The sequence below is a fragment of the Electrophorus electricus genome, chromosome 2 (assembly GCF_013358815.1).
Source record: "Electrophorus electricus isolate fEleEle1 chromosome 2, fEleEle1.pri, whole genome shotgun sequence".
Classification (NCBI taxonomy): domain Eukaryota; kingdom Metazoa; phylum Chordata; class Actinopteri; order Gymnotiformes; family Gymnotidae; genus Electrophorus; species Electrophorus electricus.
Genome location: NC_049536.1, coordinates 23,926,119 through 23,998,207, shown reverse-complemented (window position 1 = coordinate 23,998,207; position 72,089 = coordinate 23,926,119). Strand labels below are relative to the sequence as shown.

General features: G+C 44.1%; 3 protein-coding genes and 1 non-coding gene across 9 annotated transcripts in view; 1 reads left to right on the top strand and 3 right to left on the bottom strand.

Annotated features, from left to right (window-relative positions):
* LOC113585711 (heterogeneous nuclear ribonucleoprotein R) overlaps positions 1-3,086 on the bottom strand; it is a 9,437-nt gene extending 6,351 nt beyond the window's left edge. For all 5 annotated transcript variants that reach the window (XR_003411542.2, XR_003411543.2, XR_003411544.2 and 2 more), the window contains exons 1-5: positions 2,915-3,086; positions 1,778-1,935; positions 804-922; positions 509-616; positions 264-377 (exon numbers count right to left, since the gene is read on the bottom strand). Coding sequence is in view for 1 of the 5 variants with exons in the window: in XM_027023376.2 (XP_026879177.1) it covers positions 264-377; positions 509-616; positions 804-922; positions 1,778-1,931 (495 nt within the window). In the remaining 4 variants the exon portion in view is untranslated. The remainder of the gene's footprint in view (positions 1-263; positions 378-508; positions 617-803; positions 923-1,777; positions 1,936-2,914) is intronic.
* Positions 3,087-4,241: 1,155 nt separating this feature from the next.
* trnaw-cca lies at positions 4,242-4,313 on the top strand. The gene has a single exon. It is a non-coding gene; the product is annotated as a tRNA-Trp (tRNA).
* An 803-nt stretch (positions 4,314-5,116) lies between these two features.
* Positions 5,117-9,483, bottom strand: atp5if1a (ATP synthase inhibitory factor subunit 1a). The gene is made up of 3 exons (XM_027023378.2): positions 9,362-9,483; positions 8,728-8,840; positions 5,117-5,667 (listed from the first exon to the last, which is right to left on the bottom strand). Exons 1-3 carry the CDS (start codon positions 9,428-9,430, stop codon positions 5,526-5,528), a joined length of 324 nt encoding a protein of 107 aa, XP_026879179.2. The 5' UTR covers positions 9,431-9,483; the 3' UTR covers positions 5,117-5,525.
* Positions 9,484-25,774: 16,291 nt separating this feature from the next.
* LOC113585712 (adhesion G protein-coupled receptor B1-like) lies at positions 25,775-48,993 on the bottom strand. 2 transcript variants are annotated; one of them, XM_035523818.1, is made up of 31 exons: positions 48,526-48,993; positions 43,551-44,457; positions 42,477-42,626; positions 42,289-42,381; positions 41,475-41,636; positions 41,113-41,277; positions 40,224-40,388; positions 39,888-40,052; positions 39,642-39,743; positions 39,336-39,442; positions 39,030-39,224; positions 38,368-38,436; positions 37,126-37,234; positions 36,868-37,011; positions 36,654-36,729; positions 36,234-36,336; positions 36,061-36,104; positions 34,719-34,845; positions 31,884-31,987; positions 31,583-31,685; positions 31,143-31,363; positions 30,945-31,011; positions 30,749-30,834; positions 30,397-30,568; positions 30,207-30,302; positions 29,987-30,023; positions 29,230-29,870; positions 28,947-28,982; positions 28,550-28,654; positions 28,088-28,138; positions 25,775-27,954 (listed from the first exon to the last, which is right to left on the bottom strand). In XM_035523818.1, the coding sequence occupies exons 2-31, from the start codon at positions 44,284-44,286 to the stop codon at positions 27,760-27,762; spliced, it is 4,626 nt and encodes a 1,541-aa protein (XP_035379711.1). In that variant the 5' UTR covers positions 44,287-44,457; positions 48,526-48,993; the 3' UTR covers positions 25,775-27,759. The 2 variants fall into 2 exon arrangements, with proteins under 2 accessions (XP_035379711.1, XP_035379713.1); XM_035523820.1 differs by having other exon boundaries at positions 29,242-29,870.
* Positions 48,994-72,089: the final 23,096 nt, after the last annotated feature.

Genomic DNA, 72,089 nt, shown 5'->3' with positions numbered 1-72,089 from the left:
TTAAGTTTTAATTCACTTTTCAATAAGTGTTCAAAAAGGGGTGAAGATGCAATATAATTAACAATAAGATTTAGCAGCAGCAGTAATGTGATCAGCCACATAAAGCTGTTTGATGACACTTTAACTCTTACACATACAGTTTACTGTTCAGCAATGGGAGATTTTAAAATACCTGAACCAATCACATGCTCTCATATGTTCCACCTGCAAAAGCTGCACTGGATGTAGTGAAAGTGAATCTGTAGACTCTGAGAGGACGTCACCTCTGTGCCTATGCCAGGTTGTGTGCCCGAGAACACCTCCTCTGGGGGCGGGCCGCCGTACTTCCTCTGGCCTGTGGTGACATCCAGGGTATAGCCTGTCCTCTCCAACAGAGCCTGGGGATGAAGGGATGTCATCAGCGAGCGACAAGACACTGTGCAGTTCACAGACACAGTGTCCCAACCTGAACTCCAGCCTCTAATCAAGCTTTTACTCAGTGAAGAAAATTAAGCAAAACACGCTGCACCTTTATCTTTGACTCGTCAGGCCCTTTTGTAGACTCCTGTATTTTGCTGCCTTGTTTTTCTCGTTGTCTGTACGTCTTCATGACACCACACAAGAAAGCACTCTTATTCTGCAAAACAATAACCACGTTAAACACATAACCTCAGGCGGACACCAAAGCTAGACAAAATAAACAGAAAGAAAACATACAATGTTACCAAACAAATTACTTACTTTGCACTGATTTTTTATGTACACAACATTTTAGAAAAAGTTACTTCTTCAGTATTATGGGTACAAATTGCAGGAGGCCTTACTTGCACATGGGACAGATCACTCTCTTTAAACTGCTGCAGTACAGAGAGCGCCCCTTCTTCGTTGAACTCCCGTAGGGCATCGATTGCCCTCTCGTCCAGGTCAGCATAAGCCACCAGACCTGCCGTGCACAAACACTCATCTACACATACGCACACACCTGACAAATTTGCAATGGGGGCATTTCAAAAGATTAGGACTGTCTTTACTGGCTAACTGGTTCATCTAGATTCTGAAAATTGTGTTTTAGTAAGGCAAGAGTCACTGGTTGAAAGTAATGAAGGTATTTTAACATGATGAAACCTCTTTTCCCTAATACTGGGTATTACTTTAAATTCAGCCTCTGCAAACTGAATTTCACAGAACCAAAACAGTATTTTTAATAGCCTGGTACAGAACATATATATAAAATGCACTTTTTATGCTTTTAAAATAAGCCATGACATTAAAACGTGGAGAGACCCAAAAGCCTCTCAATTTGTATTTGGTCACTAGGTCTAGTGCCAGCAGGTCCAACGCAGTGCAGAGAAAAAAATTATTCAAATAATTAAAAAAGAAACCAAAAAAAAAGACACAAAGCCATGACATGTTTGTGTGCTCATCTCTCCTTGATCTAAAATGACGACTGCTTTGATGGGGCAGACGGACATTTGCATTAACCACAAGACTTTAGTGCCTTTTTTCAGTAAATTAGATGACCAAGAAATGATTATGGTCATTATAAAAATAACTTATTGCAGATGTGAGCCAAAGTATTTGCATCCAATTCTCTTTTGACACATTTCTGTGTAATTTTCTTTTGACACATTTCTGTGTTTGTTACCATCAATTTGATTTAGATGGTGCCCTTTGATTCCCATCATACATTCTTCACACTTCTTGTGTCAGTGACAAATACATGAAAAGTAACACTCCCTGTGCAATTCCACAGTATTGCAGGGGTGTTACTTATGACCAAGTCTTGCCTACAACTTACCAGTCTGAAATATGTTGTCCAGGCTTTCTGCTACTTTCTGAGACAGCCCAGCATCGATGAGCGTCTGGTAGTTCTCCGAGTGTGCAGCAGAGACGTCCATGGGCTCCTCCTCCTCCTTCGCTGGTGCAGAGCTGCCGTTTACCTCAGCAGCCATTCCTCTACAAAAGAAGAGAAAACACCATGAACTCAACAGGGTCATCCTTTAGATTGCTAAGCTACCTATCAACATTCCTTCTGACAATTAACATTATAATCACCACGATATGTGTGAATTATATAGCTTACTGCTATATCAGGTTTGCGTAAAGTTCTGCTGATAAACTAGCTAAAACTTCCAAATTTACAAATCTACTATTACCCTTCAGGTAATATAATCAATAAAATATTACTAAAACCATTTTTGTTAACTATAGATAACTTTACTGAAGTAAAATCCTCAATCTTGTTTTCACAATGTTATGCACAAACAATTATGATTCATGTCAACAAAAATAACGTTAGATTAGCTAGCTAGCATAACAGACACTGAGTATCCATCCCGAGTACGTCTGCTTTGTTCATTGTTAAAACGTATACTGGGTCTTAACGTACGCAAAGGTATAAATAAACGACGAGCACGAAAATAGTTTTTTAATACTCCTCAAATGACACCGAAATAGAAAAGCCGTTAACTGCGATTAATGTATTTCAACAGTTGTGTGGTAGGTTAGCTATCTAATCAAAAACATTGCGCATAGCTAGCGGCAGAGTAGCTAAGCTGGCTAGCGGGCTAGCTAAACACGCTAACACACACAACAGCGTTCCGCCCCCCTCGTGTGTGAGGTTAAGCAACCCGACTAGCACCGTAAGACGCTAAAATACCCGGCAAATGTTCTCGAAAAACACCGATAGCTCACTTCAGCTGCCACGTTACGTACTTTATCCGCCTAATGACTCCGCCAATCGCAGTATAAACGTAACTAACAATAAAAGGAGCCACTACATGTAAATTAACACCAGCTAGCTAGCAAAGTGGCGAAGTAATATTAGCTAGGTTAGCAGGCTAGCTAGGTGAGGCCTAGCTGCTGGACACCTTTCAGAATTCAAATGAACCAACCGCCAAAAGAATAATGAGAGGTTTGATTAGCGGAATCTTACCGATATTGTTTCACCGAGCGACACTTGCGAAATCGAAACCTCAACCCACTTTCTCCTCCCGGCACCAAAACCACGAAAATATGGAAAATATTCTATCCACGGATCTATCCACGAGACAAAACGCAGACAGTCCCGTCGCTCAAACAACGCCACTTCCTCGCGCGGCAGAGCGGCCGACCCATGGCGTCAGAGAGCGTGCGCACATTGCACGCGTATGTAGGCGCGTGTGACATTCACGAACAGAAATAGCTCGAATGTTATAAGCCACAGTTGTATTATTACAGCTATAAGACACACTTGGTGTATTATTACAGCTATAAGCCACACTTGTTGTATTATTACAGCTATAAGCCACACTTGTTGTATTATTACAGCTATAAGCCACACTTGTATTATTACAGCTATAAGCCACAGTTGTTGTATTATTACAGTTCTAAGACACACCTATTGTATTATTACAGTTATAAACCATACTTGTTGCATCATTAATTATAAGCCACAGTTGTTGTATTATTACAGTTATAAACCATACTTGTTGCATCATTAGTTATAAACCACAGTTGTTGTATTATTACAGTTATAAACCATACTTGTTGCATCATTAGTTATAAGCCACAGTTGTTGTATTATGTTATAAGCCATACTTGTTGTATTATTAGATATAAGCCACAGTTCTTGTATTATTACAGTTATAAGCCACAGTTATTGTATTATTACAGTTATAAGCCACGCTATATTGTACTCCACACGGTTAAAATTAAATATGCAAGCCATATATGTTTATGTATGATCACGTCCGTTTTGTATAGGCGTGCATATACATAAACCGAGTTAACCGAGTAACTTTGTCATACCTTCACTAGATGTGGTATAATTGTCCTAATGATGCAATTTTAGATGTGGGCCTGTGGCTCCCGTTGTAATATTGTATAATGTGTAATCCTACGAGCACGCATACATTTGCGTAGTATGTCAGTTACTTCTGAAGTGTAACTGATGACGTTTTGGAGCGCTGCAAAGCTAGCTAGTTAATTGCTGCATTTGGTCTCGTAGCAATTTAAAATTGTTGGTTTATATTTTGCAGTGTGTACACAGATATTAGTTTCTCTTTTAGGATAAACACTGAAGCATAGCATTTTTTGCATTTAAACCACCGAAATCGAAGATTTTATTTAGACTATACCTAATGTTAATTAACCACAAAAATTAATACAATTTACAACGCGGATTAGGGTGGAATGTATGTTTTAAAATAAAATCTGAAAGGTCCATGCGGGAAACGCGTATTTACTACACCATATAGCTAAGGAAAGGCTCACTTGGGCAGGACCTCGTGGCGCAACGGTAGCGCGTCTGACTCCAGATCAGAAGGTTGCGTGTTCAAATCACGTCGGGGTCAAACATTTCTTTCTCTTGAAACAGAGATGTTTATATTACGAAGGAATAAACACAATTACGTCACTTGTTGACCAGGTGTAAATGAGCTGATCCATCAGTCAGGCATAGACACTCATTTAAGATACATTCACACCAGTTTTTCTTCTGCGATTTACACTGCGTACATTTATGCAGTGTGGAGTCGTCTGTAAGTGGATTCTGTTAGAATTACCCAAAATGACTAAAATAGCATTTCACAACTTCTTAAATTAGATATCGAAACTAAACCAATCAATTTTTCTATCATCATTATTTAGAACTACCATAAGTAACTGACTGCTGAGTTGTTTCTTGGCTGACCGTGTGTGAATGCCTCATTAGTTCACAGGAGAGAGCTAACGAATGGTCTAGAGTTGACTTTAGACATGGTTTTTGTATCTGGGTTCAGTTGTTACTGGCTTTCAACTAGAGGACCAGAACAATTATCAACACTAATAAATGACACCATAATTTAGGATTATTAATTATTAGCCCCCCCTTGGGCTATGTATAAAAAGGTCTGAGCTTTCTATATTCATACAATATACATGCACCAGCCCTTAAGAGCTAAAAGCCAAAGCTAGTCATAAACTGTTCTTCTAATATTCATTAAAATTACACCTTTTGGTAATATGTCTAATTATGAATGTTAACTTCATTATAGAGTATCACTTCTGGCATGTGCACCGAGCCTAATTAACATATAGTATATACATCATGAGCAGATTAGATCTAATTAGGAATTAAACCAGCTAGGTTCCTGTCACACATCACCAACCTGCAATATTATTTTCATTCAGATAATGTTTATTGCAAATGAATTTATTTATGGGAATCATGGATAGAATCTTGGCATGGAGACATGAGACAAAAAGAAAAAAAGATGGAAAGTACCAGTCAAGAGAACTACATTAACAGCTGAGCTAGAGAAGAGGGGAGGATGGTTTCAAAAGGCAGCAGATTGCTACACTCATCAGTAAAACCACGTCAAAACAAGCCAGAAAAGGAAGCTTTTCTCTAAACTTCTGAAAGCCTAAATCAAAATCAAGATGCTGGCAGACTGATCACTTTGAAAAAAAATTCCTATAATCTTTATTCATCCATCAGTTCAGTCGATCACAAGAGATTCCAGATCAGACATTGAGTGATTATGGCAGAACTAGAGAGAAGCACTTATGCCAGCAGTGGCTCGAACTCAGTCGTCATGTTTGAGTTTTCGGATCTTGCCCTTGTGACGGTCGATCTCGCGCTGCAGCCTCTCAATCTCTTTCTTATGGTGCTCGATCTCCTCCTGGTGGTGGTGTCTCAGAGCTGCCAGCTGCTCCTTCTCTTTCTGCCTGCATGGGGAATTTAGACAGATGAGAAGTGAGGGAAAGAGGAAAAGAGAGACAGGCAGAGAGAGGACAACAAAAATAATGCAACCAACCAACCCCCCCACCCCACCCCAACCAAACAAACAAAAAACAGGGAATAGTTTTTACCATTAAGGAAATGGTATATACTACATGGTAAACACTCATACTAAAAAGCTAAATCTACAGCCTCAACCATCTTTATAGAAAATCTCTAGCATGGTTCAGCATAAAGCTCTACTGTGTCTCATAGTGTAAACAGAGAGCTGCTGTGTGAGGAGATAAGTGTGAGAAGTGTGAGATAAGTGTGCTCCTGCAGATAGGATCATATTTAAGGTAGTTTGAGATTATCAAAGGTTTCACTGTACCATATTAGTCAAAAAAGTCAATTTTATTAAAAATCAAGTCAATACTCATTGAAAAGCTTCTTTAAAGGTTCTTCACTTGCCTGTACTGTTCTTGGAAGAACTTCTGATTGGTAAAAAAAAACATTAATCATATTGTGTCATTACCATTAGTTGAGCAACTTGTGTCCTCCTCTTAAAATGCATAAAATGTGGCAACTCTACCCTTATTTATCTACTATCTCTAATTTATTTTAATTCATGATCCCTGTTTTTAGGCACAATAGTGGATATTTGAGATATACCATTCATACATTTGCTTATGCTTAGTGATTAGTAGCAAGCTAAGTGAACAGTTGAGGCAGCTTGAAGATTTGTGTAGGGGTAGAGAGCTAGCCAGCTAACAGTTAGCTAAATTACTAAAATAATAAATAAAATATACTCTATATATCATCAACTAGAAGCTGGTACATTTCCATGTTATGAAAACTGAGGGTATTATGTAATATTCGATAATATGCCAGTCCTAGCAGCTGTAACTTACTGCACTGTTGTACAGATGTAGTGGTGATCAGATTTCTTAAATGAAAACCCAGGACCTTTCCAGTTCAGCAATTAAAATGATCTTTTAAAAAAGAAAGAAATTTAAACACACACACACACACACACCATATATATATATATATATATATATATATATATATATATATATATATATACACACATATATATATATATATATATATACATATACATATACATATACATATATACACACACACACACACATACATATCTTATAGATTTTTAAAAAGGTTTATTATGACCATAGTACCTGTTGTATTGTAATAAACTATGATGAACACCGTCTAAAAAAATTGTAAACCCTGTCAGCAAGTCATATAATCATATGGCTACGATTAACTTTGAGTGTTCCATGGTTCATGGTGAAATTACAAAGGATCAGTAAATACAGTTCATTTAACTACCTATACGAAAGACACACTAACACACATTGTAACAGAGAGACAAAACTATCAAACATACTACATCTGAGACAATCATTTATACAAATATTAAATATTTTTGTCGCAGAGAGAGACCGTGGCTATAGCCCAATAGCCATACTCTAAACACCCTTGAGTTCTGGAGAGAGACTACAACTGTCAACACATGCCATATATGGATAATAGAAAAACTGAGGCAGTAAAAAAAAAAAAAAAGATGCACTATTTGCAGACTGCATGGTAATAATAATAATAATAATAATAATAATAATAATAATAATACATTCTATTTATATAGTGCTTTTCAAGGACTCAGACACTTTCAATACAGTACAAAAAAGACATTGATAGACATACAAGACATATCCAGTATACATAACATTTACAAAAGCACTTACAGGACATGGGCAAGCACATAAAAGACGCTTGGACTCACTCGACACTTGCTAGCTGCTGGTCGAGTCTGACTTAGTAGTGCGGTCTAAAACTAAGCGATCAAGTGGTGGAACTGTTCAATAGTTAGCAGCTTCCAGCCCCCTCTGCTGGCCAAAACGAGCATAACGCGAGACGTCCGAGCGTTTGCTCGGCTGCCTGGTCTTTTGACCATCAGGTATGGCTTTAATTGACAGATAACGGGGAGATTTGCAGGGACAGGCCACCAAAAACGGGAACTGGCTCCAGAAACCTGGGCCCCGGGGTCACCCTATCCTAAGTATGCATCATATAGCTGCTTATCATTGTGTAATAGTTATGTCCATGATCTGCTTTCCAGACTTGACACAGATGTGGACAGTCATCCATGGTGGGTTTGATGAAACTGGACTGAGAATGTAAAGAAAACTTTAATTTGCTGGATGTCTCAGAATGTTTTCAATGGCAGTTCAAACCTGAAAGAATTGTTCTCCTTCTGGAAAGCTGATTTTTCCTCATTTATGCATTTTTACAGGTGATTGTGTTAAAAGTCCCTGAGTAATGTAATAATAACCAGAATGTTTGGAATTTGCTGGATTAGTCTGGTTACTTCTGTAGTTCCAGTACTTTTATGTATAGCTGTTGAAGAACCAGTGAGGGATCCATAAAGCTTTTTTAAAAAATAATACACAGTCTGAAGAACCATTACGTCTCCTTATAAAAACCTTGTTAAGAATTATTTATGGAACCGAAAATGGTCATTTAGTGCACCAAAAATGATTCTTTAAAGAACCATTCAGGGAAACAAAATAGGTTCTTATTTGGAATTATTTCAAAGAAAATGTTTTGGTTCCATTTATCGCATTTAAAAGACTCTTATCCAGAGTAACTTACAAAGACGCCATGTCATTCACTCATAAATGTGTCAACCAGTACAATAGGTTATAATTCAAGATACTAATGAACTAGAATACTGTAGAAATACAGGGATCAGTGCTGATACCTAGAAGTGGAGAACACACACAAACTGGGTCCTTTATTTTCAGAGTTCAGACTGGGGTAAGACTTCAAGCAGTCTAATAATCACGGTGTAAGAACATGTGATAGGAAAATGGCCACAGCAGTGGTAAAGGGGTCCAGATCATGTTACCAGATAAGATTAAACAACTTGAGCATAAAATCTCAACAGACACCCAAGATACCGAAGCAATGTAATATTTTGAAAGGCTGATTACACCAGCTGCTGGTTTCCACGCGAGAAGACAAAAGCATCACACACTTACTTAAAGTAACGCTCTTCTTCCGCTGCTTCTTTCTTCCCGAAGGCGCCCCCAGCTTCTCTTATCGACCCGCCCCCTCCTCCGCCTTTACCGGCACCCTTCCCCAACTCCCCGAGCTAGACACAGAGAAGTCATCATTAGAAACGCAGTCACCAGGCTACACCCGAGCTTACAGGTTCATTTAAATATTACTACACTGTGTGACCTTGAAAAAAAAAAAAAGTTGTCAGCTTGTTGTTGCTTTCAGACTAGTCAGGGTATGCACATGCTCTTGGCTGCAAAACAACACACACACACACACACACACACACACACGAAGAAACAAAACAAAACAAAAACAACAAAACATCCAAACCCGTCAGTGGGGCCACAGAAAGAACCGACATAGCGTGCATAACTGCATCACTTAGCCGCAGTTTCCCCAGACAAGCAAAATGATTTTATTTAACTTAACTGAAGGCTCACGGTAAGCCAGGCCCTCGTTGGCTCGTACAACACCAACAACAGCTAGCTTTTAGCTAGGTTCAATTCCCTAGCTACATGATTGCGTCAAATCTGGATAAAAACAGCTATTTTTAAATAGCTAACGCTAACTACAAAAGAGATGCTTAAGAAAATCAGCATATTATCTTAATACCTGATCCGAGCTCATCCGGATCTGACTCGTGAAATACGGTCGTAAACTACTCCTCAGCAGCCGTGCCATGTCTACCCAGACACCCTAACAAACTGGTAATGTGTGTCCTTGTCTTCTCTAAACACGGAAATCTCAACGGGCTTCCTCCAGCTTTGAAAAATGCCACTTCTAAGGGCGAGTTGTATTACTGCCCTCTAGCGTCTCGGAAATGCGTCCTTCGTCTCACTAAAACGTCCAAAATAAATCCAGATTCTGACTTCATGCCACTTCCACTTTACCAATGTCTTAGGGCAAATGCCATTTTCCTCTGATTCCGCTACGTTTCTAAATTCCTATGACACACAATTTAGCGCATTCAGTTCAGAAAACAAAAGTTGTATCAAATTTGTTGTAGTCAGAAATAGAAATTGTATGGGTGGGTATGGCACAGGGCAGAGTTACCTTTTGAACCTGGACTATTCTAGAGCAATACTGGATGCAGAAGCCAGAAATTACTGTGGGCTCAAAGCAAAAGACAGATTTGTAAATCAAAGCAGGAATAATGTCTACAAAGCACCAGGTTAGTAGTTAGTAATACACCAACGCTCTGAAATCCAGCCTTGAGGGGTCCCTGCTTGCTGGCTGAGGTATTATGTTTTTTGTTTGTTTTTTTGGAACATGTGGGTAAATGTAGCCCTAGTCAACAGCTATTTCACTTTCTGTATATATAATCAGAACATAACACAACATTTAATACAGTTTTAAAATGGCTACTCTATGCAAATGTAATTTTTAAAGAATTTTGATAGTTTAGTAATACTTAACTGAAGGGCACTATTTAGAAGGCTTCATAACACCTACACAAGCCATTCATGACAATAGACATAAATATACATAAACATTTATTAAAGGTTACATTTATATTGATATTTAAATATACACACCAGTTATTCATGTCATTGTTATGACAGTACAGGAGATATTCCAGAGGATCTTTCTGAAGTCCTCACTTTTGTTCAATTTTCCCAGCATCCTCCCATGGTAAGCTGTCTATATTATCAACATTATGTCTGTTGTCTGCTTTGAAAACATGCTGTCATTTTCCCCCTCACAGTGTCATGACATCTTAATGTTACCAAACATTTGTATCACTTAGTTATGTCAACATGACATCAAAGCTAATGCATGTTGGAGTAAGTATTTATAAATGTTTATGTATGCATGTTTTGCAAGTTTGTATAATATAGTACATTTTCGTGTAATGCTGAGTGTTATGTTCTTATGATGTCTGCTTTATAAGCGGCTTGTGTGCCTGTTTACGGTCATTGTACATAACATTGGTAATCTTTTGTCCCTGTCAATGCACTTTTGTTCGATTTCCTTTTTGTCTCTTTCATTAAACTCTTACACTTTGGCACTTATGCTTGCTTTCTTTCTTTTCCTGCATGTTCTACGCCCATGACATCTACTTTATTTCAACATGTCACGCCAGTTGTACCTCATTTTCTGTTCAGATCCATTTAGAACAGAATGAATGAATCTGGGAATAAACTGGGAATAAACTCCACCAGATGCTGGATACGTCATGCATACTGGAAGTGTTGTACCATGCAAAACTGGCTGTGGTGCTCTGTTGTTTTAAATGGAACAGCTGTACAGTCTTGCTGCAAACAATTTCCTTCACCTCATCTCAAAGATCCCATGAAGGCTGAGAACTGGATGGCTGTGCTGGTCACTGGAGCAGAAAAATGTGTCATGTTCCTGAACCATTCTTAAACCTGCTTCATCACAGCGTGCGTTGGGAGATTGGAAGTGTCCATCGGAGTGAGAATAAGCTGCACCAATGAAAAGAGAAACTTAGTTAGCAACAATGTTTTTGTACCATCCAAATGTTATTTCCATTATCATTATGCAAAAGCAACATGCTGATGAGACCAGGGACCTTTTCTCTGCAGCCCTGTGTGGGTGCCCCTATGCCACTGTGGGTGCCCCTATGCCATTGTGGGTGCTCCTATGCCAGTGTGGGAGCTCCTATGTCAATGAGGGCGCTCCTATGCCAGTGTAGGTGCCCCTATGCCAGTGTGAATGCCCCTATGCCAGTGTAGATGCCCCTATGCCATTGGGGGTGCCCCTATGCCAGTGTGGGAGCTCCTATGCCAGTGTAGGTGCCCCTATGCCATTGTGGGTGCCCCTATGCCACTGTGGGAGCTCCTATGCCAGTGAGGGTGCCCCTATGCCAGTGTAGGTGCCCCTATGCCAGTGTGGGTGTCCCTATGCCATGTGCTTTCTTATTCTTCATTGGTACCCAGCATACCAATGATAAAGATTTAGTTTTAAACATGTTGGGCTGGTGGCCCAGACATGGGTTAATTCTACTCTTGGAATAAATTGCAGTGCCAGTGGAGATTCCCTGGCCTTTGGTTTAATCTGGTTTTAGGAAAAAAACAAAAACAAGATTCAGTTGTTTAGTGTTTAGTCCTTCAGTTATGTTCTGGAAGTGGATTCTCATCTGGATCACAGCTGTGTAATCACCAAGGATGGATATTTCAAGTTCAGAAATATAAAGTCCTTCCCATGGTTTTTATTCTACCACATTATTCCATAATAAGATCAAGCCAGCAAGGTTAATTAAAAAGTGATGAAAAGCACCACAGGGCACAGACGAAATGTCCAACAAGTCAGAGCACCGGAGAGTGCCAGTGATTCCACAGTGATCGATTAGTTATACATCATCATCATCATCATCATCATCATCATCATCATCATCGTTTCTCCTTTCCTCCCCTTCCCCCGTGCTAAGACAAACACAGAAAGGTCAGAAAAGCTAAGCATAACGTGTAAAGGGTTTTATCTGTTCCCACTGTGAACAAGGCTGACATTAGACAAACTGATTCACTCGGACTCAGCCTGTGTTTTGTGTCTTCTCTCAGAGGACCTGCACATATTTTCCTCTGTGACCTTCACTGCTATGATTTCTGAAGACAAACTGGAGAGAGAGAGACAGCAGCCTTTCTCACATGTGGTTACTGCCCTTGAGAATATTAAACACAGCAACCAGCAACTGTGAGAGAGCCTGAAGTGATGTTTTTAAACATCTTTATAGGAAGGGCTACAAAGGTTCAACGATTTCCACTGTCCTTAGAGACAGATTATATCACAAATGACAAGTTGGTGAATGAAAAACAATTATTTATTTTTTTCAAATGGATGCAGCATTCTGAATACTCAGATTGTTTTTTATTTGCCCTCAAATCAGCACATGTTGGCTTGAAAAAGACTGGTGCTTGAATATGGATAGAAACTATGAGTGAAGGGATCATTTTGTTTATGAAATAATATCCACTTCATGTTTTATATACTGAGATCAACTCCACTGGTATCTGCTACAAAACACCACTGCATCAAGTCCTAATTTATTACAGGTTGAGTGAGTTTGTCTCTCGTTTTTTCTTGTTTAACATAAAGAAACAGAAAATGCACCCAAAGATTCCTTTTGGACTGTTTATTAGTGCTTAACACAATACACTCTTCTCTTCTCTTCTCTTCTCTTCTCTTCTCTTCTCTTCTGCTGTGTCCTAGTGTGTGCACTAGTTGTGGGTGTGTCAGTGCAGAGTCACTCAAGGTGTGTATGACCCGTTTCTAGGACGACCCCTTCCAGACGCTGTTGACCTTGACATCATCATCATCATCATCATCATCATCATCATCATCATCATCATCATCACCACCACCAGTCAAGCAGCAGTGATGCTACAGATTGTAACTGAAAGTAAAGAGCAGAACTCAGACATAATAAAAAGAATTGTAGAACTGTGTAATTATAGAACTGTGTAATTGTAGAACTGTGTAATTTTCTCCCCTGTTTAATTGGTTCACTGCAGTTCACAAAAATCACTACATCTGAGATGATTGTCTTCATAGTTATTCTGATAACTGCTATTTTTACTATTCTGTGGAAGCTTCTGACAACCCCGCATCTTGCTTGAAACAGTACTGAGAAAAAAAATAAAGATTTCACAGCAGTGGACCAATCTGACCAGATGGGGGCAGCATTTACCAATGAGTGCATGAAAGACCAGCAGTTTGGTGCAGAGATATTTCTGCACATGGTACATGTGTATTTGTAAGCACATATGTACACACATATGTAGCTACAAAATTTAGACTTCAGCATAATTTATTGAGGCAATTCTGACATGGTAGGTATCCTATCAAGATATTTGCAGAACCATGTCACACTAAGCACTGAGCAATGGGTCAACCTTAGCCCAGATAATAGCCACATTAATTACACTGAAACATTTAAATTAGGCTCAAACACATTTCTATCACTTATTTTATTAATAATTTATTTAAATTACATGTGCTTGGAATTAACATGTAGTATCCGTGTTGCACTAATGCAGACCAAAGGGGTCCAAAGACGTATTAGAGTGCATTTATCTCCTTTTGCAAGATTGCTATTTGCTCTGTTTCTCTCTGGGGTGGTGCCTAGTTCCTTTAGTTGTCACTGTGGTGACAAGCACACTTTTAAACTTTTAATTTAATTGAGGCATGTAATATATACCTTCAGCACTGTCCTGTATGCATTACGGCACCTGAAAGAGAGGAAAACTGACTGAATAACCATCCGCAGCTCTGCACTTCTTGGCAGAAACTTTAGAGAGCTTCCGCGCTCTTATATGGGCTTCCGGTCTGATCTGTCCTCCATTCTCCCGCTCGCCTGCCCTCAGTGTTCTGCTTCTCTTGCCATTGGAAATAGTATCCTGGCAACCACAGGCAGCGGTGCATGTATGAGGTAAGGTGACTGAACGTGTCTGATACCTGGAGCTTTCCCACAGAATTCACCCTCACATAAGTCATAGCTATTGAATCAAAAGTGACAAATTATGTCATTTGTACGTCTGTGCACAAGGCTGTGTAGATGAATGCTATGCAAGATGGAAGAACTCTGCAAATCCTGCATAACTGTCATAATGTCATCATATATTGTTATAAGATTATTTGGAGGCTCGCACGCTCATTAACTACTGCATGGTATGCATGACTAGCACATGATCAGAGCAGATTTCCTTGAAACAGCTTGATGGCTCTTATGCTATAATGACCTTCACCGTCAGTGACCCTTAAACATGAATATCAAATAGTGGTGCTTCTACAGAGAGATCCATAAGACACAATATCAGGCCCTCTGTGAAATCAAGCTCAACAATAGCAGCCTGAAGAGTTCACTTCGAGCATAAAGACTCGCGTGTGCTGAGGCCTAATACACCTCCTCTAATGCTCAAACTACCATTCTCTCTGAGTGTTTTATTACCCTTCAATGGGAAATGGCTTTGTGCTGGACCACCAGTAATATACGCAGGAATATTTCAGAGGACACACCAACTCCAGAATGACCGTACTCACAGCACATGTGTTACTCCTGAGTCTGGACTGTGCTGGACAACCTCCCCTAAAATGAACCTCTGTTACCTTCCCAAGAACAGAGGAAGATTAACCAAAGTCAACTCTGATACTCTGGTCTTGTTTAAATGAGGCAATTCTGTTATTAATATCAGAATTCTGTTATTAATATCTTTCGGGTTAACTACCATGAGGGATGGATGCATGAGGAGAGTGTGGTGAGAACAGTGAGAGATGAATACATGAGGAGAGTTCATGGAAGGCCATAGTGACTGAGGGATGAGTTCATGGAAGGCCATAGTGACTGAGGGATGAGTTCATGGAAGGCCATAGTGACTGAGGGATGAGTTCATGGAAGGCCATAGTGACTGAGGGATGAGTTCATGGAAGGCCATAGTGACTGAGGGATGAGTTCACTGAAAACCATAGTGACTGAGGGATGAGTTCATTGACGGTCATAGTGACTGAGGGCTGAGTTCACTGAAAACCATAGTGACTGAAGCATCTGATAGCACTTACCACACTTTCTGTGCCATGGTGGACTCCAGATGGCATCTTCTTCCATGTTTGTAATGGATCAGCACACCTCCAGTACTCCTGGGGCTCCCATCCTGGGTTAGCAGTGGAATGACACCCTCTGGAACACTGGGTGTTACTGTGAGTGCTGCCCTGTCACAGAGTAGAAGGGTAGGACCAGCTGTGGTACTGGTATGGTAAGAGGAGGTACTAGGTGTTTGAATCCTAAGGGCTGAACATTACTGAACCAGCAGAACCAGAGGGAGGCTAGAACACAGGCCGAAACCAGGACGCAGAGGTAACACGTCTGACTCTGCAGGACAGGGCTCGGCACTGACGCAGGACTGTTTGAGGGGGACGGAGCCTCTAAGAGCCTCTGAGAGTAGGCAGCCGTGGACACAATTTTCACATCTGCACCTGCAGGACTCATGGCTGCACCTGCAGGACTCACTGAGGATGTGAGAGCACACGGATGTGGGGGACATGCCGTATGCCTTCTGAGCGAGTGCAGTCTCACTGGGACTGGAAGCAGGGCAGACCTGGACAGGCAGTAGAGAGAGAATTATGACAGTGATGGAGAGAGAGAATCACGACAGTGATGGAGAGAGAGAATCATAAGTCTCTCAGGGCTGAAGACATGCATACACGCATCACTGGAGGGACGTTGCATTCTAGAGGAAACATCACAGTTTAAGTGCAACCAGCTTCAGGTCCAGCAGAACTGAACTAACGCCACTTCTCCGCACAACTCTACTCACAATGCATATTTAATCACTTTGCTTTTCACTTTAGTCTTTTATTTTAATTCTCTCCCCCAGATAACACAAAACCAGTAAGCTTCACTAGGAGGGATGTGCATTTTAATTAGCTGGATAGTTTGAGTAAGAGCAAAACAACAAACATGTGCTGTAGTTCTTCAATGCAGGATTCATTTTAACTCAGTGAATCTGTTATATGGTGTTAGATTGAGCAACGGCCACTAAACACATTATGTGGGTCAGTTTTAAATATTAACAGCACAAGGAGTTATTTTAAAACAGCAGTATGCAGTATGGAGTCTACACACTCAGATGTGACATAAAGTGTGCAACTAAAGTGTGGAGAAAAACAGCTTCTCTTTTAAGAAAGTCACAGGAACTGACAAGAAACACTTAGATTTCTAATTTAGAGAATGTTAGCTAATTAATACTTGAGCTGATACCGTGTTCTGTCTGTCACTGCATGTAGGCCATGCCTAGCAACACACATCCTATGACCAGTGAGGGTTCAAGGGTAAAGAATCCATAAATGAGGAGGGAGTCCTCATGAACTAATTATTATGTCACTTTTTCTAATCAGTTAAAAACCAGGTTGACCAATCAAAGTGCTTTTGCCATCTAATGGGCATCATGGTGGAAGAACGTCTTGCTCATGACCACAAAAATCTATAACAGGAAACACACTGACTGTAAACAGGAAACACTGACTATAAACAGGCAGAAGTTAATGAAATATATGGAGTTGCTGAAAGAGCAGAGTCTATGGTGGGAATCCCAACATAATGACTGTTTATTGTACTTTTTTGTGCACACCTGGGAAGAACTAGCTAGCTAGCTTCCATTGACAAATAAACCACCCATGTGTTTTTATTCATTGTCTGTTTCTTTTGTTTACTTGATGTTAAAACATGGTAAAATATCCATGACACATTTCTGAAAGAGAACAGAAAATTAAAGAAAATGAAAGTGTTAGAAAAATGCATCAGACAGGATGTGTAGATTCTAGTAGGTTAAAGAAATCATGTATTTTGGAACAATTTTACTCTTGAGATTAATCTTTTATTCTAAGAGTCATGTAGGCTAGCATGACGGTCTAGAATCTCCACTGTCTAAATAACACAATTAATTTAATTTTCACAAGACATTAAGAGGATTTACTGATGAGGTAATGCACTACAGTACTAATGTGTTACAGATGTGTTATAACTGTGTTACAGCTGTGCACTGCAGAACACACTGTATTGTACTTTGAGTCGCTTGGTCACTGTGCTTGACTGCAGTGACCCAGCCTTAGATTTAAAGGTCACATTTATTATGACATAATATGATCTTGAACTACCTGGTATAGCTGTTATAGCTGTAGCTTGACTTTTGGAAATAGCCAGACCTGCTAGCTGGCTACTCACTAATTATATTATGTGCTAATTCTCCAACATGTTTCTTGATTTATTTCTTTCATTCATATTTTTTTCATTCGATTTCCTTTTCAGTAGTTCCCAAATTCTTAGGTTATGGCAATAAAACAGTCACTGAGTTGTTAGTTTATTAGATACAGCTATCTAATAGAATTTTGTTAATATTTTTTGCCTTCAGTACAGTGTGAAATTCAAAACAGCTGAATTCAGCATGCAAGTGTGAAGTTCAAAGATGACTTGCCTGTTGGTGAGCTGTCTGATATATTTGTATGCCATTCTCAGTAAACCCTTGAAACAGGTCTGTTTGAAAGGCCTATGATGGCAGCACTGGGTGACACTGGAAACAGCACAACTACTGAGAACTATCAGGCCACATTTCAAGTCGCTAAAGTCACGTGATTATTCCAGCTCTCAGCTGGTAGAAGTGTTGGGATGCTGGAGTCTTACCTAAGAGTCATGTGATGTGACGTGTGACGGTGGGGGGTGTAACTAATAAACGGGCACTTTAATGTAGGTTACCTTTTATTTAGATAAATCTTAATTGGTTAGAAGAACCTTAATTTGATTTGATTCATTTAAACACGTAGTAGATTAATTTTTAATGCAACTTACATTACATTAAGGATTAATATGGCTAATAGGCGCTAATAGAGTGCTAGCAGGGACTAAAATCCATGAGACTCATGGCTTTGAAAACCCACAATTAAACCCACAACACTTTGATGTGTATGTCGATATTCCTCCTGCTTCGTAATATCTTTTCATTACCCAAATAAATGCATGAATAATCAATTATTAATCATCAATTATTAATGTATAAAATTGTATTTTTTGTTACATTTTACAAAACCTTGTGGAACATTGAGTTACCCCCAAACCCCCCACCCACTGATGACCATGGTAATGGAGGGATAGATGGATGCTCCACCTGTTTCCATAGCAACATACCTGCTGAAGAGGATCTGGATGCTGTGTGTTAATGATTGTTGAGAAAGAATAACACACACACACACACACACACACACACACACACACACACACACATACACACAGAAACACACAAACACACAAATAAACACACACACACGCACACATAAACACACACACACACACACACACACACACACACACACACATATACGCATGCACACGCACACAGAAACACGCACAGTTGCACAAGCATATTCTTGTCTATAATTCTATAAATATAAAACCATATTTTTGCTCAGTTCTCCTTTAACTCTGAAGAGTAAAATACAGGCAACACCTCCCCCTGTAGCATACGTGATAATGAGCACTCTTAAACTTGTCTGATAATGAGCACTCTTAAATGTGTCTGATTTATCCTAAAGCCTAGTTATAACTTATCTTTTTTATAAAGCAAGTTGTACTACCTCATGAATTATGATGAAACTGAGACATACCACAGAGAATACCTGAGATATTGAGCAGGTCCTAAATCAGTTTTAACACCTTTTAAAAGAGGTTCTGATCTAATTTCTACTACATTAAAGCCTCCTTCATTTCTCTATATTTGGCTTGGGTGATTCATTACATAATATAAGAGCAGAGATCCGGCCTGTTTCATTTCACTGTGAAGACTAACTGAACTGAAGCCTTTGTCTTTGACAGGTTATTACAGTTTTCACAGGCATCATCCCCTGAAAATGTCCATCATTTGTACCCTTCAGCAAGCAATAACTTTGCTAGAAAAGCCCCTACTAATGTTGCCTTGTCTTCAAATGGCCTGGTGCAGAGTACTGCACCACTACAGTCACTACACACTACACACTACAATGCACACTACACACTACACACCACTACACGAACTACACAGAGATCACAGAGATGGTAGATGAACTGCACTACCATGGCCACAGAGCCTGCACAGAGATGACATTGAAGATAGATGAATTGCACTACCATGGTCACAGAGCCTGCACAGAGATCATAGAGAAAATAGATGAATTGCACTACCACGGTCACAGCTTTGCTGTCCTACACAGAGGTCACAGAGGTGGTAGATGACCTACAATACCACGGTCACAGCTCTGCTGTCCTATACAGAGGTCACAGAGGTGGTAGATGACCTACAATACCACGGTCACAGCTCTGCTGTCCTATACAGAGGTCACAGATGACCTACAATACCACGGTCACAGCTCTGCTGTCCTATACAGAGGTCACAGAGGTGGTAGATGACCTATAATACCACGGTCACAGCTCTGCTGTCCTACACAGAGCTCACAGAGGTGGTAGATGACCTGCACTGTAAAGATTTTAGGGTTTTGCAGTGCTGCTTTCTTTAACCACGTATGAGTAATTGTTTTAGATTGTAGAGCTATAGCTGGCCATTACCATCTCTCCCTGCCTTTCATATACGTGGATACACACACATGCACACGCACACACACATGCACACACACAGGGACTCACTCATGCAAACACTCAACCAGCACATACACTCAGCTTGTGGTCAACGGACCACCACTTGGGGTCCATGAGTGGTGAAAAAACTCATCCCCCACAGTGGAATTGCACTCTGGGGACTGCTGGCATTTAGTCATGACGCACATGCACAGCTGTAATCCAGATACGGTGACACTTTGTCATTCATGGCTGAAGGATTGGGGGGGGGGGGGGGGGTGTTTCAACAGCGCAATTAGCCTCCCTCAATCACAGCTAGTGAGACAAAAAACCCTGACCACGGAGGCTTAAGTGCTCCTATTCAGAACACCGTCGCGCAAAGCAACCCCTCCATATCTCACTTTCTCTCCGAGGTTATGAAGTGCGATGGTAACTGTTCAGCCCTGTATCCTGTGGCCTTGCTGACACCACAGTTGTGCTGTGTGCAGTATGTCACATGACAGGAGCATAAACCTGCTTCAGGTGCCCCACTAATGCACACGGATGGTCAAGTCCCCCATTCAGGCTGACAGATAAAGAGATAATTGGTGGGTTTGTGAAGTGGAGTTGCTCTCAAGGCTAATAGCCGTTGTGGGTTGATTAGGGAAAACGCGCAAAATATTCAGATATGCGCAGCTACTGCCGTCAGAAGTGACAGTTGGCTCCTCCCCCTGTTCTGAAGTCTTTTTTTATGTGGAGCTCTTAGCCTGTCAGCTAACAGATGAAGCGATAATTGAAAGATTTGTAAAGCGGAGATGACTCTGACTTTCATTAGCTCTCGGGCGATCATTGTGGAATGTCAGAAATTTGTTTTAATCCCTTCCTGTTCAGGGAAAATTGAAAACTGAAAAGGTGCATGTCTCTGTGAGGATCTTATAAATGAGAAGATCACCATAAATAGTCTCACTATGTCATGTCTGCCTAATTTCTCCATGTTGCTTTTGGCTTGTAAAAAGTGAGTTCATTTTGAACACATGCAGGGAATGTAATATTTCACCAGTAGATCAATTGCATCTATCAGACTACTGCATAATAACTTATTTCAAATGTGATTTCTGCTAGGCATCACAGTGTCACATCTGCAAGTGGTCAAACTAAATTCCAGAATAATTCTTGTTTTGCACATAAATGTAGGCTCCTTGTTGCAAAATAAATAACAGCAATATTTAAAAATGCTACTTGATGTCTACATCCTGACGTGCAGTCCATGGGGCCGGCTGCAGCATGTCATTATGAAGATGAACCATCTCATGTCTTCACCACATCCTCCCAGCAATCAGGGTGCAAACTCAGTCTTTTGACTCTTTTCCCAGATTACAGTTGGGCTCCTTGGCCCTGTTACCTTGGCAACCTGCCAAAAATAAGTGGCAGCACAGAATCCTGTTGTTATTGGTGACGAGGTGTTAATTGAGATAGAAGCTTAGAGAAGAACCAGAGAGAGGGAGCACAGAGAGAGAGAGAGAGAGAGAGAGAGAGAGAGAGAGAGAAAGAAAGAAAGAGAGAGAGAGAAACAGCAGAGGGAGAGAAGAATAGAAGAATAAAGGGTTGAAGGTTTAAAGTGGTAATAAGGAAGATTCAGAGCCTGCCGAACCTGTGAAGGACTTAGCACAAGGATAAAAGTTTCAATGTAGTTTAAGAGAGTAGTTTAGTTTAGTCTAGAAATGTTGTGCTTGGTAGATGTTGTGTTGTAGAAATTCTTGTTGTCTTCGCTCCAGCAGGTAAAAGTTGTTATCTAGACTCTACTTCACATACATATTTAAAGTGTATATATGTAGTGTAGGTACATGTCTATATCTTGTAGGAAACTCTGCTACAGGAAGGAAGACACTACTTTGACTGAATGTTCTCATTAATTCTGTGTCTGAATAATATACCATGACCTAAGGAAAAAAACATTATTATAATAACTATATTTCAAGTCATATATCACCTATCTAAAACAGATAGCCAAAGCCAGTTATGTTAATATATGAGTGTCAAAGGACAGGATAGTCTCATACAGGAAGTATTGGCTGTCAACACTCAGAGAAATAGCAATTTAACTGATAATGCTTAATTGGCATGATACTTAATTAATATATTATTTAATTTATATACTACTTCATTGATATAATATTTAATTGATATGATTAGTCCCTCTGGCTAGCTGGTAACATTGCATAACCTTAGCATCATGATGACATACTTCATGTCTCTAGGAAGGAGCACAACCCGGAGAAAACACTACCCATATGTCTGGTAAAATGGCACAAACATTCATAATGTAGAATAACATTTGATTCACTTATTTCAGTTATATATTTGACAACATTTGTAATAATTATTTATCAGTATAAATTAATTTGCTGTTTTTTATATTGTATTAATGAAGTGCAAAACTTTAAAATTCCTAAATACATCAGTTTCCAAACTGTCAAGGTTCTAGTATATCTGCCTTGATATGTGGTGTTTTGGTAGTGTTTTGATGGTGTTTTGTTGAAGTAATGAATCAGTTTATGTTCTTTAGATCTTTTAGCTTCTGAAAATGTGTAATGTATAACCCCTTTTCACGATATGCTGTTTTATGACATAAATCTCTTGAAATGGCCATATTTATGTGGTTATAATTTTTTTTACGTGTGCACCAATGTCCCACTTATGTTCCACTGAAAGCATTGCACAATTGATCAATTATATAACATTTGCAAAGCTGGATGACATGACAGCTCAACCAATAAGAGAAAAGTAAGCCTCTCAGTGTGTGTGTTAAAAACCTCTCCTAATATGTGAGGTTGGGATCAGTACTCAGCTTCAGGACACCACTCAGAGATGTTATTTTAGGGCAGCTGGCCTAGAGATAATGCATTTACTTTCTATTGTGTACAGTTTATTCCAGTTTGCATTGTGGTCGCCTACATAGACGACATTTTGGTTTACTCCCCCTCTCTCCTGCAACACATTGTTCATGTGAGAATGGTCCTCCAAAGGCTACTGGAGAATAATCTGTATGTAAAAGAGGAGAAATGTGCCTTCCGTCTACAGAAAACATCCTTCTTGTTATATCATCAGCAATGGACCATGGACGATAAGAAAGTAGACGCCATAGTCCCACAGACTCCTATGGACCTTCAAAGGTTCTAGTTCTTTTCAAATTTTACCACCAATTTATACACAATTTCAGTACCATCGCTGCACCTCTCACTTCCATGTTAAAGGGAGAACCTAAAGTGCTTTAGTGGAACTCACACGGGTGGAGCAGGTTTTTCAGGCTCTGAAGAAACCCTTCTCAGTGGCTCCCGTATTTCGGCATCCAGATCCGGAGGAACCCTTTGTGGTTGAGGTGGACTGATCACAAGAACCTTGAGTACATCAAGAAAGCAAAGCGTATTACTCCTCGCCAGGTGCAATGGTAATTGTTCTTCAATTGATTTTATTTTCAGATCACTTTCAGACCGGATCCTGAAATGCTAAGGCAGATGCCCTTTCTGAAGTGAAGTGACTAGCTCAGATATCATAATCGACCCCTTGCCTATTTTGTCTACTGAGTGCGTTATAGGTACTGTGCAATGGGACATTGATAAAGAGTTATGATGTGAGCTGCGTAACACCTCCACTTTACCACCCTGCCAGGAGGACAAACTCGACGTGTTACCTGTGTTTCGGGACAGACTGATCACCTGGCTATACTCTGATCTTAACAGCTAATTTCTCAAAGGTACTGGTGGAAGTCAATGAACAAGGACATGCATAACTTCACATCCTCCTGTTCAGACTGTGCTCAATCCAAGACCCCGCAGTTGCTATCTGCTGGTATGCTTATACCTCTGCCTGTACCGGAGAGACCCTGGTCTCATTTGGCAAGACTTTGTAAAATATCTGCCACAATTGGGGGAAAACTACAGTACTTACCATCATAGATTGCTTTTCTAAAGCTGTGAGATTCGTGCCTTTACCTTTTCACCCATGAGCCTTCGAGACTGCTGAGCTCATGTTCCAACATGTATTCAGGAACTATGGAATACTGGAGGATATTGTGTCTGACTGAGGATCACAATTCACTTCACAAGTATGAAAAGCTTTTATGGAGAAGCTGAAAATGAATGTCAGCCTAACCTCTGGTTACCACCCACAGAGCAACGGCCAAGTTGAATGAGTGAACCAGGAACTAGGAAAGTTATGTAGTGGAAATTTGAATAAACAACAAGTCAGACATGATTAAAAGAGTAATTTAATAAAGAAAATAGGACACACAAAACACAGCTGTGTGAGAGCTAATGCTCTGAAGCAAAAGCTCTAAAGGGGTAGACTGACTCTACTCCTTATATCTAAACTTCAACCCCCTCCCCAGGGAGGGGGTGCTCTGTGATCTTGTTTACGCATTCCCTGCTCCATTTGGTGATGAACATTCCTGCATATGCCAGGACACTTCAAAGGACAGACACCATTTGCAAGAAAACAAAAGCCTAATCCCTCTTTATGACCCCTGCAGGTCACAACACATGCAGGTCATAAAGCAACATTCCAACAGTCGTTTGTTCACACAATATACAGAGACAGAAAATGCAGACTAAACCATTCATATAGGATTATATGATGGAAAGGATTAACATGATTATATAGGAATCATTACATATGAATCACATAATAATACATGATCGAATAATATTTTCCATCACACTTCCTATGACTCTATTGCAGAGACCAGCAGAGTAAATGGTCTAGGTATTTAGTATGGGCAGAGATGGCCCGGGACTCTATAGTCCATTCTGCAACTGGCCTCACGCTGGTGCATCTTATCAGTCCCCGTTCATACCTTGGGATCCGGAGCCTTCAGCATTCCCAGCCATTGATGAGTAGATGAGGAAGAGTGAACACATCTGGGAAAATTCCTATCAGTGGATATGACAGGCTATTAGACAATTTCAATGCCACGCAGACTGCTGGAGGGCACCAGCGCTTACCTTTGTGCCAAGAGACAGGGTACAGCTATTTACTAGAGATAAAGGATTGTAGTAAGTTAAAGCCACACTATCTGGGTCCCTTTTTAATTCAGAAGCAGATGAATGACTATCTACCATTTGAAATGATCCAATACTTACCACATATCTCCATCATTCCATGTCTTACCCCTGAAGCCGTATGTTGCAGGTCCATTATTTACTCTTGTTAGCGATCATGCTACTTTGCCTCTGAACATAGAGGGTCCTCCTGCATATACAGTCAATGAAATATGGACTCCAGAAGAAGGGGAAATGAGTTTCAGTATCACATTGATTGGGAGAGGTTCTGTCCCAAGGATGGGTTCAGTTCCGAGGAGAAATAGTAGTGTTGGATCCGACACTACTCCTGGACTTCCACTGCTCACACCTGGATAGACCCACTCATCGTCCCAGAAGTCATCCTTGCTGCTGTTCGGCATTGCCGGCTGACTCAGACTGCTTGGGGGGTACTGTCATGCCTTTTTCAGCTCACAATCTACACTACTCACAAGTCATTCTTCATTCTACATCCCCAGATTATTAGTCTCACCTGTGTCATTTTCCTATATTAGCCCAGTTTGTTCAGTTTGTCATTGTGAAGTCTCATTGGTCTGCCCTACGTTTCTGAGCTGTGTGATTCATTGTATGCAACCCTAGTTACCGTTCTCTGCCTGTATTCTGGATTCGCTGTTTTGCCTGTTCCTTGTCAGATAGATTTTCTTACACCCTGCCCTCTGGATATTACTATTGCCTGTTTATTGACTATGTTTTTAGATTTTCCCCTTTTTATTCAACCTGTCTAACTGCATTCGACTCCACCTATACTCATCAAACCAGACACAACAATTCATATATGAGGTTGCAAACATATTTTAATAGAAAACTTTAGAAATATGGACTCATGAATATTAATGTGATGTTGTGCATCAAAAGTAGATGACATTGCACCTGAAGATCAAGGACTAACACCTGTTATCATGTGGATATGTTTTTATTAGAAATAACACATTCATCTTGTGCTCTGAAAACTGTACAATTGAAAATAAAAATAAAATAATAAATACAGATATGTAGAAGGGAGGTAAGCAAACAGGTAGGAGTCTGATCACCTGTACTGTGCAAGACTGAAACAAGAGGGAAGGTTATTGGAGGTTATGGGTTACAGACATAGTTACAAAAACACTAGACAATACACAGGACCAGATGTCCAGGTGTTCAACAATCAGGGGGTGTCAAGTAGAAAACCAAAGGTATTTTCCTGAAACACTATATTCTAGAATTTTTTATATGTAATATCTCTAAATATTTTCTCCCAAAATTAAAATTTATCACAGGTCTCAAAGTCATGTGCTTTCATCCATCACCATTTTATGGAGAAAGAATCTTTGATAATTGCTAATGCAGAGTCCTTATACACAAATGTGTCTATGCTCTATAAACATGGTAGAAAATTCCAAAAATAAGGAAAACCTGCCATCGGGTCTGACATCAGCCTTGCTTGAGCATCAAGCATCTGTCATCATATTGCACAGTTGTCTTTCACTCTGTCTGCACAACATGAGAGTCTGTTTGCAGTCTCTGCAGCTGGCACTGTGGAAGATTGATGGAGTTCAGAGGAGGGTGAGAACAGCCTCAGTTAATGTGCCGAGGTGCCTCAAGGCCCACTACTAGGGTCTTTGAGGTTAAGTTTTTCTTTTTGTCTAGTTCGCAAGGCTGTAGAAAGAGCTGGTAGGAGAAATGGAGGGAACACAAACAGTTATATGATCCAGTGGAGCCTCCAGCAAAGCACAAATAGTGTTTCATCCTCATCGTGTCCACTGTAACACAGTCACCGATGCCAAACTTTCAGTACACAGAATGCACCAGGGATGCTCCAGAAGCCGCTGTTGTGTCATGCAAGTGGGCGTATTGTGTCTCTGAGCATCTCTGGAAAGCCACATCTCAAGGTCCTCTCTTCTGTGCTTTCATTACATTCTTGATGTTTTTGGGAATTGATGACCATGACTGATATTGGACTGAAAAAATTAAACTCCTCAGTGGGTGATAAAGATAACAAAAAATGGGTAACAGATTACATCAAGAACAAAAATAATATAAAAAATATAAAATAGCAATGACAATGTATTCATAACAATATTAATAATAATAATGAAAATACCTAATAAGAATGATAACTGCAAGAATAATGTTCAGCTCTGACAGTCCTATTCAACCTTGCTGAGTCCAGGAAAGTTATGCTGGCAGACTCTAAGTTGAGTTCAGTGGAAGAGTCCATAATAAGCTCTGGAAAAGCAGCTCTACGCAAAGCGATAAAAACCAACAACCACAGCGCAAATGGCTCGCAGACATGCCTCATTCCACCACAGGCTGAAAAATACCCCAGAGGCTGATGGGATGCGACTCGTCACTTGTCCTTCTCTCCTGGCAAGAGGAGAGATGCCAGAAGAGGCCGCCGGGAGGCCCCGCCCAGGCAGCCGGGCCCCGCCCAGGTTCTGGCTGGAGGGCCCGGCCTTACCATGCTGAATTCGAGGGAAAAACTGAAAAGGCACAGGCATGAGACACCTCTCCTGGACCAGACGGAAGTTATGGGAGAAACTCTCAATGGAACAATCAGAACCTTTCTCTGCCCAGAGGAGAACCAAACCCAACCAACCATATCTCACCTCCTCCTCACACTAACATTAATGCCTGACTGGTGAAGCTTGGAAGTACATACATCCCCAAGCTTACACCTTTCCTTCTTTCCCTCACTCTCTGTCTTTATCCTCTTTTATTCTTTGGATGTCTGGACATGGTTTTTGGTTCTCTTCTTTTTATCTTTCTTTATTTTATCTTTGTACTCTTTCCATGTTCCTCCGCTCCCCAGTTCCCTTCAGATTCTACCCTTCAGATTCTCTTTCTCTCCCTCTTTCCAAAACTAAAATGAGCCAGGGGTGTGCAGGGTTTGGTTAGCAAGGCCCTCACACTTCCGTCTGTAAGTCCATGATGTCCTGGCCCACCAGAGGGATGGTGGCTCCTGCCTTCTCCCACTCCACGGTGGGCAGCTCCAGGGGGGAAGCCTGCAGAGGCTCCAGGTCCTTGCGGACCCATGCTGGGGGTGACGTCTGTGACCGGGGCATACTTTCCCATGAACGCTCTCCAGGGGCTTGCTTGTCCTGACAGTGCAACAGAGAGGAAGAAAGAGTTAGAGACTAATTTGTCTAACAGAACAGAGCCCTGGCCAGTTATGGGTAGCACTGTGAAAAGTAGATGTGTGGATTAAAGGAACAAGACTGAGGAGAAACTTACGCTGTGGCTGGTTTTGTCACTTCCTGCGGAAGACACGCTCCACCTCACAGACTGCAGGGAAGAAAAAAGGGATAATTACTTTAATCATTTCAATACTGAAGAGTTTTGATGAGGTCGTTCTCTGAATTTCTAATTCCAGTCTGTTCTTTTAACCATCGAACCCTTCTATGCCATCTCTGCTCCTCTCTGCTGGAGCGATTCAAGATGAAACACAATGTAGATGGAATACGTCTGCGTGTGCCATGCCGGATGCCTGAACCAAGAACCGGCCCTCCTTTCCCCAGACTGGCAGGACTAATTCCAGCCTGCAGTCTGACAGAACTGGGTCTTCATGATAAACACTGATGCAATCCTAACAGCTACACTCTGTCAGAGCCCCATCATATACAAGCATTTTGGATATTTTGGATATTTGTGACAAATATTTGGGATATTTGGATAAATTGGATATTTGTGACTCACCTTGCTGTCAGAAGCAGGTGACTCTCTGTCCTTCTCGCCATGATGTAACTTCCTGTTGAGGTCTTGGAACATGTTCTGATGCCGCTTCCTTGTGTGCATGATTTTCTGTAACAGAAAAAGTTCCTTTCAATTAGAAAACATCAAAAAGCATCTTATATTAACTTCCTTCCTTGAGCTAAAAAGAGATGAAATATCTCTCTAATTACTGCATAATCCTTCTTGCCAAATTTTATTGTCAACCATAAATTAAAGTTATAATGTAATTGGGCACTTTGATGGTTAATTTTAATGATCTGCTCAGTATAAATGCAGCACCCAAACAGACTAATGTCCTGTGGCCTTACTAAGGTACACGCTTGGGTTAATAATGTGCATGTGAGCCAAGAAACGTAATTACCTCAAAGTCTAGCTCAGCATAACGGGATTTCTGTCTCTGTAGGGATGGAATTGGAAGGCAGGCAAGGGAAGGAGGACAAAGAGACAAAGACAGCAGAACAAATATTAGTCAATTTGAAGCGTAGCGTTACATAACTGCTGTTGCTGTGCGTTTTACTCTGTAATCGCTAGTCATTTTGAGAATGTGATTCCTTTACTAGGGCAGACTGTCAGACTACTTCAGTAGAGATCCTGGTTGTCTTGCTGTGCAGTGCAGCGTTTAGTTTGGAGGTACATGCACTCACCCCCTCACTGACCTCCAGTGAGCTCATGGACAGTGTGGAGATGGTCTCGCTCTTTGACATCATGGAGTTCATGGAGTCAAAGGTGTCCCCCAGAATGCTGGTCATGTGACTCTCACTGGAGATGTTGTGCAGGTTCTGGACGGGCGAGTCCCGCTCGGAGTAGGAGACGCTGGCGCGGTCAGAGGGCAGCGTCTTGGTGGTGTAGGCGGCCTGCGGCTCGGCGTAAGCACCACCCAGGTGTACCAGGCGTGCCTGTGGGAGCTGCTCCACGCTGATGTTGTACTTGGAGACTGAGCCGGTCTCGTCCTTGGGCTTGGCGCGCAGTGTGGACGTAGTGTTGGGCAGGAGCATGTACCCGCTGGCGTCGGGCACCACGCCCTCGGCTGGGCCTCGCGCCAGCTCGGCGTCCAGCTGCTTGAAGATCTCGCTGTCGCACACGTAGATTGGTTTGCCACAGGAAGGCTCGGTGCCACCGCGACACTTCTCCCTCCGCAGAGTCAGCGTGTGGCTGGAGTAGTCCGGCAGTGCCTGTGCGTGAATCTTCCCGCTTGGGTTGGACGGCAGCGTGTGGAAGTTGGGGCCCATAGGCAGGGGCAGCTGGGGAGGGGGCAACTTCTCCTCAGAGGGGCTCTTCATCCCACCTGAACAAGGGCAGGGGAGGAAGACGCAAAACGTAACCTGCATGCTCAATATATATGGGAGCAAGAGAGGAAATGTGTGGAAAAAAAAGAGAAACGTAGCAGGGTGTTAATCTCACCTGGTCTCGTTGAGTCAGTGTCCTTTTCAAAGTCACCCTATGAGAGAGAAAGAGAGAGACAGAGAGAGACAGAGAGAGCAGGAACGAGAAACAGAAGGGGGAGATCAAGAGAGAGAAGAAACAAACCAGAGGAAAATAATTTACCAGCTATTTGTGATTGCTGCACATCATGCATATAAAATACACGAGAATACTGTGTGTGTGTGGGCCTGAGACTCACCAAGCGCTGCGTGTGACCATTTTGCATTGAGCTCCCAGAGTCCCCGTTCCCATCATCTTTACGGTCGACTACACGACATTTCACAGCTTCCTGGACCTGCGACACACACACACACGCACGCACGCGCGTGTGAAGGAACATGCCTTCTGCACGGCACTGCGTGTCTGGTCTACATGGCGGCCTGCCTCACCTCCCTGCGCAGGATACAGTGCACCATGACAATGATGAAGCCCTCCAGCGAGTCGAAAACAGCGAAGAGGATCTGGAACAGAGCCGAGCGCCGGTCCGTGATGGCCAGCACTGCCGACATCCAGGTCAAGGCTAGCAGGGGGAGCACTACGCACGAACTCCACAGCGACGCCCTGCAGGACGCAGGAGGAATAGCACCCGTGTTAACCAAAGACAAAGACAATGTGCTGAAGACAAGAGCACAAAGATTTAGTTCTTAAAGTTCTGGGATAGTCAGTATGTGCAGTTTATTTCTTAAATTAACTCTGTATTTACTGAAGTGATACATGACAGCGAGAAAGTGAAACACTCACCCTGCTCTCTCCTTCAACTTCACATCTGTGATTCCATCCTTAGACACCAGCTTATTAAACACCAGGATACCAATCACCATGTTCACCTGAGACACATGGACGCACACCGTGAGGACTGGAAGGATGCCGAAACAACTACGTCTCTGTTTGTCTTTATCGCCTGCAGTGCGAATGCAGTGTGCGTGGGGTCATTTACCAGGACAACGGCAGCAGCAGGTCCAACAAATGAATACAGAAGTCCTCCTTCAAGAGACAGCCAGCAGCTGCATGACACAGAGCTTTCATTTAGGACACTCGAGAGAGAGCAAGAAGCAAGAAAGAAAGAGAGAGCCGGAGAGAGAGAGAGAGAGAGAGAGAGAGAGAGAGAGAGGGAGGGAGGAGCCTCCATACTCACTAGTTGACCGTGCCATATCCCTTGGCCTTGGTGAAGCCCACGGAGATGGCCACCACCAGCGCGGGCAGACCCCAGCCCAGACACAGGAAGCGCTTCCGGATGATCCGGTTACGCAAGCGGCCGGTCACGGCCATGTAGGACTGCCACGCCTCGGTCAGAACCCAGCAGAAGGAGGACAGGAAGAAGAAATGCAGGAAAGCAGCTACCAGTGTGCACATGACCTGAGAGGGAGGGAGAGCGGCATGGATTAGACACGTTAGACACACCCCACACACGCCACACACACTACACCAGCCACAGACGCCACACACACCACACACACCACACGTGGCACACACGCCATACCCGCCACACACGCCACACATGCCACACCCGAAACACCTGACACACACGCCACACTGGAAGCTGCTGGAGGAGATAGAGGCTCAGTGATGACATACCTTGTTGCGAGCCTGTGTTTGACCAATCAGAATGAGAGCATTGGAGCAGATGATTGACAAGCAGAAGTTGATGAGGATGACTGAGCGCTCTGAGCGGATGTACCTGAGAGAAATCAGCCAATCAACTGATCAATAAATCAATCAACCAGTCATTAGTGAATATAATAAATGCGTGGTTTTGTCTGTGTTTTTGAGTGTATGTTTTGTCTCTGTGTTTTTGTGTGTGTGTTGTATGTGTGAGTGTGTCTGTTGTGTGTGTGGGATTTATGTGTGTGTTGTGTGTGTGTGTTTGGTGTCTTACTTCCAAACAGAGACATAGATGATAATGAGCAGTAGAAGTGTGAGCGATGAGACTCCACATCCAACGATCATCGTAACCGATGGCAACAGGTTCTTATCCATGTTCTAGAAAAGACATACACGACACACATTTTAGAGCTATAGACCCATCATTCACCCAAACAAGAACACACACACACACACACACACAAACACACACACACACACACACACACACACACACACACACACACACACACACACACTGCTGTCCCTTCAGGCAGCATGAATGTTGGAAGTAGGGCAATGCTGAGGGAAGGAGAAATGAAGGTGACAGAACTAGAGTGCATGTGTGTGTGTGTGTGTGTGTGTGTGTGTGTGTGTGTGTGTGTGTGTGTGTGTGTGTGTGTGTGTGTGTGTTTTTGTGTGTGTGTGTGTGTATGTGTGTGTGTGTGTGTGTGTGTGTGTGTGTATGTGTGTGCGTGTGTGTGTGTGTGTGTGTATGTGTGTGTGTGTGTGTGTATGTGTGTGTGTGTGTGTGTGTGTGTATGTGTGTGTGTGTGTGTGTGTGTGTGTGTGTGTGTGTGTGTGTGTGTGTGTGTGTGTGTGTGTTGGGGGCTGGGTGAGTGTGTGTGTGTGTGTGTGTGTGTGTGTTTGTGTGTGTGCTTGTGTATCCTGCAGAGGCCAGGTGGGCTACTCTCACCTCTGCATTAATCAGTGTTGTTATGCAGTGGAAGCTAAATGCTCAGTGAGTACCTGGACACACACACAGACAGGCACACACACACACACACTCTCACAGACTGTTATAAGGTGGCAGGACCAAGTCTCAGAGAGAGTAGCCATCACTCTCTGGGCCACCTAGAAAACACAGAATTCCCACTGCAGGTCCTTGCACACACAACCGCAGAGCCCAGATCAGCCATGTCACCCCGTCTGACCTAAACTCCAAGAGAGGAACTGATCTGAGAACAGTCTACACTGGCTTATCCTGCAGAGGTGTCACACAGTGTGAGACGGAGGGAAGAACCCAGTTAGTGTGACCCACATAGAAGCCATGCTGGCTCTGCCCTTGAAAGTCTGCCTGCGGTTGGAGTGTCTGCACACAGGCAGCGGGGGGAGCAGGCTGGGAGATTAGTGTGAGGCTGAGAGCAGGACTGGGGCCTGTTCCACTACTCTAATGCCACGGGACTGCTGGAGGGCATTTATCGTACTGGGGGGAGGATTTCACCCCCCTTAACAGCACCTAAACACTCCTATCTGCTCCAGGAGGAAGCAGACCACATCGAATAAGAGACGAAAAAAATTGGTCTGCTTTCCTGTCGGTTTTGATCTTTCTCACTCTCTCTCTCACTAATACTCTTCTCTCTCTCATCCTTCTCTCTCTCTCTTTCTCTCACTCTTCTCTCTCTTTCCTTTCCCTCATTTTCTTCTCTGGTGATCACATAGTTCACAGGCACGAAGTAATGAAATGGCTCCTGCACACCTCACATGCTGGAGGTTTTGGAGGTTTGGGGGCATTGGAGGGTTTGGGATTGGGGGTTTTGGGTAGGGGGATTTGGGTTTGGGGAGGTTGGGGGGAGGGGGCTTCAGGGAGTTGGAGCTCCTATTGGTCTGATGTTCTGCATTAACTGTGATGAGTTTCAGCTGCAGTCGACCTACTGATGAATTGTAGGTATGTGTGTGTGTGTGTCCGTGTGCATGACATAATGTGGAAGAATGATAATGGCTGTCCTAAAGGAATACGTGGGTCTGTAGAAGAGGGCAGATTGAACACAGGGGGGCGGTGCCTCTGTCTGGCTTTCAAATTAAAATCAGGTAAACTGACTCTGAGGTACACAGGTCTGGAGACACACACACACAGGCTCACAAAGTGAGGAAGGTTCATAACATGATCCTGTACCATAGTCTAACAATTATTAATCTGCTAATCTACAAATATTAATAACACCATCAGATGCTGCCAGTGGTCACGTGCAAAAACACACTACCTTGGAATAAAAAACACACACAACCTTGGAATAAAAAACACACACAACCTTGGAATAAAGCTTTGAAGCACTAGAAGAAGTATAGCCGCTATGAGAGTGTTTAAGGGTGGGGTGATGGTGGTGGTGTTTTTCTTTCAAATTTCTCGGACAACTACATCACACACGGCGTTGCGCTGCGGATGCCGTTGCTAAGGCAACTGCAGAGAAAACGCTTTAGGGGCTGCGAGGCAACCAATCAAATAATGAGTAGCAAATCTGCGCGACTGCGCAAAATAGGTGTATTCTTTAAGAAGACACTGAAATGTTCAAGCGAACATCAAACAGATAACAGCATTGGAAAAACGCATAAAAAAATCAATGCAAACGTGACATGCCTCCTCCGATAATGAGGAAAAAAAGCTACAATCAATGCACCGGCTCAGAAAGCGATTTTTAACAGATACATTAAAAACTTTCAAATTTCACGAGAAGCTTTATCGTGATAATGTTGATTTGGTCATCGTTCAGTAGTCTCACATATCAATCAGTCAATAATCTATCAATAACTCATGCTACAAACAAGCAAACAACGAACCCGCGTTGAATACGTTCATGAATAACAGTACATTTTGGGTGAATATATAATGAACCAAGTGAAAATGTAACATAACCGGCTTCGTTATTATTTATTTCCCATCCAATTCATTCCCGACGAAAATGGGTAAAACTGCGCTCAAAAGCACGAGCGCATGCCGAGACAAAGAGAGCGAAGACGAGCGAGGCGACGCGATTCCAACCGCAATGCCTTCGCTTTGAGATTCCGCTTTCAGCAGACATTAAAACGCATTCAGCGCAGATTACAAACAGAACACACAAACTGGACTCACCGATTCGGGATTCGGCCGCGCTAAAATGGCGAAGGTGGAGAGCCCGTCACAGACGCATTTGGTCCTGGTGGAGTCGACCGTGAACGCTCTGCAGCCGCGCTCAGACCAGGAGCCTAACAGCGACGCGCTGCACGAGAACGGAGGAGAGAGAACAGCGCGATTCAGAGACGGAGAAATCTCACAGAAAAAAAATCTCAAATTAACCTCCCTGTAACCCTTGGGATTTCGATCTCTCCCCGCGTGCGTTCAGCATTTGGGTTAAGCGACAAAAAGGGAGCGCGAGGATGGCAGAACATAAATACTTAAAACTCTATGCATATTTATTACGCACATACTACTTTTTTAGTCTTTACTGCATCTCTCAGTTTTTTTAAATTCAGTCCCTGTTTTCAGAAATAGCATTGTTTTTTTTGTGATGTCCACTTGTAAATTGAGGGGCTTCAGATTTATAAACAGATGAATAATTTAAAGAGAGCTCAAGGTAATGAAAGCTCAGACCTTGCAGTCTGTGCCAGTACCACCAGTTTAACTCCAAAAATGACAGGATCAGGGGTCATGCAAAAATCATTTGCATATGCGTAATGTGGTTTAAGTGTTTACTACAAGCAGGCAAAATGCCCTCCATTCTGCTCTCTTGCTCTGTGAGAGATGGTGTGGTTGCCATGGCGCTGTGGGCAGGGAAGATGATGGGGGGGAGTGAATGTCAGGTCACATGACCTGAGGTTCAGATGGAGAAGTAATGGTGGATGTGCCACAGTTTGCCTGTGTGTGTGTATGTGTGTGTGTGTATGTGGTTCTAAGTATGAGTGACTGAGCATGTGTGTGTGTGTGAGTATGTGTAAGCCAACGTGTGTGAGTGCAGATGTGTTTGGACGAGTCTGTATGAGTGTGACTGGTGTGTTTGTGTGTGTGGGAGTGCAAGGATGAGTGTGTATGAGAGTAAGTGTTTGTCCTGTGCGTGTGTGGGGATATATGTGCATATTCTAGAGTGTGTGTTTGTGTGTGTGTGTGTGTGTGCTAGTTCTCCAGGCTGACATGAAAAAAGGATTTCAGCTTTGGATTTAAGTGTAAATATGTAAGTCTATCTAAATACAAATGGACCATCTGCATTTCAGATAGTTGTGGCTTTGTAAACTGGCACACTGATGTTTCTGGTTCAGTAATGGGCATGGGTGCTCACAGCCTCCACAGAAACACATTTCTCTGAGTCTTTGTGCTTTCTTGTCTTAATCCCCCTGCTGTTTCTGTTCAAAACTCAGCAGGACCCTCTCATATGGACCACAGGAAAGAGACACTGTAACTACCCCACACAGAAATGACAAGCCACAAAATCAAGACTTACGTTTCACTCTCATCCCAGGCGATACACGTCTCGTTGATGGTTCCCTGTGAAGAGAGGGCATGAATGCGAGATTAACGTGGGCGCCTTCAACTACTCTAGAAATTTCAGTAAGACTTCTGAGAATCTGTTTCTTTCTTGTACATGCTGGGAGGCTGGTTACCGTGGTTACTTACGTTATGCTGGTGAGGGAACTCGATCTCCACAGGTGCCGACAGGAAACCAGGGTTTGGCTTCACGATTACCGTGACGACTTTAGAATTCAACAGGGTGCTGTTGCTGGGTGACGGAGAGATGGGAAGATTTACCTTAAACTGTCATCTTTTAACATAATTGTAAATGAGGTAGAGGTGTATCTATCATTTCCAAAAAGGCTGTAGTGTGTGTGTGTGTGTGTGTGTGTGTATTTGTGTGTGTCTAATATTGATCTGAGTTGAAGCCACACAGATAGTCTCCGAGGTACTGCGGAGGACACGACAGTGTGTAGACTGATCAAGGGTACTGTGTGTGTGTGTGTGTGTGTGTGTGTGTGAGTGTGTGTGTGTGTGTGTGTATGTGTGTGTGTGTCTGTGTGTGTGTAAGAGAGAGAGAGGTACCTTTGCAGAGAGAGGACAGGGCCCAGGTTTCTGTAGAGGACGATGCCAGTCACAAAGCCTGTGCTCTCTTCTGCATCTGCAAGTAGATTCAGCAAAAACTCACATAATTAAAAATGTAAAATACTGAAAAACATATATTCATACCTACTGTATGCTATGGGCATGCGTGTGTGTGTGTGAGAGAGAGAGAGAGAGAGAGAGAGCGAGAGATTACCAGGCACATCCAGACTCAGGGCGTTGCGGGACACTATGACTTTTTCCTCAGAATTGCGGACCCATTCCATCATTCCCCTCCATCCCTTCATGGGAAATGTCACGTCTGAAGTCATTACTTTGGGACGCTTCTGGATACTCAGCTCTGATAGGACAGCAAGAGGTGGAGTCAGACCAGCCAACCAGAGGACCTGTTATAGGACCCACACAGCACTGGGAGGAAAGAAGCCAGATCTCTGGCAGATGGCGGAAAACTCACCAAAGTTCTCTGTCACTTCATAAATGTCCTGGAAATCTCTCATCTGCTTTCCAATCATGTCAATGAAGTCCTCAATCAAACTAAAGAACTCCTTGATGTTAGCCCCCATCTGAGAGATGGACAGAGCGACAGAGAGAGAAATAACATGAATGTGTCATGTCAGTTTAACAAGTTTAGGAGCACAAACCACCCAGCGACTGACGTAGGAACATATTTTTTGATAAACTTCACACAGGCGGCGCATTCGTTTGAGAAAACCGTCCCACACCAAGACTGCGGTGTAGCGTGGGATGCTGGGATGCTAAAACAGCAGGAGAGACCAGCACTTCCTCGCCTCCATAAATGGTGCGGTGGCTGATTCACTTGTGGCGTGCGTGCGAGGGATTTCGTGCGTCTCTCTGACGCAGACGTGCGTGTGTGTGTAGGCGTGAGGTGTCTGCCACCGTGTCCCACCTTTCTCTGCCAATACAACTCCTGCTCCTGCACGGGCTGCCATGACAACGCACAGGCTGTTGTGTGGGCCGAGTCGCTCCCTCTTTCTCCCTCTTTCTCTTTTTTCTCTGTTTTTCTCTTCAATGGTTTTTCTGCCTTCATTTACCTTGGTGATTCTAATAACACTGAGCTTTTTAGAGCCAGGTGTCGCAACACCCTCGGCCTCTCCACCTGTAGGGGGAGCTGTCTAGAATGAGACAGGGAATGTAGCTTCAGATCTGGTTTCTCTCTCTCTGTAACATATAAGGACTCTTCAGTCCTGATGATAAGACACAGCCGCTAGGACCATGTGCTCTACAAAGAACCTGTAATAGGGCTTGTCACAAGAACACTGATGCATGTGAATCGTGGTCTCAGTGTCCCCATGACATAATGTGTGTGTGTGTGTGTGTGTGTGTGAAAGAGAGAGAGGGGGAGAGAAACAAACCCCATCTCTAAGTATCTTTTGATGCAGACACATTCTGTGGGCCACATGATGGAGCTCCATATGAGCGACCAGACTGAGACGTTAATGAATCACTGTCCTCTTCACATACAACTCGACCAGAATGGCATCTTAATACTGACTAATGGCTGTCCATGTTCAAGTGGGAGAAGCGTGGATAGAGATTACACACAACATTATCCAGGATCACGTCAGCGGGTTCTTCTCTCACTCTACTGACTCACTTCTTCCATTCACTGGACAAATGGGCTGTGCACAGGAACGAGAGTGTTGAAGTGTTGGTGTTGCAGGAGAAACACACTCACCAGCTGTGCCTCTTCCCACTTGTCATGGTATTCATCCTTCAGTAAGTTGCTAATTGTCTGGGCGTAGTTCTAATTGCAGGGGGAGACACAGCAATTCTTAGTTGTAAGGTGTAGGAAATTATGTGATAATGTTGAATGAAGTGCATTACTGATACAAACCAAACCAGCAGTGCAACATGCAGGAGGAAGAAGGCAAGGAGGAGGGTGAGGAGAAGTGAGAGGAGGGTGAGGAGAAGTGAGAGGAGGAGGGTGAGGAGAAGTGAGAGGAGGAGGGTGAGGAGAAGTGAGAGGAGGGTGGGGAGAAGTGAGAGGAGGGTGGGGAGAAGTGAGAGGAGGAGGGTGAGGAGAAGGTAGAGGAGGGTGGGGAGAAGTGAGAGGAGGAGGGTGAGGAGAAGTGAGAGGAGGGTGAGGAGAAGTGAGAGGAGGGTGGGGAGAAGTGAGAGGAGGGTGGGGAGAAGTGGGAGGAGGAGGGTGAGGAGAAGGTAGAGGAGGAGGGTGAGGAGAAGTGAGAGGAGGGTGGGGAGAAGTGGGAGGAGGGTGAGGAGAAGTGAGAGGAGGAGGGTGAGGAGAAGGTAGAGGAGGGTGAGGAAGAGGAAGAGGAGGAGGGTGGGGAGAAGGGAGAGGAGGGTGAGGAAGAGGAAGAGGAGGAGGGTGATGAGTACCTCTACGTCAGCGTTACTGAGGCTGTATCCAGCTCCACGGAACATCTCCGTGGTGTTCCTAAGCACCTCCATGACGACCAGCAGGTCTCCACTGTACTTTGTCCCATCGTCTGAGGTCATCCTCAGCCTGGACAGAACCTCTGACACACCGTTCACCGTCAAGCCTTTCTTGAACTTAGAGAAGAGCTCGCGAGCCTGATGGCAGAAGACAGAACAGGGATGTTTGAAAAGTGATCTACATTTAAAGAAAACCAATATCATCTTTTGTCTCAAGTGTTTTTGGTTCTGCTGGTGGATTACACCTACCAGTGCCTGGATGTCCTGGTACTGTGTAGAAATGCATTTGATGTAGGTTGGGTTTTCCCAGAAGGCCAAGCCCACAGCATCCAGGGTGCATCGCCGAAGGACCAGTCCTGAAGCACAGCAAGTTAGAGGGTTTATGTTGCCCAGGGGCACAAAAGCTAGACCAGTGGGAACACTGAACACTGAAACACTGAACAATGAAACACTGAACACTGGGGTTCAGAATGCATACAAAAACTTGTGTTGCGGATTCTCATTTCTGGGTCTGCAAATGTGACAAAGTCCTTATGACACAACATGTCTCTGTACCTGCAGCATCAGAGGGACAGGAAATAGCCGCGGTGTCTCCAGCTGGAGTTCTCTTCCACACCACGTTGCCATAATTCTCCTCACCACAAATCTCATGTGGTTCTGCAAGGTACAACATTCGACCCAGTTCAGTTGTGTATTGTTAGCAGTAAACAAAATTGTCTGGTTCAAAGCAAACTGGGCAGGACACCAGTTCAAACATGGTTTGTGTATTTTAGTTGTTTTTTATTAGTTTTTTCCTCTTACCAGGGCACCTCTTTTCACTGCAGCGTCTAAGATCAGCTTTGTCCCCAGTGCAGGGGCCTCCACCGAAGAAGGGCCCCTCACACACTCTCTGCCTCTGCTGGCTGCCTCCCCCACACGTCTTACTGCAGCTAGACCAGGAGCTCCAAGAGTGCCACTTCCCGTCCACTAGGGGGCAGTAACAAACATATATAGTAGCTGTACCCACACAAGCCATTGTCCATGTTGATTTAATTCACATCCCCCACCATCACCTAAAGACCTTTAGTAAAACAGCTCAAACACAGTGTGCAGTTTCGGGGAGAACTGAGCTCACAGGTGAGGTCACAGGGGTCATACCTGGGCAGTCCTTCAGGAAGCAGTTGCTGGTCTCGCGCCAGTCGCCCCGACACTCAGAGCCTCCGTACGATGGGCCGTTGCACTCGCGTGTGCGCTGCCTTGTCCCATTGGAGCAGGAGGCTGAGCAAGCGGTCCAGGCTGACCAATCGTTCCAGGAGCCATCGACTGTGGGGACAGGAAGTGTCAGCTTCACAGCCAATCACAATATTGTTGTCCTGTGCAACCTGTGCTAACCACATTAATGAATGGGGAACTGAGTGCATGTGTGGTCAATCAGGAAAGAGATAGAGAGAGAGAGAGAGATTGTGTGTGTGTGTGTGTGTGTGTGTGTGTGTGTGTGTGTGTGTGTGTGTGTGTGTGTGTGTGTGTGTGAGGCTGCTTCCTAAACTTTACCTCATCAGATGGACCCTTCAGTGTAAACACCCGAGAGAGAGACCTTTATTAACCCTTTATTAACCCTTTATTCAACTCTAATTAACCCTTAATTAACCTTTTATCATCCCTTTGCCAATTCCTGGCTTTTGGCACATAGTAGTGTAGCACCTCACTCTTAAATGCTTTTCCCAATGTCTTTTGTCCTTTTGTGGAGTAAACAGGAGATGTCAGCTAAATGCTCAACTCTAACACATAATAGCCATATAGGTTTTAGGCTTTGATATAATAATGTGCAGTGTCTAAATAATCTCAATTCACCTACACACACACACGCTGCTGTTTTACATAGTACAGCAATACCCAGACTGTGGAAAACATTGCCATCTAGTGTAAAACTGCATATGACTGTTGACGTCATACCAAAAAAAACATTCTGGATTCTGGGATGTGACTTACTACACACATTATTGAAAACAGACAGACAGACAGACAGACAGATGGCAGACACACTGACCAGGGCACACAGCGATGTTGCAGAACTTGGTCTGTGTGCTGGGCCCAACGCAGGGTTCCCCTCCATTATTGGGTGGCTTGCAGACACGGACGCGGTCACGGTAACCACGGCCACACGTGGATGAACACAAACTCCACGGGGCCCACTCATCCCAGGCACCATTCACTAGAGAAAGAGTGAGTGAGAGAGAGAGGGGGGGGGGGGGAGACTTGAATTATATTAACACTGTGTAGATAGTGTTAGGATTACAGGGGTCACCAGATGTATGTGTGTGTGTGTGTATGTGTGTGTGTGTGTGTATGTGTGTGTGTGTGTGGTTGTGTTTGTTTGTATGTGTATGTGTAAGTGCATGTGTGTTTTACCTGGGCAGACAATCGAACTGTTGCAGGGCCTGTTCTCTCTTAAAGGACCAGTGCACAGGGTATTGTGAGCAGATGTCATGCAGTTACGTGTGCGGCTCTGCCATCCCTCCCCACAGCTGACAGAGCAGGCGCTCCACAGAGACCACTGGTCCTGAAATGCATCTGTGTGAGAGAGAGAGCGAGAGAGAGAGAGATCAGGAACAGTGAACAGAGTCCTTGGCAAACATACTACTTGCTCATTTAATTTGAAGAAAATAAATGATGAAGTAGCAACTTATTGATAGTTTGTTTGTGTTGTGAGGTGATGTTTACAGTACATTAGTGATAATGTTTGTTTATGTTGTGAGGTGATGTTACGGTACATTAGTGATAATGTTTGTTTATGTTGTGAGGTGATGTTTACGGTACATTAGTGATAATGTTTGTTTGTGTTGTGAGGTGATGTTTACGGTACATTAGTGATAATGTTTGTTTGTGTTGTGAGGTGATGTTTACAGTACATTAGTGATAATGTTTGTTTGTGTTGTGAGGTGATGTTTATGGTACATTAGTGATAATGTTTGTTTATGTTGTGAGGTGATGTTTACGGTACATTAGTGATAATGTTTGTGTTGTGAGGTGATGTTTACAGTACATTAGTGATAATGTTTGTTCGTGTTGTGAGGTGATGTTTATGGTACATTAGTGATCATGTTTGTTTGTGTTGTGAGGTGATGTTTACGGTACATTAGTGATAATGTTTGTTTGTGTTGTGAGGTGATATTTACGGTACATTAGTGATAATGTTTGTGTTGTGAGGTGATGTTTACGGTACCTGGAGCCGGGTTGGCCGGGTTACTCTCTTCACCGTTGTCTCTCCTCAGGCCAATGATGGATCGTAGAGCCTGACTACGCTGGCGCACTTTACCTGCTCAGGTAAACACGTGCATTGTCACTGATAACCTGTTGATTCACTTCATTCATTAATACGATATTATGTGTTTGATGGACAGTCATGCTCACCAATGCAGGGCTGGGGATTACAAGCCCGCCCCTCCTCTACCACGCCCTCACAGACGCCGTCGTCAGGTTGACATGCCCTACTGCGGACCTGGACTCCACCCCCACACTCGTTACTGCACTCAGACCAGCGGCCCCAGCCAGACCAACCCTCTGCAGGGGAAGTAAATAAATACTCATTTTAGTGGTACCTTTTAGGTATGTTTGGATCAAAAAAGATTTAAAATGAAAGAATAAGCTGTCAGAGACAAAAGCTTCTTTCTGTTCTCTAAGTTGTATATGCTGATTCCACTGAGATTGGCGCGAGGGAACTTATGTTTTACAACACTGCCACCTGGTGACGAATATTATGAACTACATCCAGTCAGACTATTCCGCGTCTTTCAGCGCTGCACTACAGGGGATTTGTTTTTTTTTCCGTGACTGACATTGCACTGGTATACCTAAAAAAAAGCCCTTAGTGTCTTATGATGAATTCAGTGCAGCAGTCAATAACGCTGAATGGCACTGTCATTACAGCAGGGAAGCGCGACAACTCTGAAACATTTAAGAAAGTTAAGAAAACAAATCTTCTCTGGAACAGAAAGAGGCTTTGAGCACAAAATGCCAGCGCGCTGCATGACGAAACATCTCGAAAAAGCCTCCAATGCCCACGGCTGCGACTGAGCGCGTTTCCGTGGGGCACCGGAGTGTTGCCACAGCAACCGCAAGTGCGGTGCATCGATTGGCCGCTTCCCGCTGACTGCAGCGGCATTGTGCGACCGTGGCGCCGGAACACTGCCTCCCGCCTCGCCTCGCCTAACCAAGCGCACGTTGACTCGGCCCGACGGGCGGACTCAGCAGAACTGCAACCCCCGAGGGTTTGTGTGTCTGTAAGAGAAGGCGGGTGGGGGAGGGTCTCAGCCTTTATTGCACCTAGCTGATCCTAAACAAGTTGTTTATAGCCTGAGGGGCTAGCAGGGGCTGCAGTTCCCAGGCCAGACTCTAGGGTGGCCAGATCGTTTAGAAAGACTAGAAGTATTAGATCTTAGAGGAAAGGAGAAACAAACACACACACACACACATACATACACTTACTCATGATCTCAGCATCACGGCTGATGTCTCTAATGTTGGGCGTGCACTTGTCCACGTAGACTCCGCCCCTATAGCAGCCTCCCGTCCTCCTCCTGGGTGGCTCCCAGCACTGGCAGGGCGTAGCCATGATACCGCAGGGGTTGCCATGGGTACTGGTTGCCAGGCATTCCGCCAGCCACTTACACAGCATCTCACAGGCGGGCACGCTGGGGTTCCTCTTCCCCACCACCAGGAACTCGGCGCCGAACTGACTGCCCTCGTCATCGCTGCCTTCCTCTTCATGGGCGAGCTGCATGGGCACCACCTTCCTCAGCTGGAGGAACTGCTTGCTGGACTCCAGGTAGGCCACAGAAGAGGAGGCGTCGCACAGCCGCACCACCTCGTCAAAGCTCTCCATGCCCAGGTAGGTGCGGGACGTCTCCAGGAACGAGTCAAACTGGAAGGTCTTGATCTGGCGCGGTGTGCAGGATTCAGTTGGCTTGGTGATCTTCATGTAGACGGTGTAGCGGCGAGGGTCCGGGTTCTGCAGGGTCCAGGAGCAGGGAGCAGAGGGCAGAGCCACCTTGGAGGAGAAGACGCCAAAGAAACGACTCTGCTCCAGGGAGGCGCAGGTGGCAGAAGCCGGGCCGGAGGGCGTGGCAGAGGTCAGACTCAGCAGAACACACAAGGCCAGAGAGAGGCCAGCCAATGAGAGAGGCTGCCACTCCATCTTCTCTGTGCTCGAGGGCGCACACATACACGTTGGTCTAGACTCCTGTAGCTCTCTCTCCCACCGTCACGGCTGCTTGAGGGATTTAGTTGGTTGCTTTATCTTTAGGTTGTTTTTTTTGTTGTTGTTTGCTTGATGTTTGGATGGAGGGTTGAAGACTTCACTAAAATAATGGGGCCATGTTTATCTGTAGTAGATCTGTACAACACAACACAACACAAACAGCAGAAGCTACATTAGAGAGTTCGGTGTCAGGTCATTCGACTCATTGTGCATCAATTAGAACTCGTCTGTGACTGGAACTCCGTGTTATCACAGCTCTGACAGCCTGTCCTCCCCTGTCACAACACACACGTCACCTGCTGAGGACCTTCAGATCATCGTTAGTGCATGTGCTTGTACATGTGCTCGTTATCAACGCGGACGCTTTCAAATTACAGGAGCTAAAACACAGTTTGTCTTTAATCACAGCGCAACTTGCCATGAGCTTTCTCCCGCTCCCATTGCTCGGTCTCCTCACACTCCGCTGCACCTTCCCACACACTCACACGCAGTGCTGCTGATTACGTCAAACTGACGTCCGAGAAGATTCCACAGACGCCCACCACAGGCCTGCGTCGCCTGGAGACTACAATCTCAGGCCGTGCAGTTTTAAGAAACCCAGCGGGGAACTCTCGCTCTGTCCTCAGATCAAGATGACAACAGGGAAAAAAAAAAGTCTTGCTTCAAATTTGCAAGAGCATGAAGTGTCTGGTCTGGGTAAGCAGTCTTAGCAGGAGCTGAACAATCCAGACCAGAAGATGTGGCGTGTTCAACAGCACAGCGATAAAAGCTCAACATTCTGGTTGCAAATGCACGCACTACCTCCATGACTAACACAGAAAGACTTTTATAAAGGATGAGTCCTGAAAGTAATAAAGAAGTTAAAATGAACAGGGTGTTCTGGAACATTCTTCTGGAACATTTTTGATGTTGTACAAGTTGTTGTCAGCAAGGCAGAGCCCTGAGAACCAGCCCAGAACTGCATGGGGCAGAAGGAGAGAGAAACAGATGCAGGCCCAAGAGAGGACGTTGGAGCAGCTGTGATCATTTCTTTTTCCTCCCGTCTGGTTAGTGGCTGGGAGGGGATGCTGACCTATCACTCCAAACACAGTTCTAACGGGTTTGTCTCCCACCTGTAACTAGCACACACTCTCTGTGAGTAGCACACACGCTCTGCTGAATCTCACACAACGGAAATCATTAGGAGAAAATTGAGAGTTCTGAAGGTCTCGTTCTCTGACTCCTTCCTTCCTCTCTCTCTCTCTCTCTCTCTCTCTCTCTCTCTCTCCCCCTCTCTCTACCCCTCTCCCTCTCAATTTCCCTCCCTTCTCTCTCTCCTTACTGAAAAGCAGACTGAAATTAGCCACTTCATCGGTAGTTATGGAAACAGCTGATTTATTTCATGAGTTGAAGAGCGAGGGAGAGAGAGAAAAGAAAGCAGCAGCACAACGGAGATAAAAAGAGTAGAGAGGGAAGCGGGACTGAGATGCCGGATGCTGGGTGATCATTTATGCTGGTCTGCTTCTGTTTGAGTGCTGCTCGCGCAGCTTCAGGCTGGTTATTGGCCTTGGCTGTTGCCTGGACTGGGTGCTGGATTGGTTACTGGAGTCCTCTCCTAGCTCTCGAACCCGGTGCTGGACTGGGTGCTGGACTGGTTACTGGACTGGTTACTGGAGTCCCCTCCTAGCTTTCTAACCCGGTGCTGGACTAGGTGCTGGACTGGGTGGTAGACTGGGTGCTGGACTGGTTACTGGAGTCCTCTCCTAGCTCTCGAACCCGGTGCTGGACTGGGTGCTGGACTGGTTACTGGACTGGTTACTGGAGTCCCCTCCTAGCTTTCTAACCCGGTGCTGGACTAGGTGCTGGACTGGGTGGTAGACTGGGTGCTGGACTGGTTACTGGAGTCCCCTCCTAGCTCTCTAACCCGGTGCTGGACTGGGTGCTGGACTGGGTGCTGGACTGGTTATTGGAGTCCCCTCCTAGCTCTCTAACCCGGTGCTGGACTGGGTGCTGGTCTGGGGTGCACGTGCAGCTTCTCAGTCTTAGGGCCAGCCTCAGAGCAGCTGCAGTATTGTACCAGGCGTGGGAGAGAGCACAGCCTGGCAAGCCACACACACACACACACACACACACACACACACACTGACCACTTTTTCTGATTCACATGGAGAAGAAGAAAACAATTTAGCCGTTGTCATGGGAACCAAAGAACTCGCCGTGTGTTGCTAAACCTCGAGTTTCATTTTAATAACTATCAACATGTTTAATGACTGATTAGGCCATAACATGCTTCAGGAAATTATTACAAACTGCTGATCATATATCGGTGATTATATGCCACCTGGATCATGGTGAAATGTTTTTTCTGTTTGAGGTTTTTCTCTTGCAGTGTGAGTCTGAAAGGTTTTTCTGATCTGGGGTCAGTATTTGTGGAGAAGTAAAGTCAAGGCAGCAGTCCCTACAGTCCCCTTAGTACTGACTCCAGAATAGGCTGGAGGCATATAGTAACAGCATCTGTGTGGTTACCTCCAGCTTAGAGAGAAATGGCTGCTTCACTCTGTACTCTACACCTCTTGTGTGTGTGTATGTGTGTGTGTGTGTGTTTGTGTGTGTGTGTGTGTGTGTGTGTGTGTGTGTGTTTGTCTCCCTCAGTTGCTAGTTCAGATTAGCATGCCATGTGACTGTTCACACACGTGTACACATGCACACACAAACACACACACACACAAGCAAACAAGCATACACACTCGGTTAATGTTTGGCATGTGTGTGTGTGTGTGTGTGTGTGTAAGTAAGTAAGTAAGTAAGTAAGTAAGTAATGTGTGGAAAGTCTGCTGTGAGTCGTTTGGAGTCATGATTGTCCTAAGACTAATGAATTCCAGTTAAAAACGTTCAGACGTGCGCAAACACTTACGCCGACAGCCAGACACTGTCGCCCCGCGCAAACGCACACGACAGCGAGTTCACATCGGCACGGACACACGTGTACATGCAAAAAGTCGCGTGAGACTTTCTATTTGCAAAGAGAGGGAGTTTTCAGTGAATCACACTAGTGGTTTTTAGAGAATAACCCCCGACAGGAAGTCAGAAACATGTCTAGCTACATCACTTTTTCGTTTTTCTGCTTAAACCTCCCTTTTGTTCGTTAATTCATTCTGGTTATTGAACAAGCACGAAAACACGAGGTGTTTACGCAGGAATCTATGTGTACTCTGTGTATCCAGCTCTCGGGACGTCTTAATTAAGAAGCCGAATACGCATGTATGGAAGGTTTATACACGTCGAACGCGCCCGAGAGCAGCCGTAAGAGCTGCGCGAGGCAGGCATTACCAGTCGAACCCAGAGGCACGAGCGAAATTACCAGTGCGCAACCAACTGTCACGTTTTACCAACAGAGGCTGAAGTCTGCTGTAAAGTAACCCATTGTTACCTGTTCAAAATAAGCTTTACGGAACCTCAGGGCAACGCTCTCTTTTCAATAATGTCAAATCTCCCTTCCAGCAGAACCTGCGCGCTGAAAGAGATATTAAAAAGAAACACATGCAGAATTCCTAAAATGTTTCATTTTTTAAAGGAAATTCAGCACTGCATTTAGATACTCTTGCAGGCTACGTTGAATTGCATTGCACACATAATTGATCGCTATAAACAGAATTTGTTAGGAAACGCTTTTCTCCTTCAATTATTGCACTTAAATGCACATTTAAATGAACGGAGGCAAGCTGATGTCTTAAATGCAAATGTTTCGTAAGAGTAAAACTCCATTGCAAGACGATGCGTTCGTTTAATGGCCAGAAAAACTGCGCTCCTCTTATGTTGCAGTCGGCTTATTATATAGAAAAACGAAAAGCGTAATAATCACTGTTTCAGGACCAAGGGGAACGGCACGAGCGAACTGGTACCGTGGACAGCGGCGTACTGGCAGCGTGCGAATGATGCGCACGTGGAAGCGTGGCGCAGGAAGCTTGCAGTTCTCCTAGAGCTTCGCCACTTTAGAGCACGCGTCTTTCGTGCAATGCTACGAGCTGAAACGCTGTTGTTGCATCAGAAATGGTCTGAGTGTTGACAACTAACCGACTATGCAGCCGCAATAACTTTCCAGAAGGTGCTCATTGCGAAGTGAACATTGGTTTTCACCCAGTGATCACAAACGAGTCAATAATACACACATTTGCATACACAAAACGACGTGAACATACGAAACGAACATGTTAGACGAGTTACCTTTAAATATGTCTGTATCTATGAAAGGTGCTCTCCATCCACACGTCTCAGCGAGAGGAAACCTTCTCTGATTCTCTTACGCGACCGGCGTCTTCAAGCTGTCCTCTTGCCGAAGGTGCGTGGCCAAACTTGGGCGCAGAGAAAACTGGAGAAGGTGGTCGAGACAAGAGTCCACAACCGGTGTTATTCTTCAGACCGATTCCAAGTTTCAGTGCAGTCCACTTCCACAAGCAAAACGGAAATAAAGCGACTCTGACCAAACTCCAAAGAGTTTACTACCAACTTTTCTTTGCAGCTATTCCCAGTGACACTGGCTATAGCGAAGGGCCGAATTCGCGGTCTCAGAGCTCCAGCAAACTCAAAGGAAGGTTTCTTTCTCCCAGACGTTCGTTGAACAGCTCCTGTCTTAGTTGGTACTTTTACTCCCGGCTTCGGAGTCTTCTTGCTTGTGGTCTTTGCACTGCAAGTGGGTTCAGTCTCAGTGTGTCTCGTGGCCTCCTCTCGAACACATATATCCTACCCCGCCCCCCCTGCGCGAGTCGGAGTCTTTGCGTGGATCGCACTCAGAAATGAATGAGACAGCGCGAAGAGGGAGGGAGCGCGGGGGAGAGGCGCGCGAGTGTGTGTAAGAGAGGGAGCGAGAGAGAGCGAGAGAGAGAGAAGGGGGGGGCGCAGTAGAAAGACGATGTAAGCGCTGAACTACGCACAGATGAACGCAGGAGCAGGGAACCGGAAAGAAGACATCACTGCTCACTCTCCCGCTCTGCGGCGAACTGTCGTTGTTATGTGACAGTTATGCGCGCAGCAACCTGCCAGGATCACCTCACCTACTGACCGTAGTTTATGTGCTTAATTACAATATAAAGGATTTCTTCCTTTAACATGAGTTTGTTTTATCTTGCTAATGTGTAAAAAATTCATAAACAAAACAAGTCAAAAATATAAAGCATAATGATGCAAGTTTACTATTCACGCGACACGTTAGGGAGATGTGGGATGCCTTATGGGAATGACGTAATTTTGCCGTGAGGAACTTTGCAAATCGTTGACAAACTTCTCTTTATTGAAAATAAGAGCTCACGCGAGTGTTAGGTCTTGCACGTGGCCAACAAAAAGGCTTCAAACGTTTGCTCGTTTTCTAACTTTACCCAAAGACGATATTACAACGCAGCATGCTGCAAGGTTCCAGAAAGCAAGGGAGCGCGTGCTGACAGGCAATAGCGCACTCTGTGAAGAACGCGGGAGTCGTGGGAGGCTCTGGGTGCGCGTCGGGTGCGTGCTTCTAGCGAGGAGAACCGAGGGAGCACCGAGCGTGGGTGGAGGAGTCGGCCGCTCTGCTGGCAGAACTACCCACCTCGAGAGCTCGTGTCGGGTAGGAGACACGCGACTCAGAATTCGAACAACATTAGTCAGCGTTACATAAAGATCTTGTGTTTTCAATCTGCGCGGTGACTGCATATTATTTACAAATACCAAACCCGCAGGTTTCCCTGCTGGTTCTCGTCACCAGGTAGGGCGGCGAAACGGTAGTAAGAGGGAAAGTTGTATCTTTGCGGTAAGGACAGCGAGGGGTCTCGGAACTCGTGCAGGAAACACACCAGGGAAACACACACATGACACCGCACTGACCGACAGACGATTGTAGAGCAGTTAAGCGCGAGAGCGCTCACATGCTTCTACTCTCTTTGTGTAACTTCCAAGTCCAAGAATAAAGTATGATTAATACGTTTGTACCGCTGCGTTATTCATCATTAGCGGAAGCACTCTCTCCCTGGCGCAGGTATAACATCTGTTAACTCCCATCTATTCGTCCAGATAACGTGGAATCTCTCTCTCTCTCTCTCTCTCTCTCTCTCTCTCTCTCTCTCTCTCTCTCTCTGCATATCTGTCTCAGGAATGATTCATTAAATTACAGCTGATGGGAGGGCAGATACCCACTGCATACTTACAGCACATCATAACACCAGAAGGCCATAAATTAAATGTCAATTTTCTCTCTCTCTCTCTCTCTCTCTCTCTCTCTCTCTCTCTCTCTCTCTCTCTCTCTCTCTGTCTGTCAGAGTTAAACTACACTAGTACAATAAATGAACAAATGACATGTTGACAGCCTAACAAATTGCATCACCAAACAATAATAATGACAAGACCTCGTGTTTACAGAAGGAACCTTCCAGCTGTGGGTAGTATTAGTGAAGCCTGTCTGTGCTGAGAAGGTTCCAGGAGGAGGAGAGCGAGGTCACTCGGAGATGATATGTAGTATAATTACAGTATCTCCATCACCACAACACCTCGTAAACACCTTACGCATGCGCACATTAGATGCCTTGAAACAGAAGATTTTAATAACATTCCATTGCAATTTAGGGAAGTATTTTTTCTAATATGTCAATCATTTTCATACAGAGAATTAAATAATTGTGGAATGACAGTGAGATTTCCAATGCTGTGTTTAACCAATCAGAGAACTGGACAAATTTGTATTGAAACTACAGAAAACAGATATATCAGATATATCTAAACTCTACATGCTGAGTGCCTTGGGAATGAACCGTTTTTAAGTGTTTTTTTATTTGTATTATTTAGAAATCATAGCACACATACACAAACACACACACGTGACCCGCCCCCCCCCCCCCCCCCCCCCCCCACACACACACATAGTCAATACCTGGAAATATTATTTATTTCCAGGCTAGGTTACATGTACAATGATTGGTCCCATAGGAGTGTTAATGATTCTGTATTATTTACATACATCCTTTTATTCATTTTCATTCAGAAATATCAGATCAGCCACTTGCTCAAGGCAAACAAAAATCACACTGAACACGAAGTATTTACAAGCTATGAGAGATGAGTGGTGATCAGTTGTTTTATAAGACAGGTGTGATATGGGTAAAATGGACCATGTGAGGGTCAATTCCTGTTTGCTTTACCCTTTACCAGCTCTCAGTGGTCTCTGGCCTGCCTCGGTCCCTTTCTCATGTTATGACAAGATTTAGCCTCTAGAGGGCACTATTGTGCCCAGACGGTACAAAGAAGGAAAGCACCTCCTTTAAGAAGGACCAAAACCTTCACAGAGCCCTCACGGTCTTGTAGAGTTTAAAACAGTTCTAGATTTCTTAAGAAAGGAAGAAATATGTTTAACATCAACTTAATAGTTAAAAATCTAAAAATATAATTTAAATGAAAACACGTTATTTTTGTTTTGAACTTGTATAATGTGACTTTGTTAGATGATGTGTTTCATAGGGTACCACTGTGGACATTGCTTCAGAATGGCCGTTTAGTGTGTGTGTGTTTGTGTGTGTGTGCGCGTGTGCACGTGTGTGTGGGACAGTGGTTTGATCGAGCTTAGGGCACTGCACAGCTGCAGATCTGTGTCAGAGTGTGAAACAGAAGCAGGTTGTCTGGACCGGCCTTGCCCACAAAATAGTTTAAAATCAGACACCTGCAGAATGTGCAGGTGGTCACATGAACTGGGGAGCGGAGGTGCACTCCACACACTCTGGGTCTGTCCTCTCATGCAGCGTGTTGAGTTTGACCAGGGTCAAAGGAAACCTGTCTGACTTTGGTCAGAAGAAGCTTTTTAGATTAGAGAACTAAAGCCTTCAGCGGGGCAGGTTCCCATGGCCGGATCAGTGGTCAAGAGTGGGGCAAGGTCTGAGAAAAATGAACATACTGTTTGTTCTAAACAAGAAACCTGTATTGAAAAGATACATGGAGGACAAAAATACTCTGACTGAGAGAGAAACAGACACACAGAGAGAGAGAGAGAAACAGGGAGAGAGAGAGATAAATACAGAAAGATGAGTGTAGGATAATGTGACTCAGTCAATGGAGAAGCAAGTTCCAAGATAGTGTATATATAAATATAAATGTGTGTGTGAAGGACCACTGTCCAAAACATCCTGTTTTTCTGGAAACTTTGTGTACCTCACTACAGTTTGGCATATCTCTATCTATCTATCTATCTATCTATCTATCTATCTATCTATCTATCTATCTATCTATCTATCTATCTATCTATCTATCTATCTATCTATCTATCTATCTATCTATCTATCTATCTATCTATCTATCTATCTATCTATCTATCTATCTATCTATCTATCTATCTCTTCCTTTCTGTCACTATTCTGTCTCTTATTCTCTTGGATTCTCTCTCTTTCTCTCTGTCAAGTTCTCTCCATATTTGTGGAGACAGAGAGAAAGAGAGAGAGAGAATGGTGGCTGAGAAAGAAAGGAAGAGAGGGTTAGTAGAGGAGTAGCCCTGGACATCCACGCAGCCCACTCCCTGCAGCCCACGGCGGGCTGACAGCTCTGGGTGGAGAGCTCCCTCTCCCTGGTGTCTTACTGTGGAGGAAGCACAGTGCCGCTGTCCTGACAAGCACTACAGCAGGAGGCGTGCATGCTGAAGCTGGGCCCACTAAAAATACATCCAGGCTGAGCGGGACACAGTAGGCAGCGCTGTGTGGGCCCGCCTACAGTCACCTGACCTTCCCCAGTTACTGCCTGGCAACCCAAAACCCCTGGCAGCAGTTTCACACACGGGTTGGAAACACGTTTGAGCTGCCTGCAAAAAATGTTTAATGTGGTGGTTTGAGTTTTTAGTGAAGTGTGTTAAGGCTGTGCTTAAAACCTTTCTCAGCTCTTAGCTCATGCGTGACCCCTGTACAGAATCTTTAAATGTCAAACAGAAAGATTAACAGTAATGGTGAAAGTCCTGTTGTGAACCCACCTCAGTAAGTGAAATACTGCAATAACATCTGAAACTAGAAATGTTCACGTGCGGAATCTGAGCGTCTTCTGACAGCAGCGTGTGTGATGTTGGGGCAGGACGAGGGGAAGCCAGTGGAAACAAGACACTCTTGATTGCAGTGATTGTGCTGAACATTACTGAGACGTAACTACTAAAGAAAGAGAAAAGGTCAGGCAACAAACCACAATCACGGACAGCCGTGCAGCTCCTCACCCTGGAGTACTCCTGTGAGGAGAGTGAAGGAGAATAGGTCTTAACCAAAGGTCCATCCCTCACTAGCACGTAACATGCACAGCACACAGGAAGATGTGTGCTGTAGAAACGCTTTCTTAAGTGAATGTGCCCAAATCAGAAAACAGAAATAGATGTGTTCGTCCCCACAGTGCTGTCCTCCACAGTGCTGTCCCCTACAGTGCTGTCCCCCACAGCGCTGTCCTCCACAGTGCTGTCCCGTACAGTGCTGTCTCCCACAGTGCTGTCCCCCACAGTGCTGTCCCCTACAGTGCTGTCCTCCACAGCCCTGTCCCCTACAGTGCTGTCCCCCACAGCCCTGTCCTCCACAGTGCTGTCCTCCACAGTGCTGTCCCCTACAGTGCTGTCCCCTACAGTGCTGTCCCCCACAGCCCTGTCCTCCACAGTGCTGTCCCCTACAGTGCTGTCCCCTACAGCGCTGTCCCCCACAGTGCTGTCCCCTACAGTGCTGTCCCCCACAGCCCTGTCCTCCACAGTGCTGTCCCCTACAGTGCTGTCCTCCACAGTGCTGTCCCCCACAGTGCTGTTCTCCACAGCGCTGTCCCCTACAGTGCTGTCCCCCACAGCCCTGTCCCCTACAGTGCTGTCCCCCACAGCCCTGTCCCCTACAGTGCTGTCCCCCACAGTGCTGTTCTCCACAGCCCTGTCCCCTACAGTGCTGTCCCCCACAGCCCTGTCCTCCACAGTGCTGTCCCCTACAGTGCTGTCCCCCACAGTGCTGTTCTCCACAGCGCTGTCCCCTACAGTGCTGTCCCCTACAGCACTGTCCCCTACAGCGCTGTCCCCTACAGTGCTGTCCCCTACAGCGCTGTCCCCCACAGTGCTGTCCCCTACAGTGCTGTCCCCCACAGTGCTGTCCCCTACAGTGCTGATCCGCAGTAAAACTCAACGTTGTTCATTAGGACTAAAATAACGGCTCGATTCACACACACCTCTGAGTTATCCGGTGGAACTGTAGGCTTACCACAGCTTCAGGATTCTGTCTTTAGACTTTGTGTGTAGAACGTGTGTGGTAGGCAAAGAGAGATGATGGGGTGGTGTGTCTCTTCTGCTGACAAACAACTCGACTAGATTAACGATACATTGTAACACTACAATAAAGTAAAGCAATCTAGTAAAGCACTGAATTGGCTCATAGTTCACTGTTACAGACACAGACACACACACACACACACACACACACACACACACACGCATGCATGCACAGACACACAGACTCTCTCATTATGTTCATAGTGTCTGTGTTATCGTGTGAACACACAGCGATGAGATTGGTCTCCTTTATGATGATGCTGGAACATTACCAAAGCCTCTCACTCACTCACACACACATACACATACACACACCCTCATACACACACACACAGTCCACTCAAATATTAATGAAAGTTCTGCACCAAAATAAGATTCATATAAATGTGCATTAAATGTTTATATAAATGTGTATTAATGTGCACACACATGCACATACACACGTAGACATGCACACACACACACACACACACAGTATATATATATATATATATATATATATATATATATATATATATATATATATATATATATATATATATATATATATATATATATGAATGTGTAGATGTGTATATGACACTAAATGCAAAGTGACTCAGATTCATGTTTTTACACTCAGGCCCCAAACACACCCCACACCCCACACACACCCCTCACGCTCCCCAAGTCAGACACAAGTGGAAAATAGAGAGAGTGGAACAGGAGTAAACCAGTCCTGGGCTTCCACATGTCCTGCATGTCCTGTGTTCTGTACGTCCTGTATTCCACACGTCCTGTCTTCCTTACATCTTACGTCTTCTTGCTTCCTTCTCTCTTCCTGCGTTTCATCTGTAAGAGGAGATATTGGTCACATTTTTTTAAGGGTATTAGAACCATTACACACACACACACACACACATGCACAAATGGACACACACACTTTGCATTTTTGGATGTGCAAAGACAGGCAGACTCTCTCTTTCTCTCACACATGCACACACACATAGCAGTATATCCACACATACACATATATGTGTGCAGATACAGGGAGAGAAAAAGAGAGGATGAGGGAGAGGAGTGAGAGAAAGACAGAACAGAGAGAAAGAAATAGAGAAAGGAAGAGCAGAAGAGAGGCAGCGAGCGAGGGAGGGTGCTGTGTGTTCACTCTTCGAGCTTGTTAGGGGTTCGGCTGTGGACTTCCTGCCAGTCCAAATATGGTCAAGCAGTGATGAGGTGTGCAGAGATGAGTCAGCGCAGCTCTCCTTCACACTCTCACCTTACGTCTGTGTGTGTGTGTGTGTGTGTGTGTGTGTGTGTGTGAGAGAGAGAACATGGGGAGACACAGGTACAGCTGAATAGAACGTAATAAAGAAAAGACAGAATACAGCGTTAAATGGTCAACACTGCTGCTAAAGTAACAGACACACATGGTCAATATCCAGATATCATACACACACAAACACACACACACACACACACACACACACACACACACACACACACACACACACACACACACACAGAGTCTCGCTCTTCATCGAATGCGGTTGTCTGCTCAGGTCTGATGGCTGACACCTATGTACTTGTGTCTCTGTGTGCATTTGTGTGCTGATAGTAAAACCAATTACAGGTACTCTGTGTGCGCGCATGTCTATGTGTCTGTGTGTGGGGGGTGTAGTAGTGTCAGGCCTTGGGCTCTCTCTTTTATATATCAGTGACATCAAGAATAAGGAACAGTGAGAAGATGGAGAAGGTCCTGGGAACAGCGGAGATGTTACACAGGACCCTCAAAATCTCTCTGCTAGAGGAACCAGGCCTGAAGAAAAAAGAATGGGAACATTTTATAGATAGATAGATAGATAGATAGATAGATAGATAGATAGATAGATAGATAGATAGATAGATAGATAGATAGATAGATAGATAGATAGATAGATAGATAGATAGATAGATAGATAGAAATTTGAGCTCGTGGAACATTAGGAATCTTTATGAGGTATTATTTGTTATCTTGTGTTTAAAAAACACATTTACTGATGCTTCCTGTTTTCTTGTTTTTGTGCATTTATAATTGATGATGATGGAGCAGGAGGCAGACAGGCAGAGTGATGAAGGACAACAGGTCCACAGATAGTAACTGGACAGGACTTACACTGGCTGGGTGTCAGTGCGTCAGTGTTACACTGGTACTTCAGTGCTAATGTAATCCAGTTATACCTGGGCTTCAGTGCTAATGTAATCTAGTAATCCCTGGCCTTAAGAGCTAATGTAATTCAGTAATCACTCGGCTTCAGTGCTAATGTAATCTAGTAATCCCTGTCCTTAAATGCGAATGAAATTCAGTAATCCCTGGTTTTAAATGCTAATGTAATTCAGTAATTCCAGGGCTTCAGTGCTAATGTATTATAGCAATCCCTGGTCTTAAATGCTAATGTACTTCAGGAATACCTTGTCTTAAATGCTAATGTAATCCAATAGTCCCTGCTTTTAAATTCTAATGTAATCCAGTAATCCCCAGGCTTCTGTGCTAATGCTGTACATGTTAGGTATGTGTCACAGTTGCATCTTATCAGAGCTCAGGTTCACAGAGTGGAGGCTCTATCTTCAGGGAGACTCACTGAATCAGTGTCATTAATTAAACCCACCTGCTGACGTGAGATAAATACTTTTTTTTTTTTTTTTTTTTTTTAAATCAGGTTAATTTTCTAAGTTTGAATGTTCCATCTATATAGTTTATTAGATTTTATGGTATTTAGAGGCACATCAGAGGAACATTTGAGAAAGCAGACCTCACATTTTTGCTCCTGACAGCTGTTTGTGTGTCAACTATCGCATGCTGTTAAGCACTCAGCAGAAAACAAAACTGAAACGCTGGTGCACCAGGAGATCTGATCAGTAACACTCTGACATATCTGATCAGTAAGACTCACTGACATGTCTGATCAGTATCACTCACTGACATGTCTGATCAGTAACACTCACTGACATGTCTGATCAGTAGCGCTGACTGACATGTCTGATCAGTAATGATCACTGACATGTCTGATCAGTAACGCTCACTGACATGTCTGATGAGTAACATCCACTGACAAGCTTGAAGCTCTGTTAAACTGTAAAGATCACTGTTTGCAAAAATTAACCAATCAGAAGTTAAGTTACTACTGTTCATTAAACAGGCACTGTGCATCATTTCCACAACTTAATTCAATAATTTTGGTCTTTTCTTGTGTAAGGACACATAACACAACATCAGAATAGGAAGCAATAGGAGGGATTATGTAATGATACGTGAATGTGGAGTAGTGATGAGCAAGCAAAAAGCAAACAGACACTTTGAAATATATTAAAAAAACCCCACTTTATCAATCTAAAATAAAAGCACATTTACCACCCTGCTCCCCCCCTCTAGCTCCCTCTCTTTCTCCCCCTCCCTCTCTCTCTCTCCCTCTCTCTCTCTCTGCCTCTCCTCTCTCTCTCTCCCCCTCTCCCTCTCTCTCCCCCTCTCTCCGCCTCTCCTCTCTCTCCCCCTCCCTCCCTCTCTCTCTCTCCCCCCTCTCTCTTTGCCCCTCCTCTCTCTCCCCCTCCCTCCCTCTCTCTCCCCCTCTCTCCGCCTCTCCTCTCTCTCCCCCTCCCTCCCTCTCTCTCTCTCCCCCCTCTCTCTTTGCCTCTCCTCTCTCTCCCCCTCCCTCCCTCCCTCTCTCTCCCCCTCTCTCCGCCTCTCCTCTCTCTCCCCCTCCCTCCCTCTCTCTCTCTCCCCCCTCTCTCTTTGCCACTCCTCTCTCTCTCCCCTCTATCTCTCTCCTCTCTCTCCCCCTCCCTCCCTCTCCCTCTCTCTCCCCTCTATCTCTCTCTCTGAATTAATCTTGTTCAAAACCAATAAATTAGATTCACCTGCAGATTTCAAAGGCTAGCAGAGCTAAACAACAACTTATATAATAAACCAAATACCCAGTTATGCGTCGGCCTTGTTGGTTCAGCTGTGTTTTATGTGCTGGAGGACAAACCTAGTGCATGGGCTCATTACCACATTTCAGCTTGTTCAGGTCCAGTCGAGTCAACCTTGTTTTTGCTCTGTGTTTAAGTGGACAAAGCACAACCTGGACAACGTAGAGGGACCGTCGATAACTAGTGACCTGTTGAGGAGGAAGTGAACTGTAGGTATCAGGGAAAACCAGCACCAACTGAACACACAACGGGGTCACAGAGGCTGTAGGCATGAGGGGCTGTTAGCAGGCCAACAAGCATTGGATTCCCAGGCGATAGCAACCAGAGCAGAGGACACTGACCTGAATGTGGGGCTGGAACCGGCAGTGGGGGACTGCTGGAGGCAAACCCACACACCTACATCTTAGAAAACATGGCCACATATAATTTATTGACTAATATGTTCTTTATCCAGGTACCCCATAAACACAAAAGTGCAGCCAAGCCCAGAATGCTGTTGACTGCTGTTGATTGGTTAATTAGGTTGGAGAAGCTGCAGTGATGATTGGTTGATTAGGTTGGAGAAGCTCCATTGATTGGTTGATTAGGTTGGAGAAGCTGCACTGATTATTGGTTGATTAGGTTGGAGAGGCTGCAGTGATTGGTTGATTAGGTTGGAGAGGCTGCTGTGATTGGTTGATTTAAATGGATAAACAGCAGTGACGAGCTGTTTGCCGTTTACAAGCTGGATTGCTGTCATCAGGAATTACGGGAGACTGAATGGAGACTCTTACTCTCATTCTCACAGCTGTTATTCCACAATGACTTCAAGAACCAAACTTTCAAAGAAAGTGGTCTTTGCTCTACAAACAAAGCAGGTAACTTTGCCTAAAAATGTTACCATGGCAACAACAACAACAAAAAAACAAGCAAAGGCAAGCTCCCAGTGGACAGTTAGCTTTGTGTGTATGACACCAGTAAAACCTGGTGTCTGCGTTTTCTGTTCCCGCTATCTGTCATATCTAAAAGAATTGGGTCAGGTTTTGTCCACTTCCAGTATTATGCAGCAGTTAGACTCGGGGCTGAATTAACCAGACGTTGTGGCTGGATCACTGGATCACTTGGTGAGTAGTTTTATTTATACATGTTCTGTCCTTTTTGAAGGCACACATACATACAGACACGTCCAGAATGGACTGACTACAGCCTAATGGCTCGACCTAGACGTAACCCTGATGAAGTCTGACTTCACCTCCATGGGTTGTGACTACAGCTGGGTGGCCTGACTCTGATTAGAGCCTGATGGTCTGATTACAGTCTGGTCTGTCTCTGATTAGAGACTGATGGTCTGATTATATCCTGGTCTGACTCCGGTTAAAGCCTGATGATCTGACTCTGATTAGAGCCTGATGGTCTTGAGTTTAGCTTGGTCTGACTCTGATTAGAGACTGAGGGTCTGGCTCTGACTACATATACATATACAGCATTTAGCAGATGTGCTTAACAAATCTTTGATCCTGACTACAGCCTAATGGCCTGACAACCTATAAAGCACTCTGACTACAGTCTGATTATTATTGGTTCTAACTACAGTCTGATTATTATTTGGTTCTAACTACAGTCTGATTATTATTTGGTTCTAACTACAGTCTAATTATTTGGTTCTAACTACGGTCTGATGGTTTGGCTCTAAATATAACTTGAAAGCAAATCCCATAATTTATAGTAGCTCCCATGAACGTACTGTAAAAAAGTAATTTGGTGTCATTTGTGCATCTGTTTCTTCTACTGAACTGGCTTGAGTGTTTTTCCGTTGTCACACAGGAAGCGCTTGTCCTTGGATTGTCTTTGGAAGCAGGTACAGTGTGTTTATTTTGTTCATCCTGTGTGACGGTCACAGGAGTGGCACAAGCACTGAGGCGCTCAGTACACTGCAAGGGTCTGACGACACTTAGCTCGCTTCCGCTGGCTTGCGTAAAAAGAAAGCAGGCAGTCTAACACACTTCACGCTGCTAGTTTTGTTAGCGCGGGCTGTATTACAAGACCCAAAATAACAGCACCACAATCAGGAATGGCATCGTGGCCGAGAAGGCTGACGCAGACACCATCAGCACTCTGAGGATAAGGGCTGGTCTGAGATCAGAGATGTTGAAGCCTGTGGAATAAATGTTCACAACTGAAGCAAATGTGGGAAATATGTGACACACCTGGGGTTCGAAGCAACTTTTCAACTATTATTTAGTTTTGGAACCCTGAACTCAAATGTCTGCCAAAAACTGGCAAACATACTCTGCATCTGCAAAAGAGACCACACGGCTGTTATTAGTTACTCCCTGGCCTCCCTCAATGATTTCATAAACAGACAGTTTTTTTGTGATATTAGTTTACTTGGGCATTAATTTCTTCATTATTATATTAATTTCTTCATTGTTATAAAATTGACCAGGAGATGGTTTCAGTTTCTTCCTCTTCTTCCTCACACAACTCGCCAGCTCCTACATCCAGAGTCTCACATCTCATACCAGTAATGGAAACTCCCTCTGTGCACGGTAGATGCCATATATGTCTGGTGCACCATCACAGATGTAATCTGACAGACTTTGTTGAACTTTTAACACTGAGCACTGCTGTGAATGTTCTGGGAAGACTGGAGGCGCTATACATACACAGGGATGAATGTAAAAGTTGCAAAAATAGCCACTAAATATATAATCTATTGTTGAGATTTCAGGTAATTGTTCAATCAGTCCTGACAGAATTTGTTTGAGTAACTTGTTTTGATGTATACAGATCATTAGCCACTAAAATAGATCACACACGCGCCCACTCAGTGCATTACGTTTACCCCAATCATCCGATACAAACGTATGCCAAAAAAACCCGCCTTTGTCAGAGCTTGAGGCCGTTCTAACAGACGACAGCATGTCCTGTCAGTCAAGACTGTGAAAGAACTCACAATCAAAGTGCGCTATCAGTTAATTATCCCACGCCCAACTCTTGACAGCGCGGTGATTAGCAGGCCCGCGGGCGTGTCAAGAGAAGACTCGCGCGGTGTGATAACATTAGATGCATCTGTGTCCCTCGTGCGTCCCTCATAAGTAACCTGTGTTGGTGCTGGTGAAATGTAGCGGGCAGCTAAAGGAAACGGTGCTGTGTGAAGCTCAGCGTGGAAGACATCCGCGTTAATGCTGGTGAAATATAACTGTGCGCTTTGTTAAGAAACAGAAGTGGTTGAAGTGAAACGCTGATTTAACGAGACGTAGTTTCGCTTTTCGGTGCTATTGTTTCTAGCTCCAAAACAGCAACTTCCTACCTGCTAATAATCCACCACGGTTACGGGAAGAGCGATTTGCTGTTGCCTCACTTCCTCTCCCTCGAGCAGCAGTACCGTCTCAACATCCCCACCAGCGCCGAGGTAAAAACTGTCCTGAAGATGTCAATTTGTCCATTTAATCTTATTTTTGCCTCATTGTCCTCAATCATCTTCAAAACAAACCACCAAGATAGGAAACAAACAACATGTCTGTTAATGGCCTTAATGGTCCCTGCCGTGATCAGATGGTTTATTTTAGCACCATGGACTCAGCATGAAACCACTCACAGAAATATAACAGGAAGCAAGTGTGTGTATATGAATTTGTGTGATTAGGTTAATCGCAGGGAGCATAACCAGTGTGTGTAGAGTGCACAGAGGAGAGAGACACAGAGAGAGACAAAGAGAGACACAGAAAGAGACAAAGGGAGACACAGAGAGACCTCGCCAAATTGAATTACAACCCCTACAGACCCATACAACTCCAGTAACACATTAGTTCTCATGGTTTGTGATCTCTGTTGTCATGATGTCCCAAGCAGTCAATGGTTAGAGATGCTGAGGGGATGAACCAAAACAAGCAGGTCAGATGTAGCAAACTCAAATGTAACTTTCATTAGTACATTTGTAGATCATTATTGCGTTAATGTATTACATTATTTTATCATTTTAATAGCTTTTAAATGATCTTTTCTATTTCTGTTGATTTGCCGTAAGTGTGAAATGTGGCAGATAAGTAAACCAGCCTTGTCTTGACTGATATTGACTCACTAAAATGGGCTGCACCCTCATTCTTGGGCTTTAGCATTTATGCACAAACAAACAAAAATAAGCAGCAATAAACACCCGCAGACACCCAGTATCAATCGAGTAGCATGACAACGTGTTCTGTGTTAGCAGAACTCTAAAAGGAAAGAATCCAAGGTCAGAATCTATCTGAACCCACAGACTCTAAAGGTGGGGCAGAGGGAAATATGGTTACACACAGGGGTACACACAGGGTTACACACAGGGGTACACACAGGGGTACACACAGGGTTACACACAGGGGTACACACAGGGTTACACACAGGGGTACACACAGGGGTACACACAGGGTTACACACAGGGGTACACACAGGGTTACACACAGGGGTACACACAGGGGTACACACAGGGTTACACACAGGGGTACACATCCCAAAGAAACCAGCACTACCTAAAATTAACAAAACTCAGTAAAACAGTCTCCCTGCTAACAGCCTGAGTGTTGACACACAGCACAATGCCAACATCCTTCACTAGAAAATAAAGCGCACATGACTCAGATTCCTCTGAACCAACTGTCAAACAGACCAGGCAAATATAATATTTCACACTTTGAAGGAATCCCACATCACCTTGGCCCCCAAAGCGCCTTATTTGTCTATGCACTGGTGTCTGATGTGCGTCATTCACAGGCGATCACATGCCAGGTGCCTTCAGTTATTCAGAGCGCTGAGATCGTGAGCGCACTGGTTTCTGAACCCACCCCCTCTCCTGGGCAGTGAGTGAGGGATGTGATATCCTCCACATTTTGTGGGGACCCCTCACTCTGACGCTTCATTCACAAAGCAACCAGACATCTATTTATAAGCAGATACTGTATTTTTTAGCCTGAAGCACTTCCTGTGCTCTTCTTATGTAGAGGAAGCCCCAGTCCAGAGACGTGTTCACTCCATAGGGGTTTGCTCAGGCACCGCATCAGATAGACAGAAGCTGACACACACACACTAACAACACTCTTGCACACACACAGCTCCCGACACACACAGAGTATACAGAGACACACACACACACACACACACACACACACACACACACACACACACACACACACTAACAACATTCTTGCACACACACACACACACACACACACACAAATTCTTGCACACACACAGTGTACAGAGATAAAAACACATAAACACACAAACTTTTACAGAGTACACATACACATAAAGAGTGTACAGAGGCACACACACACACACACACACACACACACTCACTCACTCACACACACACACACACACACACACACACACACACCACACATGAGTGCAGACTGCTGTTGGAGAATGACACTCATGCCTTTAGATAGAGCCATCACAGCTACAGACACAGATCTCATATTCTACCAAATTTAAGCTTCAGTATGGGAACGTATCTTTTATGTGAAGAGCAGGTGCTCGCTCTCTCTCTCCCTCTCTCTCTCTCTCTCTCTCTCTCTCTCTCTCTCTCTCTCACACACACACACACACACACACACACACACACACACACACACACACACACACACACACAAATACTGAAAATATACTGGTGACCATAGTCACAGAGAGACAGACAGAAGGACATACACACATGCATTGGTAAGACACACACGAACAAGAAGGGGTTCACAGCTGTGTTTAATGACCTGCGTCAAACAGTACTGTCCTTGAAACAATACTGTCCCTCAAAGAGAACTCTCCCTCAAACTTACCAAGGAATGGAGAGAGAGCACAGAGAGAATGAAGAAACAAATGACCAAAAGAATCAAGAAACGAAGGAATGAAGGAATCGATATGAAAGAATGCATGATTAAAAGAGTAATAGGGAGAGAGGATGAATGAATAATCAAAAGAATGAAGGAACGAATGAATTAAAGGGAGAGGAAGAAAATTGACTCGTTTGAGAAAATGAAGGAGAAAAGAATGAAAAAGTCATTGAATGAGAGTGGAAAAAAGAAGAAAAAGAAGGAGAGAGTGAAGACTGTTTCTGACAACACTGTGGTGATGTCACTACAATCTGCACTCACAAAAAAAACCCAAACAAATCCAGCACCAAAATCCACAACTTTTATTGAGCAAATGAGCAAGAGAATAAGATTACTGTTAAAGACACAAACAGACTACAGTGATGAAAGATTAACAACTAAAAGATGAAGAGAAATCCTGGTAGCTTTGAAGTGGTCTGTAGTCGGGGATTCTGGTCTGTAGTGGTCTGTAGTCGGGGATTCTGGTCTGTACTGGTCTGTAGCCAGGGATTCTGGTCTGTAGTGGTCTGTCATCAGGGATTCTAGTCCTTTTCTTAGCCCAGCATAGCCCAGGTCCATCAGAGCCTCCTACTTCAGGTCCTGTGTGAAGCTCCTTATGAAACACTCCTGACATTAAACAACAGTTTCCCCCCTCTCTTGAACTTGACCTCATGTCCACTGTGCTGTTGCTACTGTTTTTGATGTTTAATGTTAGATCCAGTGATAAGCTGAGTGTGTGTGAGAGCGTCTAGCTCAGGACTCTAGACATGTGTGCCAAAGGCCAGACGCCATCACTAGTGTATGATGAACACAGACTCCACGACAACATGACGAAGCTGGGATCGAATTAGCACCCTGCCAACGCAGAGATACCACCTCGTCTATCTGTTCATCACAGCATCCCACACACACACACACACACACACACACACACACACACACACACTGCCGACTGGACCATGCAACCCTGCCAGGCCCCCACTTACTTCTTTTAGATCTGCAAAGCATTCTGGGACTTGGCATGTTTGTCAGTGTCTGCCTCTTTTTCTGTTTCTTTTTCTCTCTTTCTCTCTCCATCTCTCTTTCTCTCACCCCATCTCTCTGGGTATTGGGGGTCAAGGTGGTCAAGAGAGTGCTGGAGATTGGCGTCATCATTTGAGGGTGGGGGGTGATGACCTTCAGCCTGTCTGAGATACACAGCAGCTTCATTAATCATGTGAGATTACGTATGTTAGCTGTGTTGCAAGTGCCCACCTGTTCTCCTCATGTTTAGATCAGTGAGCCTGAACTGTTCTGTTCAAATCAAATATAGTTTTACCTGTAAACTCTTGTCAAAGTGCATTTAGAGAAATACACACACGCACACACACACACACACACATGCACACGCTCACGCACACACAGAGAGAAGGTACATTTGGGTTTGAGTTGTTCCCTCTTTTCTGCTTTTCAGACATGTTTAATTTATCTTAAAGTCCTCCGCCCAACTTTTCTTTCTAACATGTAAGATCATGTATGCGTCATCATTTAGCAACTATGTTAACATAATTAGACATAATAATCTAATAAACTTGCATGTTCCTTTCTAACATGTAAGACCACTTTCTATATGTCATCTTAAAATAACTGTTACATAATTAGACATAATAATCTAATAAACCTGCATGTTCCTTTCTAACATGTAAGACCATTATCTATGTATCATCTTACAGCAACGATGTTAAGATAATTAGACATAATAATCTAATAAACTTGCATGTTGCTGTCTAACATTTAAAAGCATTATCTATGTATCATCTTACAGCAACTATGTTAACATAAGACATTTTTAGACACCTTTCCCATCAGCCCTACTTGTTTACTTCAGGACTGTAGGAGTATCACTCTACCTACAGTGGCTCAACCATCACGACTTGGACAGTAATTACCTGCGGACAAACTTTTCAAATTACCACTGCACACAAAAATTAGTCGCTCACATGGAAGTCACGCAAATCAGCAGCAAATGGAACGCCAGCCTCCCATATTACCTGAGTATTACACATATTTGTGTTACAGAGAGAGAGACAGAGAGAGAGAGAGAGAGAGAGAGAAGGGGGGGGGCAGAGAGATCATTACCTGTCTTTGTGTCGTGGTGTTTATAAGAGTTAATGATATCACGCCTGCAGTGTCATTACTTTCTCTGGAATGACTTGCTGTGCTTGTTAAATGTCCACATTTTCACCACTAACGTATATTACTGGTCTGGATGATTCATTTCCTAACTGAGGGGCAGAGGCATGGCATAGGGGGAGGGAGGGGTTGAAACAGAACCAGCTGGATGGACAGTGACAGACATGTTCATTTGTTTTGCCTTTGAACTCTGAAGCACATTTGAAACAGTGATAATTAATGCATCTTACAGAGCTCTCCCACTCCCGCACAGCGCGCCGCACACAAGCACCCCTGCCCTGCTAATACACAGTCCCTGAGTATTAGCGACGGCACAGAGGAAGTGAGAGATAAGGTCGAGCTAAAGAGCTCTTTATTCTCCATGATCTTCAACAAATCCACAACAAAACAAGTATCCTAAATCTGAGGATCTGGGGAAGCGATGCACGGGATGAGTATTCCGTCTGGCTTAGACCGCTAATGTGCAGTGCCTTCCTCAGAGACCTGTAGGTTTAAATAACAAAGATAAGTATGAACAGGTGTACTTGATTAAAACTCCAGTGATTGGGAATTAAGTAGGGGTTGGACGGTGGGTGTGGGTGTGTCCTCTCCGGCGGATGACCGGCCAGCCATGACATGGATAATGGAGATGTGAACAGATGAACATATCACTCAAGTTACCTGGGGTTATAGCTCTCGTAAGACTCTGTTCATTGGTACTGAGGCAATGGAGCAGCACACTGAGAGTTGAGGTGTTCCCAGAATTCAGAGGTATTCTGCAAAAATGTGTCATCGGTATAGTTGACGCATACTTGTCCGTGCCACCAAGCAAAGCTCTTGAGCATAACCTGTTCCTCTTTCCATCATTCTCTTTTTTCTGCCCCTACGTTATCGTCCCTGAGCTCAACAGGGACAAACGTCTGACATCACAGTCAGTTGGTCATCTTGTCAACAAGGACATCAGTATGATCTAAGCATGGTCGTGCCATGAATAACGAGGCAACACGTTTAAAGAGAGAAACTGGGGCTGACTGGCTGTTATTTTTGGCTTCTTGACTGGGTCCCTTGTTTTCATGCAGCTTGTCTTTTCCTCCTTCATTCGTTTGGCCAAAGGCCCTGTAATACCCGGGGGGGGGGGGAGGGGGCACGCACCTGCACCCCCAGCTGTGCTTCTGCTGTGCCCATACCATCCATGAATTAACAGATTCAGACAGAACCCCTTCACTGATCAGAGACCAGTCTGTGCTTCTCACATCATGATGAATACAGATACATGAATGTATTTTGAGCTCATCCTACATCAGTTGGACCCCCCTACTCCCATTGAATTCTTTAAAAATAGCTTCAGGCTGTTATTTTGAAGTGTCAACAGAGAGGGAAGGTTCTAGAAATAAGGTAACAATTATACACTTCCCCCCAGTCAGCACAGACCTAATGAGGCAGAATTAAATCTAGCCTGGATGACGCAAAGTGAGTGTTTCTGACTATAGCGTGCGTGTCCGAGCGATTCATAGGCACTGACGCTGAAAGACAGCGGTGTGGCCTTGGAGGTGGAGCTGGACAGAGACCTGCTGAGTCAGCCACGGCAAACTGTCGTCAACACCTAGAGCTGCTCACAGAGGTGCTGCTCTCCTGAGAGGGGCTGCACACAGATGACGGTAGCCGTGGCATCGTGTAGCGCAGTGGAGCTGACAGTTGCTATCATTTCCTGTGCTGACAACATTAAGGTGTAAGTCGGCGTGTTTAATGACATCTGCTTTGCCTCTACGTTTGCTCCCAGGATACATCTAAGTGTATTTAGCAGACCAGTTATCCTTACAGACCACAGACCACACAAAATGGCTGTCGGGAGTTATTACTCCATTGACATTTTTAGGAGATAAGGTTTATTATAGTGTTTGTATAGCTTCTCAAAAAGGTCAGACTCTAAAGTTAAGCCCAGGCAGTTTGGTGTGTATGTACCTAGAAATATGTGTATAATGTACATTCAGTGGTTTTTATTTCCCTGCCAGAGTCTTGTCACGTGATGCGTGTCAAACCTAGAAACTCTTCTTGATGTTGTTGAAAAAGTTCGACTGTCTCCATGTCACCGTGTTGAAACATTTTATTTACTAGTTATGTGGCATGTCCTCATAAGACAGGGCCCCCCTCACCCGCCCTGCTACCCAGACTGCGACCCTGTGGAGCTGCTGCAGTGTGGAAGCTGATTGTTCTGCTGTTGTTCTGAACATGGCCCACACCTCGCGCTGACCCCTGCGGTCGTATGGGATGCACTGTGCTTTGTGTGCGCTGTTCCCGGTGTCATAATGTCACCCTTTCATCATTTTATTCATGCAGCCATTTAATTACAGTCTACAGCCGTCTACACCAGAATGTCTCCATAAAAACTCTGTCAACAGTGGTCTCAATGGAGACCAGGACTTCTCCAGTGAACTGTGGAGACTACTGTCACAGGCAGTTAGTAGCAGGCAGGTAAGACTCCTAGGGATGTAACCCAGTAGCTCAAACTGAGACTCAGACTCAGTAGCTCAGGAACTCAGACTCAAACTCAGACTCAGTAGCTCAGTAGCTCAGACTCAGACTCAGTAGCTTAGTAACTCAGAATCAGACTCAATAGCTCAGTTGCTCAGACTCAAACTCAGACTCAGCAGCTCAGCAACTCAGACTCAAACTCAGACTCAGTAGCTCAGTAACTCAGACTCAGACTCATTAGCTCAGTAACTCAGAAATGCAGTTAAATTTGAACTAAAGTCAATAATGGAGCAAAGTGCCTCTTTATGAGACTTCGGTTTAGCAAAACCTCTTTCTTCCCATCTATTAAGACACATGATGCAGTTTCAAAGTATACAAGTGATTGAAAATGCTTTTTCACATCACCTAGAGTACCCTGTACTTATTTTTATGAACTATTTCAGTCACATGTTTTGACATTTTTATGCGTTGGAGATATTAAGCATTAGTCAAAAAATTCAAACACAGAGATGAACAGGTAGTGAGAAAGCTGTCTAGACATGTTGCAGTGTCTCAGTTCCTCTGTATAAACGTATGGTCACATCCCAGCTTCTATAAGAGGCATCATTACACAGGGTACCATCCGTTAGGGGCTTCTCAGAGAAGTCTGAGGCTCCACACATAAGACGTCTGTTCTGGAGCGCTGGACTTTAAAAGCCTTGTGTGAGGACAGCTTCATGTAAGAGTGTCTGAAACCTCTTATCACAAACAGGGTGAAGGAGGTGGACAGGCAGTGGGGACGTGGAGACCACACCACAGACGTGATCCTATAGAGCTTCGCAGAAGAGACACAGAGGACAGTTTACTTCAGATCACTGCAGTCATAAATGCTTCATTTAAAGATCTGCTGCAGATCTAGACAACGGGGTGTGTGTGTGTGTGTGTGTGTGTGTGTGTGTGTGTGTGTGTGTGTGTGTGTGTGTGTGTGTGTAAGTGAAAGAAATATATCCTTCCAGTGCTTGCAAGGTTGCTATTGTGGATGTCCACAGCAAGGTTGGTTGTTCTGGAACAAGTTGACCAGCTTTCTGCTCTTGTTGACTCGTTAAAAACTTTTTGTGCTGTACAGTTGACTCACCAGTGGTTTTTTATATATATTTAAAAACAAATGTGTCTTGAGTAAGAAGGTGAGCTGTAAACAGTGCAGGTAGAAGTGAGTCCTTTAGCACAGACATGCCATGAGTGGATGTCACCACTCCATTCTCCAGAGGTTTGTGTTTGTGGAGAACTCTAGTCCTTATCATGAAGATTGTATATTTCTTTACCATAACTGAGTAAACTAATTAAATGAAAAACTCCTCTGCAGCTTCTGCTTTTAGCATAGCGATCATAAAACTGAAAGAAAAAGCAAAAATCACAGACTTAAATATCTAACAGTTCAGCAGTTTCAATTAGGAAGACCAATGGTGTTTTGAGCAGTTCCAGGGTGCTGCATGGCCTTCCAATAACAGTAGAATCAGATTCTGATATTATTATCATTCATAATCATCTGTTCAGAGTTCAGAACAGCCTGTTCTATTTATGGAGGTGGGGAGGGAAACATCTGGAGTTTTGTGCATAGAAGCTAGTAGTTATTGAAGTCAGGGGCGTGCCATGGGCAATTAGCTTTGTCATGGATCACCAATCATCTTATTCACCAGTGTACTGACAGCTGCAAGGCCCAGTGTGCAGGTTCCACATACACATATAAGTACATTGTACATATTTGTACATTTCATCTCCAAATGTAAGGCCCAAGTGTCACAGATCTCTTCAGTGTCACGGAGCTTCCTGGTGCCATGGTGATGGACAGGGACTCCATGTTCTGGGAGGTGGGCCTTGAATAAGCTCCTCCCCCTCCTGCGCCTGAGCTGACACAAGAAGGCACTGACTATGACATGCTCTGGCAAAGAAAAGGGAAGAGTCTTACATACTGACGGAAAAAACACAAACCCAGCAGCATGAATGAAAGCCTAATTTGTGAGAGGAGTGTAAGAACAAGGCGATACAACTGGCCAAGGTTTCCCACACAGCAACATACGCACACTCACTCAGCGGCTGTGAGCTGCTGGTATGGAGAAACGTCCGGAACAAAGACATATCCGCTTCTCTCTGAGCCTCAGTGCCAGAGAGATATCGTCATCCTCGTATGCCCACTGCTCGCTCGCTCTCTCTCTCTCTCTCTCTCTCCTCCGGCTGTCCTGTGGGGTCTCACTGTGGCTCACACACTCCACCAAACACCTCAGCTGATTAGAATCCCACATGGGCGGGATTCCCTACTCAAACAACCCCCCCCCCCCCCCCCCCCCCCCCCCCACACACACGCACACACACACAGGGATGGTGGAAGGAGAATAGGATGGATGGAAATTAAATGATAGCGAGTAGTCATGTTGGTCTTTGATCTGTTTCTGAGAACTATGAGCTGGAGTGAATAATAATTAAATAAACAGTTACCAAAAAATAAGACTGATGTGTGGAATGGAGGAGTAAGAATGAGATCACTGAGCACAGGGTTGCCTCAGGCTTGTGTGTGTGTGTGTATGTGTATTTATGTGAATATGAGATTTCCCTATCAAAGGAAGCATATGTGAGCATGTATCAAAATATAACAAAGAGAGATCTCTCTCTGACATCTCAAATTCACTTTTACTCACGTTATTGTTAATAATGTTATTCATAATATGTTAGTAAATGTGTTATTTATAAGTAATAAACAGGCACTGTAATTATTAACAAACTAATCTAGAATTCCAGTGTAAGCCTGACCCTGACGTATGAGTGGACCATTAATGCAGCGACTACCTGGCAACTAACATCACTGTAGTAAAGGAACTGAACAGCAGCACTGGGGTCTTGGGTTCCTGTCCCTATCTGGGTGGAGTTTCCATGTTCTCTGTGTCTGTGTGGGGTTGAGTCTCTATTTGGGTGAAGTTTCCATGTTCTCTGTGTCTGTGTGGGGTTGAGTCCCTATCTGGGCGGAGTTTCCATGTTCTCTGTGTCTGTGTGGGGTTGAGTCCCTATCTGGGCGGAGTTTCCATGTTCTCTGTGTCTGTGTGGGGTTGAGTCTCTATCTGGGTGGAGTTTCTATGTTCTCTGTGTCTGTGTGGGGTTGAGTCCCTATCTGG

Bases quoted from the DNA above. Each gene is read 5' to 3' on its own strand.
- LOC113585712 (XM_035523818.1), bottom strand. From the start codon at position 44,286: ATGTGTGCGCCCTCGAGCACAGAGAAGATGGAGTGGCAGCCTCTCTCA. The intron at 42,382-42,476 runs GTGAGCATGACT...TTACCTGAGCAG, and splicing joins TAATCCCCAGCCCTGCATTG to GTAAAGTGCGCCAGCGTAGT. The intron at 30,303-30,396 runs GTGAGGCAGGCC...TGTGTGTCGCAG, and splicing joins ACTGTATCCTGCGCAGGGAG to GTCCAGGAAGCTGTGAAATG.
- atp5if1a (XM_027023378.2), bottom strand. From the start codon at position 9,430: ATGGCACGGCTGCTGAGGAGTAGTTTACGACCGTATTTCACGAGTCAG. The intron at 8,841-9,361 runs GTATTAAGATAA...CTCTGTGTCTAG, and splicing joins TCCGGATGAGCTCGGATCAG to CTCGGGGAGTTGGGGAAGGG. The intron at 5,668-8,727 runs GTAAGTGTGTGA...TTCCCCATGCAG, and splicing joins GAAGAAGAGCGTTACTTTAA to GCAGAAAGAGAAGGAGCAGC.